This window comes from Vigna umbellata, chromosome 3, assembly GCF_029865625.1.
Source record: "Vigna umbellata cultivar VRB3 chromosome 3, Vumbellata_1.0, whole genome shotgun sequence".
In the NCBI taxonomy this organism is placed as follows: Eukaryota; Viridiplantae; Streptophyta; class Magnoliopsida; order Fabales; family Fabaceae; genus Vigna; species Vigna umbellata.
The window spans coordinates 10,404,113-10,476,201 of NC_142167.1; the positions used below are offsets into that span (position 1 = coordinate 10,404,113).

At 35.7% G+C, this 72,089-nt stretch overlaps 3 protein-coding genes across 6 annotated transcripts; 2 read left to right on the plus strand and 1 right to left on the minus strand.

Moving 5' to 3' along the window:
• The first annotated feature begins 19,448 nt into the window (after positions 1 to 19,448).
• Positions 19,449 to 26,627, plus strand: LOC124832838 (putative choline kinase 2). Its single transcript, XM_047307156.2, has 9 exons — positions 19,449 to 19,683; positions 20,680 to 21,607; positions 21,860 to 21,981; positions 22,156 to 22,351; positions 23,329 to 23,446; positions 23,541 to 23,588; positions 23,886 to 23,986; positions 24,712 to 24,844; positions 26,390 to 26,627. Exons 2-9 carry the CDS (start codon positions 20,759 to 20,761, stop codon positions 26,491 to 26,493), a joined length of 1,671 nt encoding a protein of 556 aa, XP_047163112.1. The 5' UTR covers positions 19,449 to 19,683; positions 20,680 to 20,758; the 3' UTR covers positions 26,494 to 26,627.
• Positions 26,628 to 36,067: 9,440 nt separating this feature from the next.
• Positions 36,068 to 37,204, plus strand: RL1 (RAD-like 1). The gene is made up of 2 exons (XM_047307153.2): positions 36,068 to 36,444; positions 36,957 to 37,204. The coding sequence occupies exons 1-2, from the start codon at positions 36,188 to 36,190 to the stop codon at positions 36,979 to 36,981; spliced, it is 282 nt and encodes a 93-aa protein (XP_047163109.1). The 5' UTR covers positions 36,068 to 36,187; the 3' UTR covers positions 36,982 to 37,204.
• Positions 37,205 to 39,768: 2,564 nt separating this feature from the next.
• LOC124832837 (uncharacterized) lies at positions 39,769 to 43,254 on the minus strand. 4 transcript variants are annotated; one of them, XM_047307155.2, is made up of 3 exons: positions 43,112 to 43,254; positions 40,687 to 40,893; positions 39,769 to 40,606 (listed from the first exon to the last, which is right to left on the minus strand). In XM_047307155.2, the coding sequence occupies exons 2-3, from the start codon at positions 40,873 to 40,875 to the stop codon at positions 40,511 to 40,513; spliced, it is 285 nt and encodes a 94-aa protein (XP_047163111.1). In that variant the 5' UTR covers positions 40,876 to 40,893; positions 43,112 to 43,254; the 3' UTR covers positions 39,769 to 40,510. The 4 variants fall into 4 exon arrangements, with proteins under 4 accessions (XP_047163111.1, XP_047163110.1, XP_087965293.1 ...); XM_047307154.2 differs by having other exon boundaries at positions 43,102 to 43,254; XM_088109167.1 differs by lacking the exon at positions 43,112 to 43,254 and adding an exon at positions 41,398 to 43,030.
• Positions 43,255 to 72,089: the final 28,835 nt, after the last annotated feature.

Below are 72,089 nucleotides of genomic sequence, written 5' to 3' on the forward strand. Positions count from 1 at the left end.
ATCTAAGTTTGGGGTTGGGAGAGAGCATCATTGATGGGGCTGAGTTTTTCAAAGCACTAGAGCAGGATTTCTTTTATCAATCACTTATGTTTGTAGAATAGGGTTTGATGTACTCAATTGGAAATTTTGTCTATTATGATGGTTTGCTATTAACTGTGATTGTATAATAAGTAATTCTGAATGATGCTTATGATTGATTGATGTTGAGATGATGTGCACATTAAAATGCTTATACAGGTGATTCACAAGCTTTGTGAACAAATGCAGGATATCATGATTGTGATTGTGAAATTAAGCAGGATGTGTATGTCAAATGTGAATGAGCTTATATGTGAGATTTTGAGCTCCAGAGTTGTTATTGTTGAATGCTATTACTTTGAAAGCATGAATGGTTTTGCCCAGGTTTTCTATGATTGAATCAATTGCTTGTTTTGCATCATATGATCAAGGCCGTTTGTTGAAAACCTTTTTATTGGCCAAATTCATAAAATTAGCCCACTAAAAGAGAACACTGTGTGTTCTATCCTTTGAACCCTTAGCCTTGAATATACACTGAAAACCCTTAGTTGAAAATCTTTACCTTGAGTTAAGTAGAAGATCTTGTGTGGTATTGTTAAATGTTCAAGTTTGGGGTTGTTGGGAAAACATGGAAAAGGAAAAGCATTGAGCTAAGAGCCAAAAAGGAAGTATAGGCAAAGAAAAAGAAAAGAAAAGAAAAAGAAGTAAAGCTCAATGCAAATGCAAAAGAGAGTTGGGTAAGAATAAGATGATTGTGTTGTTATGATTCTATTAACTCAAGGATTTTGTGATCCAGAAAAACCAATTTTCTTGTTAGCCCAGCCACATTATAAGCCATTGAAAAGTCCTTGTGATAATGCATGCTTGTGAATGTTTTTGATTGTGGTAAAATGAAAGGGAAAGTTAATTCATGTGGCATTGTAATAGTAGAGTGAATGAGTGATTACCTCTTATACACTTGTGTGTGAGTGAAACACTTTACCTAGTGAGGAGATATTCCATTAACACATGAACATCCATGCTTAATTGATTGATCATTCATGAAGAATAGCATTTGTTGGAATTTAAATGACTTTGTGAACACTAAAGCATGTGCACATCTTGATTGAAATATTGGTCATAAGTTTAATTGAAGTTTTTACTTATCTTGAAAGAAGATTTTTTGAATGAGGTGAACTATCATATGAATTGGTTGAAGATGGAGTTACATCTTGTTTGCTTGAGGACAAGCAAAGTTCTAAGTTTGGGGTTGTGATAACAGTTGAAAAACTGTTATTTTCATGCTTAAAATTCATACTAAAAGCAACCTTTACACTTAAAAACTAGCTTGAAATCATGCCTTTTATTGATAGTTTCAGAAATAAGAGAGCTGGACAGGTTTATGCTTGATTTCAGTGTTTTTGTGCAGGTTTTAAGGTGAATTTGGTGAAAGAAGTGAAGAAGGAGAGAGATGAAATCAGAAAAGACAATAAAAAGTGCAAAAGGAGAAGCCGAAGTCACCGCTCAGCGGCAGTTTACCGCTGAGCGGCACTCAGGAGCTTGTGGGAGGTCCGCTGAGGGGCAAAATGGCCGCTAAGGGGAGCAAACAAGTCACGCACTCACCGCTGAGCGGTATTTTACCGCTGAGCGGCACTTTAATGGGCTTGGACTTGACTTTTTGTAATTTACGAATGATATATAAACTTTAGGGTTTCCTAGGGTTAGGCATCTTTGGCTGGAACGAAGCAAACACTCTCTCTTCCACCCCTTTGAAGGAGGATCTTGGATGCTGAGGCTTCCTCTTCTCTTTCTCGGGTTTATTCTTTCATTCTTTCATTGTAATTCATTTAGGTTCACCATGAATATGGTGAACTAAACTCTGTATGTTTGTTGGGGAATCAATGTAATCTTGTGAAACTCTCATATATGGAATCTGTTTTTACATCTTTTAATTAAGACTTATGCTTTCTTTCATCATTAGTTAGGGTTTTTCCTCTTTGCTTAATGCTTGCATTGTTTAACTCATTCGATGCATGATTATTGGTTTTGTCGATACGGGCACGTACGGGGAAGTCTAGATCCGGGGAATTTCTCCCAATATGATATTGGTTGTCGTTAAGCTCATGCACTTATGAACTGATCATTAGGAATGCTAGGAATTGTATGAACTCGTGATTAGGGAGAAGCCTTCTAGAAAGGTACTTTAGAGAGTGGCATTAACAATGATGATTTGAATGTTGAATTCCTAAAATATATGAGAGTGGATAAGATGAAATTGACCCCCAACAACATATTCATATCTATATTTCATTGAAAGTGTTTATCTTTTGCTTTTTGCCATTGATCAAAATTCATGCATACATGTTTATTTTCTGTCTTGCATATTAAACCCCAAATATTTCGTTTGTAAGTCTTAGTTAATCAAGAAACCACATAACTAAACTAGGCCGTGAGTCCTTTGGGAAGAACGATACTTGGTCTTACCAAGTTTATTACTTGAACGATTCGGTCATACTTGCCGATTGAAAACAAGTTTGTGACATCATAATTTGGTGTTCATAAATTTGTCCATCAAGTTTTTGGCGCCGTTGCCGGGGACTCTGGTTTAACTGGTTAATTTGTGTGATTATTGATTATCTTTGACTTTAATTTTGAATTTCTGTTTTATTTTCTGTTTTTATTTTTTTGGTTATTATTTTATTTTATTTTATTTTCTGTTTTTATTTTATTTTCTGTTTTTATTTTATTTTATTTTATTTTATTTTTCTGTTTTTATTTTATTTTATTTTATTTTTCTGTTTTTATTTTTTTCTGTTTTTATTTCCTATCTTCTTATCTTTTCAATTATATATCCTTTGATTTTTTTTTTCTCTATCTTTTTGTGCTAACAATTGTTTTTAGGGTTTTGTGCCTAATGTCTGCAGAATGCAATTTGGTCAAGAATTTAACTATATGGGCACTCAATTCTACCAAAGTAATCTCAACCACTGGTGGGAACATGACTCAAGCATGGATCAAAGCCAATTTTGGCAAGCTGCCGGACAATTTGAGAACCAACCACAACAACAATGGCAGCAACAAAGCTTTAAAATCAACAAAGGGAAGCAAGAGATCTCTTCATTTAGACAAGGCATGGAAGAATCACTGGGGCATGCATGGGACAGGTATAAAAGCCTATTACGAAAGACTCCCAAGCATGGATTTAACGAAGAAGAAGTAGTCCTAATCTTCCTTGGAGGTCTTGGTTCACAAACCAAGATGATGCTTGACGCCTCAGCTGGAGGCAATATCAAATGGAAGACTCCAGAGGAAGCCACAAAAATAATTGAAAACATGACTACTAATAAGTGGAACAGTGAAAGAGGAGCTCCTATTCAATTAAAAGGAGTTCTACAGTTGCAATCCAATGATGCCTTGATAGCTCAGAACAAGTTAATAACTCAACAATTGGAGAATTTCTCAAAGATACTTGAACAATTGCCACAAGAGTTAAAGACTGTTGCACAGGTAGAATCCCAGTTATGCGAATTGTGTGGAGGTGACCATATCAATGGTCAATGTGCCTTTCCAGTTGAAGCCGTAGAGGATGTAAACTACATGACCAATCAGTACCGTCAAGGGAGCTACAATCAAGGGTGGAAACCACACCCAAGTATTGGTCAGGAACAAAGTGGGCAAGCTGGACAAACTGGGCAATTTAACAAGCAACAGCAACAAACCTTTCTATCAGGAAGTTTGGATGACACCCTTCAACAATTTTTGAAAAATTCTGACGCTACTCAGAAAAGCATTGAAGAATCATGTAAAAGGATGGAGATGCAGCTTCATTCCATTAGTCAGAGATTGAATGATGAGGTTAATACTGAAGTTAACCCTAAGGAGGAAGGGCAAGCCATTATCACTGAAAGTGACAAGATTCTTGATGAGAAAAAAATAGGGGGCGATGAGGAAAAGATAGAGAGAAAAGAAAAAGAAGAATTGAGTGAGAGAAATAAAGATGAAGAAAAAGAGAAAGAAGTGGTTGAGAGAGAAGAGAGAAAGAAAATTTGTGTGAAAATAAAGAAGTTGAAAAGAAAAAGAAAAGGGAAGAAAAAAATAAAAGAAAAGAAAAAGAGAAAATTTAGGGAGAGAAAAAGGAAGAAAATAAAGATGAGAGGAAAGAAGAAGAAATCATATGAAAAATCACATCCTTATCTAAAGAAGAATCATAGGAAGGAAAAGAAATTCAATTGCTTTATGGAAATCTTCAAGAAATTGGAGATTAAAGTTCCTATGATTGAGACACTGCAACAGGTTCCTGGTTTGATCAAATTTTTGAAGAAGTTCAGTAGAAAGAAGAAAAAGAAGAAGGAACTTGAGGTTGGGTCAAGCTAATGACGTTAAAAGAGAGCTTGCTGGGAGGCAACCCAGTGATTTAAGAACTTTTGATTTTATTTTGGTTTTGTAATTTTTAATTTGTGGACTTTATTTTTGTAACTATTTTGTTGGAGATAGCATCTACTGAAGGATGCTAGGTGGTTAAGTATCTACTGAAGGATATTATGTTTGTAACACCTACTGATGGGTGTTGGTAAGAAAATTTTGCACCTACTGATGGGTGTTGGTAAGTTTGTTACACCTACTGATGGGTGTTGGTGGATTTTGGGTCAGGCTCGTGACGTTAAACAAGCGCTACCTGGGAGGCAACCCAGTTGATTGATTTTATCTGTATTGTTTGTTTTTATTCTGCTTTAGTTGCATGATAGGGATTGAATGTTTGAGTGATCTGAGAAATTAATTGCAGGGAGCAAGTGAGGGGCATGAGTAGAAGGCAAGTAGGGTAAGCTAGGAAGAAGAAAAGCACAACACGAAAGTGCCGCTGAGCGGAAAATTGCCGCTGAGCGGTGGTATCGTAAAAGGGGCTTAGGTTGCCCCTTAGCAGAACCCGAGCCCATTAGGGTATTTTTATACCCTAAGTCACGCTTTGGCCTCTATTTTTAGATTCTTCTCTGCACACACACTCCTAAACATTTTTCCAAAGCTTCTCTACATTTTTCCTTTCATTCCTCTTTAGAAAATCTCCCTTCCACTCACTGTCTCACTAGTTTTCCATCTAAGTTTGGGGTTGGGAGAGAGCATCATTGATGGGGCTGAGTTTTTCAAAGCACTAGAGCAGGATTTCTTTTATCAATCACTTATGTTTGTAGAATAGGGTTTGATGTACTCAATTGGAAATTTTGTCTATTATGATGGTTTGCTATTAACTGTGATTGTATAATAAGTAATTCTGAATGATGCTTATGATTGATTGATGTTGAGATGATGTGCACATTAAAATGCTTATACAGGTGATTCACAAGCTTTGTGAACAAATGCAGGATATCATGATTGTGATTGTGAAATTAAGCAGGATGTGTATGTCAAATGTGAATGAGCTTATATGTGAGATTTTGAGCTCCAGAGTTGTTATTGTTGAATGCTATTACTTTGAAAGCATGAATGGTTTTGCCCAGGTTTTCTATGATTGAATCAATTGCTTGTTTTGCATCATATGATCAAGGCCGTTTGTTGAAAACCTTTTTATTGGCCAAATTCATAAAATTAGCCCACTAAAAGAGAACACTGTGTGTTCTATCCTTTGAACCCTTAGCCTTGAATATACACTGAAAACCCTTAGTTGAAAATCTTTACCTTGAGTTAAGTAGAAGATCTTGTGTGGTATTGTTAAATGTTCAAGTTTGGGGTTGTTGGGAAAACATGGAAAAGGAAAAGCATTGAGCTAAGAGCCAAAAAGGAAGTATAGGCAAAGAAAAAGAAAAGAAAAGAAAAAGAAGTAAAGCTCAATGCAAATGCAAAAGAGAGTTGGGTAAGAATAAGATGATTGTGTTGTTATGATTCTATTAACTCAAGGATTTTGTGATCCAGAAAAACCAATTTTCTTGTTAGCCCAGCCACATTATAAGCCATTGAAAAGTCCTTGTGATAATGCATGCTTGTGAATGTTTTTGATTGTGGTAAAATGAAAGGGAAAGTTAATTCATGTGGCATTGTAATAGTAGAGTGAATGAGTGATTACCTCTTATACACTTGTGTGTGAGTGAAACACTTTACCTAGTGAGGAGATATTCCATTAACACATGAACATCCATGCTTAATTGATTGATCATTCATGAAGAATAGCATTTGTTGGAATTTAAATGACTTTGTGAACACTAAAGCATGTGCACATCTTGATTGAAATATTGGTCATAAGTTTAATTGAAGTTTTTACTTATCTTGAAAGAAGATTTTTTGAATGAGGTGAACTATCATATGAATTGGTTGAAGATGGAGTTACATCTTGTTTGCTTGAGGACAAGCAAAGTTCTAAGTTTGGGGTTGTGATAACAGTTGAAAAACTGTTATTTTCATGCTTAAAATTCATACTAAAAGCAACCTTTACACTTAAAAACTAGCTTGAAATCATGCCTTTTATTGATAGTTTCAGAAATAAGAGAGCTGGACAGGTTTATGCTTGATTTCAGTGTTTTTGTGCAGGTTTTAAGGTGAATTTGGTGAAAGAAGTGAAGAAGGAGAGAGATGAAATCAGAAAAGACAATAAAAAGTGCAAAAGGAGAAGCCGAAGTCACCGCTCAGCGGCAGTTTACCGCTGAGCGGCACTCAGGAGCTTGTGGGAGGTCCGCTGAGGGGCAAAATGGCCGCTAAGGGGAGCAAACAAGTCACGCACTCACCGCTGAGCGGTATTTTACCGCTGAGCGGCACTTTAATGGGCTTGGACTTGACTTTTTGTAATTTACGAATGATATATAAACTTTAGGGTTTCCTAGGGTTAGGCATCTTTGGCTGGAACGAAGCAAACACTCTCTCTTCCACCCCTTTGAAGGAGGATCTTGGATGCTGAGGCTTCCTCTTCTCTTTCTCGGGTTTATTCTTTCATTCTTTCATTGTAATTCATTTAGGTTCACCATGAATATGGTGAACTAAACTCTGTATGTTTGTTGGGGAATCAATGTAATCTTGTGAAACTCTCATATATGGAATCTGTTTTTACATCTTTTAATTAAGACTTATGCTTTCTTTCATCATTAGTTAGGGTTTTTCCTCTTTGCTTAATGCTTGCATTGTTTAACTCATTCGATGCATGATTATTGGTTTTGTCGATACGGGCACGTACGGGGAAGTCTAGATCCGGGGAATTTCTCCCAATATGATATTGGTTGTCGTTAAGCTCATGCACTTATGAACTGATCATTAGGAATGCTAGGAATTGTATGAACTCGTGATTAGGGAGAAGCCTTCTAGAAAGGTACTTTAGAGAGTGGCATTAACAATGATGATTTGAATGTTGAATTCCTAAAATATATGAGAGTGGATAAGATGAAATTGACCCCCAACAACATATTCATATCTATATTTCATTGAAAGTGTTTATCTTTTGCTTTTTGCCATTGATCAAAATTCATGCATACATGTTTATTTTCTGTCTTGCATATTAAACCCCAAATATTTCGTCTTTTAAGTCTTAACTAATCAGTAACCAACACAACTAAACTAGGCCGTGAGTCCTTTGGGAAGAACGATACTTGGTCTTACCAAGTTTATTACTTGAACGATTCGGTCATACTTGCCGATTGAAAACAAGTTTGTGACATCATAATTTGGTGTTCATAAATTTGTCCATCAAGTTTTTGGCGCCGTTGCCGGGGACTCTGGTTTAACTGGTTAATTTGTGTGATTATTGATTATCTTTGACTTTAATTTTGAATTTCTGTTTTATTTTCTGTTTTTATTTTTTTGGTTATTATTTTATTTTATTTTATTTTCTGTTTTTATTTTATTTTCTGTTTTTATTTTATTTTATTTTATTTTATTTTTCTGTTTTTATTTTATTTTATTTTATTTTTCTGTTTTTATTTTTTTCTGTTTTTATTTCCTATCTTCTTATCTTTTCAATTATATATCCTTTGATTTTTTTTTCTCTATCTTTTTGTGCTAACAATTGTTTTTAGGGTTTTGTGCCTAATGTCTGCAGAATGCAATTTGGTCAAGAATTTAACTATATGGGCACTCAATTCTACCAAAGTAATCTCAACCACTGGTGGGAACATGACTCAAGCATGGATCAAAGCCAATTTTGGCAAGCTGCCGGACAATTTGAGAACCAACCACAACAACAATGGCAGCAACAAAGCTTTAAAATCAACAAAGGGAAGCAAGAGATCTCTTCATTTAGACAAGGCATGGAAGAATCACTGGGGCATGCATGGGACAGGTATAAAAGCCTATTACGAAAGACTCCCAAGCATGGATTTAACGAAGAAGAAGTAGTCCTAATCTTCCTTGGAGGTCTTGGTTCACAAACCAAGATGATGCTTGACGCCTCAGCTGGAGGCAATATCAAATGGAAGACTCCAGAGGAAGCCACAAAAATAATTGAAAACATGACTACTAATAAGTGGAACAGTGAAAGAGGAGCTCCTATTCAATTAAAAGGAGTTCTACAGTTGCAATCCAATGATGCCTTGATAGCTCAGAACAAGTTAATAACTCAACAATTGGAGAATTTCTCAAAGATACTTGAACAATTGCCACAAGAGTTAAAGACTGTTGCACAGGTAGAATCCCAGTTATGCGAATTGTGTGGAGGTGACCATATCAATGGTCAATGTGCCTTTCCAGTTGAAGCCGTAGAGGATGTAAACTACATGACCAATCAGTACCGTCAAGGGAGCTACAATCAAGGGTGGAAACCACACCCAAGTATTGGTCAGGAACAAAGTGGGCAAGCTGGACAAACTGGGCAATTTAACAAGCAACAGCAACAAACCTTTCTATCAGGAAGTTTGGATGACACCCTTCAACAATTTTTGAAAAATTCTGACGCTACTCAGAAAAGCATTGAAGAATCATGTAAAAGGATGGAGATGCAGCTTCATTCCATTAGTCAGAGATTGAATGATGAGGTTAATACTGAAGTTAACCCTAAGGAGGAAGGGCAAGCCATTATCACTGAAAGTGACAAGATTCTTGATGAGAAAAAAATAGGGGGCGATGAGGAAAAGATAGAGAGAAAAGAAAAAGAAGAATTGAGTGAGAGAAATAAAGATGAAGAAAAAGAGAAAGAAGTGGTTGAGAGAGAAGAGAGAAAGAAAATTTGTGTGAAAATAAAGAAGTTGAAAAGAAAAAGAAAAGGGAAGAAAAAAATAAAAGAAAAGAAAAAGAGAAAATTTAGGGAGAGAAAAAGGAAGAAAATAAAGATGAGAGGAAAGAAGAAGAAATCATATGAAAAATCACATCCTTATCTAAAGAAGAATCATAGGAAGGAAAAGAAATTCAATTGCTTTATGGAAATCTTCAAGAAATTGGAGATTAAAGTTCCTATGATTGAGACACTGCAACAGGTTCCTGGTTTGATCAAATTTTTGAAGAAGTTCAGTAGAAAGAAGAAAAAGAAGAAGGAACTTGAGGTTGGGTCAAGCTAATGACGTTAAAAGAGAGCTTGCTGGGAGGCAACCCAGTGATTTAAGAACTTTTGATTTTATTTTGGTTTTGTAATTTTTAATTTGTGGACTTTATTTTTGTAACTATTTTGTTGGAGATAGCATCTACTGAAGGATGCTAGGTGGTTAAGTATCTACTGAAGGATATTATGTTTGTAACACCTACTGATGGGTGTTGGTAAGAAAATTTTGCACCTACTGATGGGTGTTGGTAAGTTTGTTACACCTACTGATGGGTGTTGGTGGATTTTGGGTCAGGCTCGTGACGTTAAACAAGCGCTACCTGGGAGGCAACCCAGTTGATTGATTTTATCTGTATTGTTTGTTTTTATTCTGCTTTAGTTGCATGATAGGGATTGAATGTTTGAGTGATCTGAGAAATTAATTGCAGGGAGCAAGTGAGGGGCATGAGTAGAAGGCAAGTAGGGTAAGCTAGGAAGAAGAAAAGCACAACACGAAAGTGCCGCTGAGCGGAAAATTGCCGCTGAGCGGTGGTATCGTAAAAGGGGCTTAGGTTGCCCCTTAGCAGAACCCGAGCCCATTAGGGTATTTTTATACCCTAAGTCACGCTTTGGCCTCTATTTTTAGATTCTTCTCTGCACACACACTCCTAAACATTTTTCCAAAGCTTCTCTACATTTTTCCTTTCATTCCTCTTTAGAAAATCTCCCTTCCACTCACTGTCTCACTAGTTTTCCATCTAAGTTTGGGGTTGGGAGAGAGCATCATTGATGGGGCTGAGTTTTTCAAAGCACTAGAGCAGGATTTCTTTTATCAATCACTTATGTTTGTAGAATAGGGTTTGATGTACTCAATTGGAAATTTTGTCTATTATGATGGTTTGCTATTAACTGTGATTGTATAATAAGTAATTCTGAATGATGCTTATGATTGATTGATGTTGAGATGATGTGCACATTAAAATGCTTATACAGGTGATTCACAAGCTTTGTGAACAAATGCAGGATATCATGATTGTGATTGTGAAATTAAGCAGGATGTGTATGTCAAATGTGAATGAGCTTATATGTGAGATTTTGAGCTCCAGAGTTGTTATTGTTGAATGCTATTACTTTGAAAGCATGAATGGTTTTGCCCAGGTTTTCTATGATTGAATCAATTGCTTGTTTTGCATCATATGATCAAGGCCGTTTGTTGAAAACCTTTTTATTGGCCAAATTCATAAAATTAGCCCACTAAAAGAGAACACTGTGTGTTCTATCCTTTGAACCCTTAGCCTTGAATATACACTGAAAACCCTTAGTTGAAAATCTTTACCTTGAGTTAAGTAGAAGATCTTGTGTGGTATTGTTAAATGTTCAAGTTTGGGGTTGTTGGGAAAACATGGAAAAGGAAAAGCATTGAGCTAAGAGCCAAAAAGGAAGTATAGGCAAAGAAAAAGAAAAGAAAAGAAAAAGAAGTAAAGCTCAATGCAAATGCAAAAGAGAGTTGGGTAAGAATAAGATGATTGTGTTGTTATGATTCTATTAACTCAAGGATTTTGTGATCCAGAAAAACCAATTTTCTTGTTAGCCCAGCCACATTATAAGCCATTGAAAAGTCCTTGTGATAATGCATGCTTGTGAATGTTTTTGATTGTGGTAAAATGAAAGGGAAAGTTAATTCATGTGGCATTGTAATAGTAGAGTGAATGAGTGATTACCTCTTATACACTTGTGTGTGAGTGAAACACTTTACCTAGTGAGGAGATATTCCATTAACACATGAACATCCATGCTTAATTGATTGATCATTCATGAAGAATAGCATTTGTTGGAATTTAAATGACTTTGTGAACACTAAGGCATGTGCACATCTTGATTGAAATATTGGTCATAAGTTTAATTGAAGTTTTTACTTATCTTGAAAGAAGATTTTTTGAATGAGGTGAACTATCATATGAATTGGTTGAAGATGGAGTTACATCTTGTTTGCTTGAGGACAAGCAAAGTTCTAAGTTTGGGGTTGTGATAACAGTTGAAAAACTGTTATTTTCATGCTTAAAATTCATACTAAAAGCAACCTTTACACTTAAAAACTAGCTTGAAATCATGCCTTTTATTGATAGTTTCAGAAATAAGAGAGCTGGACAGGTTTATGCTTGATTTCAGTGTTTTTGTGCAGGTTTTAAGGTGAATTTGGTGAAAGAAGTGAAGAAGGAGAGAGATGAAATCAGAAAAGACAATAAAAAGTGCAAAAGGAGAAGCCGAAGTCACCGCTCAGCGGCAGTTTACCGCTGAGCGGCACTCAGGAGCTTGCGGGAGGTCCGCTGAGGGGCAAAATGGCCGCTAAGGGGAGCAAACAAGTCACGCACTCACCGCTGAGCGGTATTTTACCGCTGAGCGGCACTTTAATGGGCTTGGACTTGACTTTTTGTAATTTACGAATGATATATAAACTTTAGGGTTTCCTAGGGTTAGGCATCTTTGGCTGGAACGAAGCAAACACTCTCTCTTCCACCCCTTTGAAGGAGGATCTTGGATGCTGAGGCTTCCTCTTCTCTTTCTCGGGTTTATTCTTTCATTCTTTCATTGTAATTCATTTAGGTTCACCATGAATATGGTGAACTAAACTCTGTATGTTTGTTGGGGAATCAATGTAATCTTGTGAAACTCTCATATATGGAATCTGTTTTTACATCTTTTAATTAAGACTTATGCTTTCTTTCATCATTAGTTAGGGTTTTTCCTCTTTGCTTAATGCTTGCATTGTTTAACTCATTCGATGCATGATTATTGGTTTTGTCGATACGGGCACGTACGGGGAAGTCTAGATCCGGGGAATTTCTCCCAATATGATATTGGTTGTCGTTAAGCTCATGCACTTATGAACTGATCATTAGGAATGCTAGGAATTGTATGAACTCGTGATTAGGGAGAAGCCTTCTAGAAAGGTACTTTAGAGAGTGGCATTAACAATGATGATTTGAATGTTGAATTCCTAAAATATATGAGAGTGGATAAGATGAAATTGACCCCCAACAACATATTCATATCTATATTTCATTGAAAGTGTTTATCTTTTGCTTTTTGCCATTGATCAAAATTCATGCATACATGTTTATTTTCTGTCTTGCATATTAAACCCCAAATATTTCGTCTTTTAAGTCTTAACTAATCAGTAACCAACACAACTAAACTAGGCCGTGAGTCCTTTGGGAAGAACGATACTTGGTCTAACCAAGTTTATTACTTGAACGATTCGGTCATACTTGCCGATTGAAAACAAGTTTGTGACATCATAATTTGGTGTTCATAAATTTGTCCATCAGAGGACAGCTCAGATTGATGAGGAGCTAAGATAGCATTTACTGATGAATGCTATCATATGCTTATGCTTTTATTGGTTTAAGTTTTCTAAACTTATTTATTTTTTGTTTTAGATTAGGGTTTGATGTACTCTATTGGAAACCTGGTTTGTTATGATGGTTTGCTATTAACTGTGATTGTGTGATAAGTAATGCTTGATGATGATTAGTGATTGATTGATGTTGAGATAGATGTGCACATTAAAATTCTTATACAGGTGATTCACAAGCTTTGTGAACAAATGCAGGATATTATGATTGTGATTGTGAAATTAAGCAGGATGTGTATGTCAAATGTGAATGAGCTTATATGTGAGGTTTTGAGCTCCAGAGTTTTTATTGATTGAATGCTATTACTTTGGAAACATGAATGATTTTGCCCAGGTTTTCTATGATTGAATCAATTGCTTGTTTTGCATCATGTGATCAAGGCCGTTTGTTGGAACCCTTTTTATTGGCCAAATTCATAAAGTTAGCCCACTAAAAGAGAACACTTTGTGTTCTATCCTTTGAACCCTTAGCCTTGAACATACACTGAAAACCCTTGATTGAAAATCTTTACCTTGAGTTAAGTTGAACATCTTGTGTGGTATTGTTAAATGTTCAAGTTTGGGGTTGTTGGGAAAACATGAAAAAGGAAAAGCATTGAGCTAAGAGCTAAAAAGTAAGAATATGCAAAGAAAAAAAAGAAAAAGAAAAGAAAAGAAAAAGAAGCAAAGCTCAATTCAAATGCAAAGGCAAGTTGGGAAGAATAAGAATAATTGTGTTGTTATGATTCTCTTAACTCAATGATTTTGTGATCCAGAAAAACCAATTTTCTTGTTAGCCAAGCCACATTATAAGCCATTGAAAAGTCCTTGTGATGATGCATGCTTGTGAATGTTTTTGATTGTGGTAAAATGAAAGGCAAAGTTGATTCATGTAACATTGTGATAGTGGAGTGAATGAGTGAAACACTTTACCTCTTATACACTTGTGTGTTAAACACTTTACCTAGTGAGGAAATATTCCATAAGCACATGAACATCCATGCTTAATTGATTGATCATTCATGAAAAATAGCATTTGTTGGAATTTAAATGACTTTGTGAACACTAAAGCATGTGCACATCTTGATTGAACTCTTGGTCATAAGTTTGAGTGAAGTTGTTACTTATCTTGAAAAAAAGGATTTGTGAATGAGTGAACCATCATATGAATTGGTTGAAGATTGAGTTACATTTTGTTTGCTTGAGGACAAGCAAAGTTCTAAGTTTGGGGTTGTGATAACAGTTGAAAAACTGTTATTTTCATGCCTAAAATTGACTCAAAAAGCAACCTTTACACTTAGAAACTAGCTTGAAATCATGTTTTTATCCATATTTTCAGAAATAAGAGAGCTGGACAGGTTTATGCTTGATTTCAGTGTTTTTGTGCAGGTTTTAAGGTGAATTTAGTGAAAGAAGTGAAGAAGGAGAGAGATGGAATCAGAAAAGTCAACCAGAAACCAGAAAAGTCAACCAGTCAACCAGAAAAGTCAACCAGTCAACCAAAAAGTCAACCAGTCAACCAGAATACAAAAAAGTCAATCAGACGAGTTTTGGGCCAGTTTTATGCGATTTTATGATCTGTTTGGGCCTGGACCCGTTTTCTATTATTTTTATGTCCTATTTAAAGACCTAGATGTCTTAGGGTTGGTATCTTTGGCAGAAACAAAGCAAACACTCTCTCTTCCACCCCTTTGAAGGAGGATCTTGGATGCTCAGGCTACCTCTTCACCTTTCTAGGGTTTTATCTTTCATTCTTTCATTATTGTTCATCTAGGTTCACCATGAATATGGTGAACTAAACCTTGTATGTTTGTTGGGGAATCAATGTAATCTTTTGAAGCTCTCATATATGGAATTTGTGCTTGCATCTTAATCTAAGATTTATGCTTTCTTTCATCATTAGTTAGGGTTTTTCCTCTTTGCTCAATGCTTGCTTTGTTTAACTCATTCAATGCATGATTATTGGTTTTGTCGATACGGGAACGTACGGGGAAGTCTAGATCCGGGGAATTTCTCCCAATAGTATATTGGTTGCCTTAAGCTCCTGTGCTAAAAAAACTAATTATTAGGAATGCTAGGAATCGTATGAACTCGTAATTAGGGAGAAGCCTTCTTGAAAGGTAATTTAGAGAGTGGCATTAACAATGATGACTTGAATGTTGAATTCCTAAAATATATGAGAGTGGATAAGATGAAATTGACCCCCAACAACATATTCATCAATATATTTCATTGAAAGTGTCTGTCTTTTGCTTTTGCCATTGATCAAAACTCATGCATACATGTTTATTTTCTGTCTTGCATATTAAACTCCAATTATTTTGTTATTAAGTCTTAGCTAATCAACAAATCACATAACTAAACTAGGCCGTGAGTCCTTTGGGAGAATGATACTTGGTCTTACCGAGTTTATTACTTGAAACGATTCGGTCATACTTGCCGATTGTTCAACAAGTTTGTGACATCATATTTTGGTGATCATAAATTTGTCTATCACTCTCTTAACTCAAGGATTTTGTGATCCGAAAAAACCAATTTTCTTTTTAGCCCAACCACGTTACAAGCCATAGAAAAGCCCTTGTGATGATACTTGCTTGCGAGTGTGTTTGATTGTGGTTAAATAATGAAAGGAAAAGTTGATTCATGTGACATTGTGATAGTAGAGTGAATGAGTCACCTCTTTATACACTTGTGTGTTTGAGAGAAACACTTTTCTTGGTGAGGAATAGTTCCATGTATGCATGATTTCATCTTTGCTTGGTTGATCATTCATGAGCATAGCATCTATTGAATATTTTGTGATTATATGAGCACCACAATGAGCTTAATTGAATCAAGGCATTTATCCATCTTGATTGTTATTCTTTATGATAAACTTATTTGAGCAATTACTTGTTTTGAAAGAAAAGGTTTTGAAATTGTTGAAACCATTGTATGGATTGGTTGAAAGCTAAGTTACATTTTGTTTGCTTGAGGACAAGCAAAGTTCTAAGTTTGGGGTTGTGATAACGGTTGAAATACCATTATTTTTATACTTAATTTTGATATTAAAAACACCCTTTATGATTTAGAAACTAGCTTGAACTCATGTTTTTGCTTTAGTTTTGTGAATAAGACAGTTGAGGTTATACTTGATGATTTTATCACTAAATTCTCTTGATTTTGTAGGCTATTGGAATGATTTGAAAGAAGTTAAAGTACAAAATAGTTGGAATGCAGAAAACTCAACCAGAATGTAGAAAAGTCAACCAGAATGCAGAAAAGTCAACCAGAGTGCAAAATAGTCAACCAGAATGAAAAGTCAACCAGAGTGCAGAAAAGTCAACCAAAGTGTAAAAAAAAGGACGTTGAGCGCTAATTTCTTTTGTCTCACGCCTAAGCGCCACCGTTGAGCGTCAATTTAGTGTCACAGCTACCGCTGAGCACCCTTTTGGGGCGCTGAGCGCCAACGACGTGGGCTTGGACCTGTTTTCTGTTATTTTTATGTTCTATTTAAGGACTTGGACGTTCTAGGGTTCACATCTTTGGACAGAAAGAGGCAAAAATACACTCCTTTCACCCCTTGGAGGCGGATTTTAGATGCGGAAGCTCCGATCTTCAACTTTTAGGGTTTTATCTTTCATTATTTTTATTATTTTCATCTAGTTTCACCATGTCTATGGTGAACTAAACCTCTATTGTTGTTGGGGAAACGATGTAATCCTTTGAAACTCTCATGTATCGAATTGATTCTTATTATAAAATGCTTTACTTCATTAATTGTTAGGGTTTTTCCTCTACACTCTATGCATGCCTTGTTTAACTCATTCAATTGCATGATTATTGATTTTGTCACTATGGACACATATGAGAAAATCTAGAACTGGGGAAATTCTCTCAAAAGTAATATTACCTAGACAGAGGGATAGGAGGGTTGGTTGCCTTTAAGCTTCTGTGCGAATGTAATGCATGATTAATTGTTAGGGATACAAGACATTGTAATTTAGTAATTAGGAGTAGGCTTTCTTCACCGAGACATCGAGTTTAAGGTAATTTAGAAAGTGACATTAACATTAATGAAGAAGATGAATGCATAAATACATGAGAGTGGATAGGATAAATCGAAAACCCCAACAACATAATCATTCCATATTTTATATCAATCACCTTTGCATCTTTCAATCCAATTGATCAAAACTTGCATTCATATTTAATTTCCACAATATAAACACAATGATTTTGTTTACAAGTCCTAATTAATCAAGAAACCATATGAATGTTTAGGCCGTGAGTCTCTAGGGAAACGATACTTGGTCTTACCAATTATTATTACTTGATACGATTCGGTACACTTGTCGAAGTGTTAACAATCTCCTTCTCATAGAAGGTTTACATTCAGATATTGTGTCTCCATTAGTGGTAACTTGATCTCTTGGAAAAGCAATAAACAAAGTGTTGTGGTAAGATCTAATGCAGAAGCATAATACGGAGTTTTGGTTTCAATCACTTGTGAGTTTTTTTTTTTTTTTTGCTTAAGCAATGCTTAGAGAGTTACAATTTGGAGATGTCACTCAAATGACACTTATATGTGACAATTAGGCTACTTTTCATATTAGTTTCAATGTTATCTTTCATGAGAGGATCAAACAAATTGAGATTGACTCTTATTTCATTAGAGAGAAGATTGTATCTGGAGACATCAAGACTGAGTTTATTAATTCAAGTGCTAAAAATTGATTATATTTGTAACAAGTTTGGTACATTTGATTTGTATACACCAACTTGAGAGAGAGTGTTAGATATATTATATTATTAGATATCTTAGATAAATATCTTATCTTTTATCTTTAGTTAATTTGTTATTATTCATTATTTGTATTTTGGACTTAGCTAGTATTTTTTCTATTATAAATACAATACTCTATGTGTATATTTAACACAAGGAAAATTAATCTCATACGTATATAGTTTTCACAATACTGAACGCATATGAATATTGTTTTTCTGTCTTCGCGGGCAACGCTAGGCTCGAGGTCCCTAATGTTGAATGTCGTTATAGGGATTTTGGGAAGTATATATAGCTTTTGTTTCACTACTGTTGAGCGGTGGTGTGTCATTAGGCATTAGAATTCTAGTGGTTAATGGGTATCGGGTGATAATTTGATGAAATATTTACTTTCTAGAAGTAACTTATTATTTATTATATAGTTCCTCTTTTCATATTACAACTTGTAGTGATGATTGTATTGAATTATTTTTGTAAATATAAAATTTTTGTGAACTTGTTTGGTTTGATAATGTGAAGTTTGAGTTCTAGTAGTTATTTTTAAGAGAAAATATTGTTGTTTATTGTGTTGAAGGGGACTTTGGGAGTATGAGTAGAATGAGACTCTACATGACAGATAGTATAATATGAAAAATTATTATACTTAGAGAGCTATTAGACATTGGTATTGAGTAATGAAATATTAATGGAAGACTTTGGTAGCAAGACAAGTGTAAAGTTTTAAGATTCCATTCAATACACTAATATTTTAGAAGGAAAATTTTAGTTTAGATATGTCATCTTCATCGTTAGATTTTTTTTTTACATCAAATATTTATTTGTACAATCTTTATAAAAGATATAATATATTTAAATTGATTTATTTTTATGAAAATTAGCTCATTTTTGCATTTGGTGTGTCTTTTATTTTGTTTTTTTTGTTTTTTTTTAATTATAGTATATTATATATATGGGAGTACAAATAGGATTTAAGGAAAACAATAACACGGAATTGAATAGAAAAAAATGAAGAAATTAATTCAAAAACATTGGATTGTAGTTTTTTTTTTAATTGTGTTAATTCCATAACTTATATTTTGAAATACTTGTGTGTTTGATAATGTTTATATTTTGAAATACTTGTGTATTTGATAGCGTATTTTAAAATATGTTGTGAATACAAAAATATGTATTAAATAAAGAAATAAAGAAAATAATTATTTTTGTAATATTAAAATTTGTATCAAATTTATTTTGTATAATTATATATTCATGAAGATCAAGAATGAATATTTAAAAAATTATAAAAGACTTAATACAATAAATATAAATATTTGTTTAATAAAAAGCTAAAGTATAAATAGAATTTTTATTCTAAAAAATTAATTTTACATCAACTCAATTTTGTTATTAAAAATTGTAATGTGAATCACGTATAATCATTAATCATGCATGACCATATGATAATTAAGTACTATTATATTATGTTTGTTATAGAATTTTTTAGTATTAAAGAAAATATAATTGAAACTTTTAATGATAATTAGATTTCAAGAACCTCCAAGAACTAATACTAATTTTTATTCACTTGCTCTAACTCAAATTGATCAAAGAGTACGATACATTACTTTTTGAATGGTTTAAATTAAGAAAAATGACATTTTAACTATATGAAATTGCCAACAATTTTAATTTTTATTATTTAAAAAATAAAAATATTCTTCACCTAACATGACTAATAGAATAACAGTCCATTTATAACTATTGTTTGGAAGAAGAATTAGAATCCTTTAATTATAGAAATCAGCGATCTAATTTTAACCCTAATAAAAAAATTATCGAAATTGAAATTAATGTGTAGCATGCAGAAGCAGCCTCCACCACCTTTTGTTTCATTGGCGGTGGAAAAGAAATTAGAAACCCTTCACCCTCTCGTATATATATATATACTGAAGCCCATTTCCCTCGAAATTCTTAATCGTTACTCTCTCTTTCTCTCGCTATATTCCGTTCTCTTCATCGAACAACTTCTTCGCCGGCGGCGATATCTCCGGCCGCCGCCTCGTGGTTCTCCTCCAAATATTCCGTTCATTGCTTCTCATTTTTCTTATGCGTTTGTTCGTTCAGGTTCGTGTTTGTCATGATCTTCAATTTTATTTTAATTCTCTCCTTTTATTCAATGTGTCCGGCTCCAATTATCCGTTCAGGTTCGTGTTTTGTGATCTTCATTTCTTTTGATTCGTTCTTTATATTCAATGCCGTGCCTAATTTATTCGTTCAGGTTTGCGTTTTAATGATATTCAATTATTCCAATTGAAATAATCTTCAGTGCTGCGTGTTTGGATAAATTTTCTCTATTTTTGTGGCGTTTGAGATCTGTCTGGTGTTTGCTTTTGATTACCTTTCTATCTTTTCGGATGTGTTTTCACGTTTGCAATCAGTGCGTCGTAAACAGAGAGCCTAGTCTGTGGAATTAGGGGAATGTGAAGTGTTTTGTTTGAATGTGTATTTCTGTGTTTATCGCGTTCTTCGTTGAGATTTCAGAAGGATGATGCAATGCTTGAAACTTTGTTTGAACGCTAAGATATAGGATAGAAATTAATCGACACCCTTCTCGAATATTCGATAGCGTTTTTGTTTACCAGCTTGATGTATGATTTTCTGGAGATTTTTGGTTGTTGAATGTGTGCCTTTTATCTACTCAATTTTCTAATTTAAAATTTTCGAAGTTTTACATTGATTGTTCCCTAATCTTTATTTTTTTATATAAGATTGGCATCATGTCATTGGAGTGGCTATTATACAATTTAGGCCTTTGTTTTATATCTTTGCTAAACGGAAAATAAATGAGATACTGGCTCACTTTTTACCAATTTCAATGCTAAATAAAGATCTTGGGATTAATTTTCTGATTTACATCAGTCTCGGATTATTTCATTATTTTGTTTTGAATGAAACACTTATCTGATTATCTATATATGATTATTTCTCTAGTCCTCCATTTCTTTTTTGTCTTATCTTTATCAAACTATCTATTTCCCTTGGAAGGAACTTGGAAGGAGAGAGAATTTCTTGGATATCATTTTGATGATTTAAACGTTTGTTTTTTCAACTACTTTTCAGGTCTTGAATTCATAAATAAAGGAAACTTAATATTTGAAGTTAGTCTTTGCTGTACTCGAAGTTTTGGAAGCTTTTCACAATGAGTGCAGCTGAAGATCTTGTGAACAAAACAGAAGGTGGTGGAAAAGAAAGCCAGGACAAACACATCACAGGTCCTACAGAAGATCCTGTGAAAAACAATGATGATTCTTCTGTAAATCCTGTAAATCACCAGACAGCAGGTGGTGATGAAAATCTTACAAGCGATCAGTTAAAGGGTCCAGTAAATATTGTGAACTACCAAGCAGGTGGGGCAGAAAGACCTGTAAGTGGCCAAACAGATGTTGAACGAAATCTTACTAGTGAACAAGTGGGTATTGCAGGAAATATGGTAAACAATCTAGCAGGTGTTGCAGAAACTCCCGCAAAGGAACACATTGCAGGTGGTGCAGAAAATTCTGTACACAATGAAGCAGGGGCATCAATAAGTGGTATGGAGGACGAAGCTGGTGGTGTAGAAAGTCCTATAAACAGCATTGTAGTTGCTGCAGAAATTTCTGTAAGCAACCAAGCAAATGCTACAGCAAACATAAAAGAAAATGCAGTTGAAACCCCTGTAGCCTGCAAATCAGATCGCCTTCCGGAAGAAGCACAGGAGATACTGAAATCATTGGCTAGTCACTGGGAGGATGTACTTGATGCAAATGCATTGCAGGTCTTCCCTCTCAAAGGAGCAATGACGAACGAGGTATTTCAGATAAAGTGGCCAACTTCGACAGGAGAAACTTCACGAAAGGTTATTGTTAGAATTTATGGCGAGGGTGTGGACGTGTTCTTTGATAGGAGTCAGGAGATTCAAACATTTGAATTTATGTCAAAGAACGGGCAAGGTCCTCGTCTACTAGGACGGTTTGCAAATGGTCGTGTTGAAGAGTTTATCCACGCACGGGTAATTTGATATATTTTATAATTTAAGTCCTAATAAATGTGCCTAGTAATAAGTTATTATCTGGTCCATGAATGTAAACTGTAGATTGAACGCATTGTGCACAACTTCTCTAAAGTACACCCGCTTTTCATAGTTTATCCTGCTATATAAATGATATGTAAAAGTTAAGCACTGTTCCTTTCTTTTTTAATTGACCTCTGCACGCTAGTTAAGAACTTGACATGCTCATATATTTGAGGGTGAATTTATCAGACATTATCAGCAGCTGATCTACGTGATCCTTCCATTTCTGCTCTTATAGCGGCCAAATTGAAGGATTTTCATGATTTAGATATGCCTGGTGAAAAGGAAGTCCACCTTTGGGATAAATTGCGGTATGTGCTATTTGAACACCTGATCCAGCATCTCCATTGAAAGTGTACATAAAGAAAGTTTATACATGTTGAAAAGGCAATAAGGGACCAGCTCTTTTATAAATTTTATTTAAATAATATTATTTGATACTTCCATATTTTAGTTACTACTTGATGATTTCTCCATTGTTTCAGAAATTGGCTTAGTGAAGCCAAACGTTTATCATCCCCTAAAGAAGTTGAAGCATTTTATTTGGACACAATAGACAAAGAAATCGCCATGTTGGAAAAGGAACTATCAGGCTCACACCAAATGATAGGATTTTGTCACAATGATTTACAATATGGTAACATAATGCTTGATGAAGAGACCAATTCTGTGACCATCATAGTGAGTTTCTCTTTGTGCTAGTTTATGGGGGAAATGCTGTAAATATTTAATGTTTCAAGGGTGCTTCTATGAGGAAATAAGTAGTTCTTCTATCATAATAGAATTTCTGGAAGTTTCAAAATTTTTTTCGTATATGTTCATAAAATCATTTTCTCAGTAGTAGCAATTTTTTGCATCATAAAATGTCTTGTGGACCCAGTTTATTGATATGTACCAAAAGTTATGGATGAATTGTACCTGTCAAAAAGACTAGTTGCACAAGGTTACGGGCAATGGTCCAAAAGATTAAGCATGTTTTATTACTATAAGTCCTGCAACTCCCCGCCAAAAAAGTGTGTTTGGTTCTTGGCTTAAAAAATTATTCCTACGAATGTGAATTCAGAATGTAATATTCCCATATTTGATATTTGTTGTGAGTTTTAAAAAAAAATTATTAGTCTCAATATTTTTCATGTCCAAGAATGTAGTAATACCTTGTTCATTCTTTCCCATAGTAAGGGTTGGCAACTGGGAACTTTATATTCTCTTAGGAAAATGGGGAAGTCATGTTCTAACTCAATTGTAACTTCTGTTTCCACTTTTACTTTTTATATCATCATTATGAATTGTAGAAATATATGTATTTATCCTTGATCAAAAGTGGAAGAAAAGGATCATTATAAGGAATACCGTAATGATGATGGTATTTTATATGTGGGTGCAAAACTTTGGGCGATCGTAGTTATAGCTTGATGAATGTTACTGTTTCTTTATTACTCGTGCTCTCTTTTATATTTCTTTGGAGAAAGGGAATCTATTTAACTGATGTCATGTAGGATATGAGATTGTGAAATCTGAATGATGAAATATATCTTGTACTTTTCCTTTTTTTTGTTTATTTATTTAAATATATAAACTGGTTTATTCTTAGTATTATTTTTAAGGGATCAAGACACCACAGTCAGCAAATACGATTTAACGACACTTTTTTGTAATAGGACTATGAATACGCTAACTATAATCCAGTAGCATTTGATATAGCCAACCACTTCTGTGAGATGGCTGCTAACTATCACACAGAAGAGCCTCATATCCTTGACTACAATAAATATCCAGGTATTGGGCCATCTGGATGTTATTTTACTTGCTTTCATTCATTTGATCTTTTTCTGTGAAAAAATTACTTCTATTTCTATGGTTCTCTTGACAGATTTTGAGGAGCGTAAAAGATTTGTGCTGGCATACTTGAGTGCCTCTGGTAATGAATCACTTCAAATCACTCTATGGTGTTAGAAGATTGTAGCATTGTAGTTCTTTTGTCATTGAAATTGATTGATTTATATTCTACATCAAAACATGAAATGAAAAATTGGTGTTTGCTCTCAGATTGCGGATATTGATGATCTATTTCATGATTGGATTAACCAAGTTGTATCATTCAAATTAAACAAATTGTAGAGATCAATCATAAATATGTCCTTGTATGTGATCACCTGTATAACCATGCATCTCCTTAAGGACTGTAATTATCGTGTCGTGTGGATCTTGAGTGCAGGTCAACAGGGCAGTGACAATGAAGTGGAGCAACTACTTCAAGAAATTGAAAAGTATACACTTGCAAATCATCTATTCTGGGGCGTTTGGGGAATAATCTCGGTATATTCAATTTCTCAGTTTATTTTTGGTTTAAATTATGCTCCTTAGCAGTATCGGATGCGTGTAGCTGAGTCCTTAGAGAGGGAAAAGTTATTCCATAAAACCGTTTCCATAAATGTGCCCTATTTCAATAAATATAAACATTATGGGTGGGCTGCTGAAAAAAGTGGCGGAATTTTTCCGATGTGTAAATTGTTTTTGTTGGTAGTGTTTATCATTATTACAGCTGATGAAACTATTGGCAACTGAATTTGCTACTGATGCGGAATATGTTCCGTCGAAAGTTTTTATGTTAGGTGTCTCTTTTAGATGTGGATTTAAACAAGGCTTTTCATTTTATTTTATTTTTTGGGAAAAAATTAAAATTTGGAGCTCTTAAAATTTAAAATAAACTTTATCTCTGAGTCTATCTGAAATGCATTTTATTTTGTGGCAATCACTCGTGTATATAGAAATGACTAACCCAAAAGATCATAGTGACAAGAAAGAAATATTGCACCGCATAAACGGGCTGCAGTATACTGTGTTTGGGTCTTTATTAACTTCAAAATTCTCCCATCTGAGGTGCACGTATTATGCACTTAGTTGCCACAAGCAAATGTGAATTTCTATACATTTAACTATTACATATCCAATGTATACTAAATATTAGCCACCGAGTAGTAAAGAGGGTGGTGATTTTGTTCTCATTCTTCATTGTCTCATCTTCTGATTAATTTGTTCAGGCACAAGTAAACACAATCGACTTTGACTACAAGGAGTATGCTAAACAGAGATTTCAAGAGTACTGGGCAAGAAAACCTTATCTTTTAATAAACTCCGAATCACCTTCTCCGTATAATGCGCCCGAAGGTACAGGTATTTGATTCGAATTGTTTTATGTTACTGCTTTGGGAATAGAATCAATAGGTTGCTGTATCCTAATGACGGTAGTCAATTTATTTGTGCGATTCGTAAATGTAAACAGGTAACGTTCCAATTATGGTAGTTCTGTTGTTTGATTCTTAAATGTAAGCAAATAACAGTACAGTGATGGTAGTCGATCTTGTTATGTGATTCTTAAATGCAAGTTACTTGGAATGGAAAGTGTTAGCTGATGATGATTAGTATTGTTTTAGCATTACAAGCCATGGAAAATATGAACACAATGTATTAGCAGTAGACTCAAAAATAATTTGGTTACCGTTATCTATTTCTTTTTATGTCTCTATTAGTTATTATTCATAAATGAATTTAGGTAAATAGTTTTATAGATAAGTTTGGGTATGCATGGACGAGTTTCTACTATAGGAGAGAAAAATAGGAAAAGAGTTGAAATTGATTTTTCTAGTACATGATTTTTTTTTAATTTTTTTTTAAATTCGTGTATAAGTCAAAAGCTCGATTTTTTTTTTCTTTCCTATGACAAAGTAAGTGCCAAAACTCGTCCTAATAGATTCTATGCGACTATTAAGAAAAGGAACCAATAGTTGTGATAGGTTTCAAGTTTGTGTTGGAAAAAGACTATATTGATAGTTGATAGCATTTTTCATAGTGCTTGGTATGATTCACAGCAGTATACAATGTAATGCATTTCATATGCGCTGTATTATATATTTCGATTTTGACGGAGGAAGTTGACCAATTTTTATTATGTGTTTGTACTATCATAATTAAGTAATAAGATAAAATAGATTTTGATGTCTTGGAAATTTTCAAAGATTAATTTAGTTCTTTCAAAACAGTTTGTCCATATTGCGTATTCTAATTTTTGTTCTGAAAGGACTCTAGAGATTGGTTAAACAGTGAAATAAAGTTATTTATATACTTTTTGAAAAAACATATAATGATTAAATTAGACAAGAAAAATAATCTATTACTTTCTCAAGACGAAAATGTACTTTGTTATGTAACTTGTCTAATTTTACTATTTCTCATCCAAGAGCATTAAATAAATTTTTGTATCAGTGATGCTTTATTTAATTTTGTTTCAGTAATGTATTACTCTCTTACAAGACCATTAGTTATTTGAGTATGTATATTGATTTATAATTTATTTTTTGTTTGTTCTTGACGTTGTGTTTTAGTGTGTGTGTGTGTGTGTATATATATATATATATATATATATATATATATATATATTTTAATTTTCCTTATAAAATCAATTTTGAATTAGTCTATATTCAAAATATTTTAGAATAAAAGCAAAGGATCAACATAACATAGGGGTTAGAATGAAAAGCTTGATTGGTTAAGACAAAAACAAATTAAAAATGCAAAAAACATTTTACGAAAATTATGTGAGTAAAAGTTTTAGGAGTAAAAATAAATAATGAGCATTTTAAGGATTAAAAATGTTTTGTGTTATTTTTAAGCGAGGTTTATTATTTTTTTGTAATGATTGATTGGTAAATAATGTGGCAGGAGAACTAGCATCAGCAGCTCCCAGCCACAAATCAAGGAACTCTGGTATCTTCAGGAAGATGAAGAGAGTTTTGGGTCTGGGTTTGTTCAGGTCCAAGAGCTAGAACATAATTTTTCCACTTTCTCTTTCATTCAATATTTCCATTACACATAAATTATTACATTTCCATATTATATTTCATTCATTCCATATTATATTTCCACTTGTAAGTATTTATTAAATAAAAATTTAGTTTAAATGCAATAAATTAATAACTTTTATTTACTTATATCGAATTTAAGTTACTTGATCACAGTATAGTTTTAGATCTTTATAATTTACTTTTATTTATTTAGTTTCATTACATTATTAATGAAGACATTATTGCTAAGAGGAGAGCAGGGAAAGCTTTTCTTGCTAATCAGGTGCGAATCCCGGGATTAAATTTCTGTATCCGGAATTGAATATATAATTGATAGGTCAAAATATATTTAATAAATTATGAATACCGACCAAGTTGAAAATTAAAGTTAACTATTATCGTTTTATGCCAACCAGTGCATTTTTAGATCATTACTATGTTACTCATCACATGTCTTTATCTCACATACTCTTTTGCTCTTTTATTTGTGATCTTCCTATTCATCTCTGTCATTCCTTTTTATAGTACAAAATTGTTGTTAACTACTAATCTATATTTGACGGCTAACATAAATGAAGTCTTATGATGTTGCAAAATGTTACCCTTTTTTTCTTTTTTTCTCTTCTAATATTCATCTTTTTGCATTAAACCTCTTATTTCCATTGTATCTTAATTTTGTCTCTTCTAATATATTTATCTTTTGCTTTCATTTCTTTATTTTACATTTTTACAAAAGTTTAATAGATATTTGACAATCAATAATATAATAAATTTAACAAATAATAGATTTTAGATGACTCTCGTATTATATATCTAGTAAATATATTCCAATACTTTTAAAAATAATAAATACATAGGAAAAACTACACAAATGTAATCACCATTTGAAAACTTCTTCTGTTTGCAACATTAGATCGCATTTTACTTTGTTTGAATATGGTGAGAAAAAATATTGATGATTTTATAAGTTTGAATCTTAAAAGAAATATGCATACTAATTTGAATTGAACAATTTCATTAAAAATAATTTTATAAGTTTAGGAAACCTTAGTTCACTTTTGATAAAATTAAAATTTTTAATTGAAATGACATGTATTGAACTCTGAAGAGTAAAAGGTTTTCTTAAAAATAGAATAAAAGTTTAACTAATTTAATTGGGTCTTGAAATATTATCAAAATTTACTATTTTAGACATTCATTCGTATGCATGTAACAATAAATGTTTGCTTATATTTTGAATATTACATTATTTATCTGAATAAAATACTGCAATGAATTATCAATTTGTTCATACCAGTAAGAAATCTTATAAAAGTAATCTATTTTATAAAAGTTTTCAATCCATGACGAATCATAAAATTATTAGCGTGAGTATCCATTTGATTTGCCCCATATATACAAAACCCATCAAATAAATTATTTTAGTTATTATAGAAAACAATAAATATGGTTACATTACGATAAAAAAAAGATTATGAGAATTTAAAATTAATAGTCACATATTATATATATAATGTAATCATTAGATTTTCGAATGAGAGAGACACGGAGAAAAATCAAGAATTTTTACTATTTCTTATATTCATGAACTCAATTCAATTTAGGGATATTTTTTATTCATAGTTTTGTTCATAAGAAGAGTTTTATAAAACTCTTTGGACTTTCAAATTTGGAATACCTTACTTTCACATAATTATAAGAGTTAAAAAGCAATCAATATTTTACGATCAAGTATATAGTACTTTTATTCTTATATATTATATTAACAATCGAAAAATAGTTCAAAGAAAAATCCTATTTGACAATCTATGAATTTCACTGGATCCAAAAATAATATATTGGAAGAATCATTTGAGTCTTCTAACACAATAGTTAGATTGTTCCGTTTGTGTATCTTTCAAAAGGAAAAAAGATTTTTGAGAGTTATTTCCTAAATCAGAAGAGACTACTCAAGTTTTCTCAATAACTAAAAACTAAAAAGTATATAATGCTCGAATTTAACTTTTGTAGTTAACATATTTAAAATATTTTTAATTCAATTTCTATATGTTTATTTGGATGATTAAGTAAAATATATATATATATATATATATATATATATATATATATATATATATATATATATATATATATATATATATATATATGTGTGTGTGTGTGTGAGATTCATCAATTTTACTAGTTGATAATTTTTTGTAGTTTTATGTTATTTAACTGAATTTATAAGTTCAAATAGGCTTTGTATTTATTTATATTAATTTAATTCACAAATTCGTCTTCAAAATAATGCTATATTTTGGTATGATTTTTTTATGTTGTGATATTGAATATGAATATAAAGGTTTGATAATGAGTGACATAATAAGTTTAATATATTCTACTAACATTAGTGCATGGAAGGATTTTGACAGTTATTTTTTATATTGTATTTCGGTTTTTGAACTAAAGCCGCGAGGTAAAAAAGTGAATCTTTTGGCTTCAGTTTTATAAACTTTGTTGTTAGGATTTCTTTTTGAAAGACAACAAAGCCTATTTAACTATATACTTCAATTTTGGAAAATAAACAAGCCTACTGTGGTATTTAAAAGAAAATATTTTTATGTGGTAACTTTCGCTCTATACTAGACAACTTCAAAAAATTAAACCAAAATTTAATACCACTAGATGAACCAGAAACAAACAACATAGGTAAAAATTGAGAACCAGTACAATTTTTTTTATTCAGTAACTTTCACACTATATTAAGCAACCTGAAAAATTCAACCAAAATTAATATTGTCATATAAACCATAAACAAACAACATAGGTAAAAATTGAGAACTAATACTGAAACGTAGATTTTAATGCAATTTATGATACATATACAAAAAAAAATTCAAAAATATAATCATATCATTTTTAGGGTTTTATGCGAACCTGAAAACATAATCTTGAACAAGAACTGAGTTCAACAATAATGGTTCCATTCACTATGGAAAAAGACCCAAACATGAGAGCTCTTTAAATGGTGAACCCATAAGAACAAACAAATAAAAACAATAAACATAAACATCAAGCATCAAATATTTATTTAAATATGATGATGAGAACCTATGAAGAAACTTACGAATGAAAAAAAAAACAAACAAGAGAGAGAAACCAAGAAAAACAACAAGAAAAAAAGTACAAAGAGAAATCGAGAAAAAAAAAACAAATTTAAAAATATATAATAACAAGAGGATTATACTTCTATCATTTTAACATATCCTTACATAATTTATTTAACCACTCTTTTGAGCTTATTAAAACTTATACAACTCATGTGTTCTCTAAGTGTTATGCAAATATCTTGTAATTATAAAAATAATTTACAAATTTTATATTAAAAATTTCATATTAATTAAAGATCGTGTCAATTTAAAATATATATATATATATATATATATATATATATATATATAAATACTATTTTACAATTCAGTTTTATGAAATTAAATTAAAATTAAAAATATATTCTTTAATAATTTTCGAAAACTTTATAACGAAGTTGAAGCCATTAGAACCAGGAATTTTAATATTTATTAATAAAACAATATCTTCCCTACTTATGGTAGGAAAAACTAAGTTGTCTAGCCTTTCCCTTTTATATTATTCTTTTATATTTTATGCCTTTCCCTTTTTTATGCTTTTGCGGCCATTTTAGGACCACGGTAGATGCTACCTACACTTTTTTTTTTCTTTATAAATTTATAATTATCATTTATTCAGCTTAATACCGATATAATAACTTTTTTTAAACTATTAGCCAACAAGAAAACGACAAAAAAAGTTGTAGTTGTCATGTTTCATGCATTATTCCTGACTATTACATTTATGGGAATCTACTAGTTGACATAAGGTCCGATATTAACACTACGTACATAGAATAATCTTTGGAACATATAGCTTTTAGATTACATATACATATAATCAACAAAACATGTCATATTTCATTGCATCTAATCGTAAAACCATTTTTCTAACAAGTTGGTTTATAGTTCGGTTTCTTGTGCAGGATTTCGAGTTCAAATTTTCTAGATTTGAATAAAATAACGTAATTAACGTTTCTATCAGAAGGGGTGCATGGTTGGAAAAGTATAGAAGAAGAAAAAAAAGTCTTCTCTTTTGAACTAAGATATTTCTTGATATTGAGTTTTGATTGTTATGTTGAAGTAGTCAAATTAAATTAACAACAACTTTAATAATTTTGTTAATTAAATTTCAACTTTTGAGTAAATGTGTGAACTTTTAATTAAGTTTTTAATCAATTTTTATGAACTATAGAATATTTAATAAATTTACAACAAATTGGGTTAATGGTGTTTATTTATTTTGTTAACTAAGTAACATGACTGTTAATATAATTGTTATATTATAATGTCAGCTTATTAATTTATCATATTATTTTATAATTTTATAATTTTATATAATGAAAACGAAAAATATAAATTTATTAAGTATTCAATAAAACATAAAAATTTAATTGAAAGTTTTTAAATTTATGAGACTTAAGTTCTTTTTTTCCCTTTGTTAAAAACGATTTTTAATTTCATTTTATTATTTTGAATATTTTTGTTGTTTTTCTTAAAGGAATGAATTTTACTAAGTAACATAAACATAACGAAATTAAGAAAGAATCAAAGTAGTAAGTCTTGGAAGTGTCAACTAAAAATAAAATCAATTTAGAGTATATAAGTGTTGTATAAAAGTTGACATAATCACGCCTGAGACGTGTAGATTCACTGTTGTAAAACGTTCCAAAACCTAACTTTTGCAATATTACAACAATAAGTGGATATAAATTTCACCTTGTAAACCGATTTTGTGAAACTAAATTAGGTTTAAAATCCACTTCATGTATCAAAATTAACAAATTTGGAAAAAATCTTTTTGTAGGTGAGAATAATTATCCGTAAAAGCTATCGAATTAAACTCAGTATCCATAACAAAGCACTTCAAGTTGGAATAAGAAAGGATATTTCATTATGTAAATGTTGATGAGCTAAACTATCTGATAAAGAAGAGCAATGAAGAAAAGTTTATGAATCAAAGTTCTCAATTGGTAAGAAAGGACCACTGTGAAAAGAATCTTGCACATAAACATTGTACTATGAGATATACCGAAGGAGAAATAAAGATTGCAGTGTAGATTTTGGTGATGATGAGGCACATCATCCACCATCTATTATTCATCACAAAGATTCCTTGAATCCAGAATAATCTTCAGCCAATGATCACTGCTATCCCCATTACCCTTCATTCTGTGGCCAAGATCCACTGATCATGACTGATGCAACATTCAACACACTCTACACACATTATCTGCATTCACTTTCCAACTTCCATGCTGCATTCTTCAACACTTCCTCCTGTCTTCCATTATAATTCAACAACAACATTTTTGGTGCCTAAGTCTCTGTTCTCTTGACACAAACAACTTCCTTCTGCCTCTACTGTTAGAGGAGTTTTTCGACTTATTGGAAGGAGATTTACCAAAGAAATTCAACGTCAACGACACTTGATTCCAACTGCACAAGAAATTAACATTATTTATATCCAAAACCTTAAGATAATAGTTTAATGAATTTTCAACTTTATATATGTTAGAAATCCAATTATATGTCCAAGTTTCACATTAAATAGAAATGAAAAAGTAAAATACTACATAAAAGTAAAACACTCATTAATCTCCTCTGTTGTTGTTCATTTTTTCATTTTTACACAATTTTTTCATTTTTACGGATTTGGACTAAGACTTGAATTCTCAATAGAGATATTTCTAATATGTTTTTTTTCAATTTTTATATGCATTCCACCAATATGACCAATATTTCTATAAGTGTATTTGGAATGGGGGTTTTCATAAACTAAAATTGTAATATATTTGAGTAAATTATATGAAAGAGTTTCTATAAACTGTTTTCTTTTCTTCTATTTTGAAAGAGGTTTATCCAAGTACACTTGTGATACTAAGGAACTTGAATTTTATAATACATATCTATTTGATCCTTTTCAAATTCTCTGCTGGAATTTGTTTTCTATCTCTCTACAAAATATACTGATTGCTTTTGATTTTGATATTTTAAAATATATTATAAATAATTATAATATATCAACATTAGTGTATTTTTAGTTTTAAGAAGTGCACAATAAAAAAAATTCAATAGAAAATCTGGACTATATAAAAACCATGATGAACCCTTTGAGGGTGAATTTTAAAGCTTGAGATCAAATTCTTTTATTATATATGGTGAGTTTTCAAGATGATGATTTTTGAAGAGCTTTGAAGATGACGATTTTATTTACAGATATTTTTCCTTCCCTTTGAAGTATTTATGGAAAAGGCTATGAATTGTACCATGGGGCAGAAAAGTTGTGGTTGAAGTTACATGGACTTATTATTTCGAATGAGTAATACTACAGAGTGGTGTAAGAAGTGTCTTATTTCTTTGAACTATAGTGCTTAGATTCAAACATGCATTATTGGGTCTCGAAATATCACAAGTGATTTCTACCATATAGAGTTTCTACACTTAAACAATGAGACTGATTCAACATGCCACCAACTTCAATGTTTGGAGTACTATCACAACTAAGTACTCATTATTAAAAATGGAAAATTTTAACTCTCACTACCAAATTAACTTTTACATTAAAGGAATAACATTTAGTACTCGGGAATTCCAAAATATCTTCAAGCATTGCTTTGGACTGGTTTAGAAGAATATACTATACTGAAGCCTACTTGCTAGATATTACAAAAACAATAGTTCCATAAGGGGTGGTGCCAATCTAAATCTGAAACAAGTTGCTACCATCACTACACCGACACAGAAATATGCTGTGCTATGCTTTAGCTCTATTCAAAAAATGGATTCAGATATTTAGCCATTCCCTAACAAAATAACTACATTTTTATTGGTATTTGTAGAATAATCATCGACTCTAATACCACTAATAGATATTTACAGAAAGACATAACACTAACGAATTAGATCTGAGCTCAATACAAAAAAGAAATTTAACTTTATCTTCAACCCAAAACCTTAAGAGAATAAGTTTATAGGTCTTTTTTCTTATATGTTGTTGAACTTTCTCGTTTCTATTCAATAATAATGCGAGACTTAAAATCACACTTGCAATCCCAACACATTTATATTTGGTAAATACAAGAAATTAAGACCATAAGAAACATGTTCATACTAGCAGCTCTGCCCCATTGTATGAATGACACACAATAGATAATGATCATAAACGTTTCATGTTCTAAGATCATAGTTTAGATTTTTGGTTAGTATAAGGTACTGGACAACCAGATCAATAACCAAGCTTTCAAGATGTTTTTAACAAAGGATCTTTCCATATACAAGGACCTGAAATTGAATTTCTGGTCACAACTTTAAAGACAATGCTATCAAATTTTGGTTTAGATACATTAAAAGCAAAAATATTTTTTGTACATGACAGCATCAGTAGTTGAACTGTCAAAAATGAAAATTGAAAGCGTGAAATTGAAGATCAGAAATATATTGTTGCTGAGATGAAGTAAAAGTAATTTGCCATAAGGCTATTTGTAAGAACTAGCAAAATCTAGTTTGTAACTCTAAAAATAAACAAAAACAGCAATCAAATTGAAGCATTAAATGCTTGAGATTTGCTTGAAACTTAACTAAGATATGAAAAATCATGCAAGATGAGAAAAACACCATATTCTGCTCTCTGCATCTCTAATGCCAAGATTTAAAGTCTCTCATTTGGTTCTTTTCTCTGACTCACTAACACCCAGAAGAATGGTCATTTGTAATAACAAAGTGGTCCAAAAGACCTGAAAAAGTTTAATGCCTCCTGTATCACAGTATGCCAATAAATAAGCCTTTTGAAGAACAAAAGCTATGGCCTAATCATTCATTACTGCTTTTGGAAAAAAGAGTGAGTGAAAGTCTCTTTCACTTGCTCATGAACAGACATATATGACTAAAATTTTACTTTAATTGTTAGGGAATTTGTCGAGCTATCTTGGATCAACCCCAACCCACGTGTTTACTTTTTTGCCAAAAGCTCAAACTCTTGATTGTAGTTATTTGGTCTATTCTCTTAAACTAATCAGGACACAGAATAATTAATAATTGCTTCCCCTATGAAACTGTTTTTTTTTTCTTTTTTTCATTAAAACAACCTCAGTTTAGGTTAATACAAGTCTTTTAGCACTATGAATTATTTAATCTCTTTCCCATGTCATGATGTTAAGGATACACACAAAGGATACTACAGTGCTAAAAACATAATCTAAATTGATATTCCAATGTGTTTCCCACACTGATAATGGCTACTCTTCAAGGTTATGCCTCTCAGAAACTGATAGGACATATTGCTTAAGCTAAACAGAAACTAATGTTGTTACTGTTACTGATGGATGAAAGGACACATTGGCCTCAGTATACAAGACACTCCCGGTCCCTCTAACTAACAATCATCAAACACAAAAACAAAACAAATTTACCTTTGTTGTCAGTTAAAATCAACTCATGCATTCATTTTTACAGAACTGTTTTCATCTGTCAGTTTGAAAAGTTGAAATGTATGAGTTAATTTTGACCTATAGAAGAAGTTGGATTCACTTTATCTGCTAAATGTTTTCTTTAGCAAGTGTTTGTGAAAAGGGTTATCCAAAAGAACTTGATCTGAAACCTAGTAGTAAGGGGGGCTCCACGGCAGAAAAAAGTGTAGTAGGGAATCTATATAACCTATCCTTCTGATTTAGAACAAACAGTAATCATTGTACGGTTGAAACTGGCCAGCTAGTGTGTTGGAATGTTGTTAAGGACAAATTACATTCACAATTAAGATCACCTGAGGTGATGGAAAACCAAAGGGGGGGATTTTTCTTTGCAATTGTACTATTCTGAACAAGATATTGTGGTGTGTGATGCATTGGTGAAAGCTCTGATACTTGCTGAAGATTGGACCCACTTAAGACCATGCAAGAAAGAGAATAAAATAAAGCTAGCCATTAGCTGACCCAGTTGAGGGGTCTCTCACATACGTTTTTAGTATCAGAACCACAACTGAAAATTCACTGTTTCATACTAAGAAGTTAGTTGGTCGTGTCCATTTGCTCAACCACGTGATATCTCTAAGGTGCTAAACACATTCAGATCATCAACTTGAGGATGTGTCTCAACTCAACTCAACTGTTTCTGCTATCAAGGTGTGGACTTTCACCACCTTGAGACAGAATAACAAAGTACAATTGTAACTTGATGTGATTTGCGTGTTTGTGTGAAGAAAAAAGCAGCCAAAGAGAGATTAGAACAAGTAATTTTGTTAACCTCTATGAATTCACTCACTCATTTTTACTGTTTGAAGATACTGATTCTCCCATGATGCTGCTCAACTTCTTGGTCCTGCTCTATTCTGTGGTTCCTGAGGAGACAAATCATTCAAATTCTACTTCATTTTGGCAAGATTTGCATTCCAACTGGCTCTACCCCACTTTAAACTCTCCACCTCGGGTTATAAAAGGAGCACACATTGTTTCCTCTCTTCAGTATCAGTTCATCTTCCAATTCCTTGGTGTCTTGTTCTGTTGACTCAATCTTTTCTACTTTTTCTTAACACCCTCATACCTAAACTCTTTGCTAATCACTGCCTTCTGCAAATGGCATCAAGCTCAATGTCTTCCACTGGCTCATGGAGTGCCAAGGACAACAAAGCCTTTGAAAGGGCTCTAGCAGTTTATGACAAGGACACTCCTGACCGTTGGTACAATGTTGCTAAGGCTGTTGGTGGAGGGAAGACCCCAGAGGAAGTCAAGAGGCACTATGAACTCCTCCTCAGGGATGTTAGGCACATTGAATCAGGACAAGTGCCCTTCCCAAATTACAAGCAAAGTGGAGGGTCTCAAGAGGAGAAAAGGTAGTGCTGCATTCTATGTCTTCTATCAGTTTATGATCACTAACTTTTACAATACTTCTTTTTTCAGTTTATGTTGCAATGCTTTTGAGTAAACACCTTAATCATAAACACATCCACTAAGTCTGAAGTAAATTTCTCTTAAACTGAACTTTAAAACTAATTCAACTTACAGAACTGGTTGCACCATGTAAATTTATCGTATTTCTATATATGGAATCTTCAACAAACTTATTCACATGTTTGACCCCTAAGCATACTGATATAATCATTGAAAGGTGATAATTCATGAGCTACTTTCACAAAACTCTGCATGAGTTTTTCTAAATGAACGCCAATGTTCATGTACTATGCAAAACATCCATAAAATTCTAGGAAGAATGATTTTTTCATCACAGAGCACAAGTTGGTATAGCAGTGGTTAATCATAAGCACAGATTTATCAAGTTACAACAGTGAAAGTACCTTTTTATTTGATTATGATGAACTTGGTTTCTTCATGTCTTAACTTGCAGGCTCAGAAACTTGAAACTTCAGTGAGATGGTGGCACCGAGAACAAAGAATATTCTGATTTTCAGTTTGTAGCAAAATTTCTAGAATCATAGTTTTACATAATAAGTAATGCTAGTGACGTAGTAGAATTGGACTTTTACTCATAATTAAGGATCGTGTCGTGTCCCATGATTCCATGTTGTGTTGTCGTTGAAGAATCAATGACTCTGTTTTACTTTCCATCACTAATAAAACTTCATTTTCATCAAATTATTTATCATTTACTTAAGTGTGTTACACATGAATTCATGGACAAAACTTGGATAAAATAGCATTTTCATAAATTTCTGAGTTTTCTTATCATATTTATCTCTTATTATTGATGTGAAACTTTGAGTGTGATAGAAAACTATAATATTAACCATTAATCTATTTCTTTTTAATTCATGTAATGTATGTATATCCATGTTCTTTTCATTAGAAAAAAAAAAAAGATTATCCCAACAAACTTACCTATTTAATGTTGTGGATAAACAATAAGGGATCTGTTAATTTTCAAAATTTGATGATTGCTTTAATTAATATTTAATGAATTGATGTTATTTTAAAAAAATTAAAAAATGTTTTTCAAAAATTGTATATTAACTTTTGATGATAATAAAAATATAATGAAAAATATATATTATGAAACGATTAAAATAAAATATTACTATTAGAAAAAGGATAATAACGAAGATCAATATTTTTTTTTATAAATTTTTATAATATTATAAATACAGAACACATAATGATAATTATTATTTATTGTAGATAGTTTTCTTAAATAATAAAATAAGTTATACTAATGAGGATAACAAAATATATACTATAAGAATAGTTGTACAAGAAAATCTTCTTTCTTAATAGTTGTAATAAAGATAATTTTGAACAATAATATAGTAGCAAATTCATTATTTAAACTAATTTAACACATATATATCAATTATATCAAAGAATATTATAAATAAAGATTGACAGTAATTTTATAATAAAAAATTATAATAAATACGTTGTTGAATTAGGAATCTTATAATAAATGATAAAAAAATTTCTAAAATGATATTACAAACAGAGAAGTGTGTGTGTGTTTTTTTCTTAAAATAATTAATTGTGTTTTCAAAAATTGATGCAACAAATATTTATTGATTTTTGTTTGTTTTAAAAAAGCTTTATCAGTCTCCACTCTATCTTCTTTTTGTCTCTTGTGGCGGCTATGCGACATCTGTCCGTACCATTTATTATCATTGCCTACAAAATTTTATGCTTTTAAGGTAATTACTTTTTCTTTTCTCCACAGATTAATCTTTAGCCACAAGTAGATACAACAAATGCCTACAAAATGTTATCATACTTTCTATAACATTATTTAAATAAATTTTCTTTTATTATTATAATATTTTAATTTAATTTCAACATTTTATGTTATTAATTTTTTTATTTTTTATTAGTATTGAAAATGATACATGATATAAATCATAAATAATGCTTAAGGATTTAACGAGTAAAAAAATAATGAAACTGAAAATCTATCGTAATTGAAAATAAAATCTTTTAAATTTTGGTAATAATCTGCATTTTCTTAGGGATCTCATTTCAATATTGAAAAATCTCATAAATAAAAATTCATAATTTCTATAATAATAAAATATTAAAATAAAAGTGTTACTAACACAATTAGCTACAGAACAAAATAAGTAGGACAGAATGAATGGACCATGACAAACACACCAGAAGGGATTTTTTTTCTTCTTCGTATTCCCTTAAAAATTTATTATTCTGCACCCATTTAAAAAATAAATAGGTATTGATATTTCAGAATATCTATTGTATAATTAAAATACTAATAATATATAAAACAATTACAAAAATGGTAAGAAATAGTGAAAAATATTTTGAAAATTAGAAATAAATTTGAAGAGAGTTATGAATGAAAGGAATAAAATGGTCAAATCCATTTAAATTCCAGAAGGTGAGTTTCATGAACAAACCATGTTTCAGACACGTGGCCTGTTGGTGTTCTTGATGAAATCGTAGTGAACCTTTAATGGCGAGTGGTCATCAGTTTCAAAAAAAGGAAATTCAATTGGGTAAAAGAAATAATTGTTGTCTAAACTGTTATATTTTAGTCAGTGAAATTGCAACTACAAAAACATTAGATAATTCTAAGTGAAGTAAGAAGCTACATTAGTTAAGTTAAGAGAATCAAAATGTAATTTACCCACAAATAATATGTTCTCTCTTGAGCCCAGGCTTATTGGGATTTTTTTATAACTCATAATTTTGTTCTACAGCTCATAAATACGAAAAATTTTATTTTGTTCTTAAAATGTTTTTTTGAATTGTGTGATTTAAATAATTTTTTTTACTTTTAGATTGTGTATTTTGATTTTTTTTTTTAATTTTACGTTCTATAAGTCATTTTTTATATAGCTTAGAATATGTAATTTGAAAACATGAAAAATAAATTCCAAATTACATAATTTAAAATATTTTTTTAAGAAAAACTTTCAACTTGTGTAATTTGAAATTATCCAAGTCACCTTTTGATTTTGGAATTGTAAACAGAGTAGTTTATTTCATATTAGACAATCAAAAGTTTATTTTTAACTGATTTTCGATTTATACAATTCAAAATATTTTATTTTTTAAATTTTTGAAAAATTCAGAAGGAAAAATAAAAATGATCGTGGATTTACTACTCCACGAAAATATTAAAAAAATAATATCACAAAACTATTTTTTTAAATTCATTCATAATACAACACATTGACAATGATATCGACCAGACAAGGAGCAGTGATGGGAAAGGGTGACGGCCCCAGGAGGCAGTATGGTATTTTAATCACCTGATAGGGGTGCAGAAAACAATGGTCAGGCTTATTCCACATAATTTTGGTCCATGAAGCCCAATGCAATTACAATACCATAAGGGCCTCAACTTCAATCACTTCATGATTATTTTTTGTCACTTCGCATTCATTTTAGAAAGTAAAATACCAATCCAAACTAATACATGGCTGATGATAACTCAGGAAATTAATAAGGTGGCAAAAGAAACACCCTGCCATAAGCATTGGGGTTTCAGACACCACACATTGTTTGATTCATTTCTTTCTTTCTATTCATTCTTGAAATCAAGGTTTCAAGTGAACAAATATGCTCCATGTGTGTTCCTCAGTGCATCGTCATCTGCTTACAGAAACATTGTTTTCAAGATTTGGTGCAGTGGCAAACAAGACAGTTACGTTGACTTCAAAACAAATGTCTGCAAGTTTTGGTGCAAAATATTCCAAGTCAGCTACAAGTTATTAGAAATCCCAACTTTTTCGTTGGTTCACTTTTTATTTAACAAACGTCTTTCCTAATTTCATAATTATGAATTACATTTTCCAAGTAGTCAATAATAGGATGTGTTAGAAAAAATGTACTGTGAATACTCCTTTGGTTAAACAGTGCTCACAAAAACAACCCATGAATGGAGTATTCACAAACAACTATTTATACGAGAGTATTATAACAACACGCTTCAGGTAAAATCTAGTCCTGTACAGTTGTCCTAAGAGGTAGAGAACTTTCTACTTCTTTGGAGGTATTGGAGTGCCCTTCTGTAACAGCCTTTGACAAACCAAACATCTGAAATTGATCAAAAACCACTCTTTATCAGCAAATGAGAAAGGTTGGAAAGATTTTTATCAATAAATTCAGGTACCAACCTTTTGAATTGTTTTCTTAAAGCAACTTTTGTGTTCATCCACAGAAGCACTTAAAAACTCGTCAATATGTTCCTTCAAATCTTCCAAGAAAGCAGCTTCTTCATTCTTCTTCTTTCGACATGAAGTTACAACCGGAGGAGATGTTGCGGAAGAGGAGTGGTTTTCTGGTTGGCTTTTCTGAGTGTCCATGCTCTCCAAGCCTTGTAGCTGAAACAATTTACACACCAACAAAATCATCATCAGGAAATTTAGGAAATCATTATTATCCCACACATACGCTGCGCTATCATCATCAAGCAAAATATTAAAATGCAATAACAAATTCGATTTAATTCATTCTAGTGAGGAACCTTAAATTTATGGAGAACTAAAAGGCAATGGTACACCATTTGAAATTCTATGAATAATACTCTAGAAAACATAATAGAGAATGTTATCACTAAGTCATTTAGAATGACTGCTAGTCATTCCCTGCAGAAAGATAACCAGATAAAACCAAACACATAAACTCATACGAACAATGGCTTTTTACAACGATTTATTGAAATTTGAATCAAACACTGACTAATAGTTGTTGATTCTTGACATGTATCAAAGTCTCTACAACCAAGTGGCCAAAAGTTTAATCCTTGCTACCACCCCTACCCCAGTTTACAGCGAAAGGAAAATAACTAAATGCAAAACCACCAAACTCACGTACACAATCCTTACCTCCCTATAGCGAGTCTTACACACAGATCCCTTTCCCACCCTAGCTAACCAACTGTGACTGTTTTCCCTCGTCTGTAGCTTTTTTTAGCTTCCTACCCTTTCTAATTTATGCTTCAAACCTTTGGTCCATCATTGCTTTGTACCACGTCACATGTCCTCGTGATTTTGGTTGGCCATTTAAATTCTTTGGTCCTATTGGCATATTAGGTACAAATCATTCATGCACTTCACCTAAAATTTTAATCTTTAAGAGGAAGCAGTTATTGAAAGGAACAAGTTTGGCTTGCTAAAAGCAATGAACAATGTAAAAAATAAAGCAAGAAACAAAGAACATCATCACAATTTTCAAACAGCCTCTTGCAGAAAACACCAAATCTACACAATAAAAGAGAAATACATGAAAAACTTTCTTACCAAGACAGATCACAACATCCAAAGAAGAAATAATAAAGAAATCTAAGCTATCAGTTAAATTACCCAAAAACAAGTAATAACATTATGTAATGTTACAAACAGATCAAATACAAAACCAGACCAAGATTTCCGAATAAAACTGACACCAAGATTTCCATGCTTAAAATCCTTATGTTAGCCTTCTGAAGAAATAAACAGTACATGTTAGCACATCAACTGATGGTAGCAACTAAAATTTTATTGCTGGCAGAAGAATAACCCCGTGCCAATAATGCAGAACAGGTCTGAGAATAACCCATTGGAGTAAGGCATGCACTAAGTAAAAAATTAAAAATGAAAAGCCCTGTGTATTGTTAGTTTGATTTCCAGAGAAAAACTCAATAAGAGTCCAAATTCACTGAAATAATGAAGACATCGAAGTTGATCCTGAGACTCAAACCACAAACTTAGATGGCGAGAAAGGGGTCGAAATTGAAAAGACAAAAAACAAAATCTTTATGTATTGATTATTTTAAGGCTTGAATAACTTTTTGGTCCTCATAAATTTGCAAATTTTGCACATAGCCCTCGATAAAAAAAATTCGAGTTTTGGTTCTGGATAAAAAAATATATTTCTGGTTCGGTCTTTTACCCGTTTGCGGACATTCGTAAAGCGATGACATGTCGCCACGATATTTGGCTACTGCAAGAGTGAGCAACCAAGGTCTGGTTCTTAGACCACCATGAAATCAGATCCAGGCCAAGGTAAAATATGCAATTTACTTGAGAAAAGCTCTTGTTACTCTTGCAATTTGCTTTAATAATCAGAACTAACTAGAAAAACATGGCCCTAATTGATTTGACAACTGAGCAGAACATTTGGAACATGACCAACGGAAGAGGAACAAAGTGATAATAGAAGGGTCGGTGTTCGATTCTTCAAATGTCACAGACTGACATTTAAGGAATATGACAAAGAAACTTATACAGTTACTCCTCCAATTCACATTCAAGTTTTTTTTTCTTTTGCATTTGTATATTGGCGATAAACCAACAATGAAAAAGCTACTAATACAGAGTTTATATTTAGTTAAAATTGGGACAATTCAAAAGTATCTTCAAGTAATAATTTTCATTTGTTCATCCAAATTCATAATTATATAATTATATATTAAAATTCATAATCATACTTTTCAGTTTTTCATCCAAAGGCAGTCTTAGCATTATTCTGTGATGCAAATTAGTAGTGATTTCCAAAGTGCAATATATTTCTGTTATGGGAGTTGAGCGAAACGGAAAAATAATACATACCAAACCAAACCTGCGGTGGAGTCGACGGAGGTCCGGCGAAAAGGAAGATCGCGATGGAGTCGACGGCGGTCCGACGAGAAACGGGAATCCGATGAGATTCAGCACTTAGGATTTGGGGAAGGGTTCGAAGAAAGAGGCAAGCGTTTTCTAATGCAAAATATATTTTCTTATTATAAAACTTTATTTTATATATAATTATTAATCTATTATTCTATAACGCTAATAAGAAATTTTCTTTTTATAACTATTTTTTATATACAATTTTTATTACTGGTTTCACCTATCTTATTTTTAGTAATTTAATTCTTTCTGTTCTAATAAAAAAAACGTGGGTTTAAACCTGTTTTTAATCTCTAAAATAAAATTATAATTTTTGTTTGTCTTTCAAATTTTACTTAACATCAAATTTCAATATTTTTACTTATTATTTTATCTTAATCTTTGTAAATATTTTCTTCGATCCTTGTAAATAATTTATGTTTAACTTCAATAGCAAGCATTTCAATAAGAAAATTTTAAAATAAATAATACATTTTATACAAAAAGAAGTATTAAAAATTCCACTTAGCAACCAAAATCAGTTTTAGAATTACAATTTTCTTCATATATTAAAATTTAAAGAATTTAGTGTTAGAATACTAAGACATTTTTATTCATATGTGAAAGAGAATGGTTAACAAGGTTAAGGTATTATATATATATATATATATATATATATATATATATATATATATAATATCATGACAGAATACAATGACACAATATAACCCACTTCTTAAGTTGGGTACACACTCACAAAACAACAACATAAACTTAATACATTTCAACACTCCCCCTCAAGCTGGAGTATATAAATCATATGCACCAAGTTTGGAACATATAAACTGAATCCTAGGCCCTCTTAAAGACTTAGTAAAAATATCTGCAAATTGTTCATTAGAATTGACAAATTCTGTAATGAGATCCTTGGACAACAACTTCTCTCTGATGAAATGACAATCAATTTCTATATGTTTTGTTCTCTCATGGAACACTGGATTGGAGGCAATGTGAAGAGCTGCTTGGTTATCACAATACAACTTCATAGGCGTATTTTCACAGAATTTTAATTCTTGAAGGAGTTGTTTGATCCATATAAGTTCACATGTAGCTATGGCCATAGATCGGTATTCGGCTTTTGCACTAGATCGAGCAACAACACTTTGTTTCTTGCTTTTCCATGATACAAGGTTCCCTCCAAGGAGTACACAATATCATGTGGTAGATCTTCGATCATTCGGACAACCAGCCCAATTTGCATCACAATATCCTTCTAACTCAGTACATCCCTTGTTCTCATACAACAGTCCATGACTTGGATTCCCTTTTACATATCTAAGAGTGTGTACCACGACATTCCAATGATCAATATGAGGATTTTGCATAAATTGGCTCACAACTCCCACTGGATAAGAAAGATCAGGTCTTGTTATGGTGAGATAGATTAGTTTTCCAACCAACCTTCTGTATCTTTCTGGATCTGAGAAAGGTTCACCATGGTCTCTTATTAACTTTTTATTTGAGTCCATAGGACTATCAATGAGCTTGCAATCTGTCAGACCTGTTTCCTCCAAAATATCCAGGGCATATTTTCTTTGTGAAATGATGACTCCTTCTTTTGATTATGCCACTTCAATACCAAGGAAGTATTTCAAATGACCTAAGTCTTTGGTTTGAAAGTGGTTGAACAAATGATCCTTTAATTAAGCAATTCTCGCAACATCATTTCCTGTAATCACAATATCATCAACATAAACCATAAGATAAACACATTTATCAGGAGTAGAATGCCCATAAAACACTGAATGATCTGCTTCACATTGTTTTAATCCGAATTGTTTCACAACATGGCTAAATTTACCAAACCAAGCTCGAGGTGATTGTTTCAAGTCGTAGAGTGAACGACGTAATTTACAAACTAACTTAGACTCCCCTGAGCAACACAACTAAATCCAAGAGGTTGCTCCATGTATATCTCCTCTTTCAGATCACCATGAAGAAAGGCATTTTTAATATCCAATTGGTGAAGTGGCCACTGTCTAATGGCAGCCATGGCAAGAAATAGACGAACACTACTGATTTTGGCCACAGGAGAAAAAGTATCACAATAGTCTAGACCATAAACCTGAGTATATCCCTTTGCGACTAGACGAGCTTTAAGATGATCAATGGCACCAGTAGGACCAACTTTAATAGCATATACCCATCTACATCCCACGGGTTTCTTATCAGAAGGAAGAGGTACAAGTTCCCAAGTGCCACTCTTGTCAAGTGCCTGCATTTCATCAATCATGGCTTGTCGTCATCCAGGGTGATCAAGTGCCTCACGAACATTATTAGGAACTTTGATGTTAGAAAGGGAGGAAACAAAGGAGAAATATGTAGGAGACAGACGATGGTAACTTAAAAAATTATAAACAGGATAAGGATTTTGAGTAGATCGAATACCTTTTCGAAGAGCAATAGGCCAAGCCTGATTTGAGTCAAGAGAGGACGAGGAGGGTGAAGGATCCATGGTCTGGGAATCTGATGGAGAAGGAGTTGAGTCTTGAGGATCTTCAGGCAAGGAGGAAGGTGGTTCAACAATATCTTGTGCATTCTGAGTTTGAGCTGAAGATGGAGAAGCGGGAATGACCAAGGGATCACATGATGGTATAGGAAGCATCTCTTCAATAGATGAAGGATCCTCCTTCGAAGGTGTCGCAACCGGAATCACGACGGGACGACGATCCAAAAAAGAAACGGGTTTTGAAAAGAGATTTGGAGTCGCCACCATAGTTTATTATGGAAAACTACGGAAAAACCATAAAATGATAAGACACGGTCTGCGAAAACCAGATTCTGGGTTCGGGAGTCGGTTACGCGTAGGGAAGGTGTTAGCACCCTACAACGCCTGCCCTAAGGCAGTACCCTTAACTAAATGCGCGAATATGATGTGGTTTTCAAAATGTTTAACTATCCCTAAAATAAAATTCTAAATAAACAAAATATATTTTTTAGTTTTTTGGGCCCGACAAGGATTGACCTTGCTCCTACGTATTCTCATTCAAAATGAGAAATCAGGGTTACGTAGTTCTTTTGGAAACTATGTTGAAAATTTTGATTAAGAAATTGTTTGAGAATTTGGTTTGGAAATGATTTTGTATTTTTGGGAAATGAACCTGACAAGGACTGGCCTTGCTCCTACGTATCTCCATTTTTGATGAAGAATCAAGGATCACGTAGTTATAGGTAGGAAGATTGTTTGTTGTTTAAAATTGTTGATGTTTTTGGGTTTTGAAGATTTTATACCTTTTTGGTATTTTGTTTAAGAAAGAGAAAAGGTTGTTAGCACAAGGACGATGCGTGTGATCACACATGTGCATAAACCTCTAAAACATATTTTTTGTTAATTTTACTTAAGGAAAAGAAAAGGTTTTTAGCACAAGGACGATGCTTGCGATCACACATGTGCCTAAACCTTTAAAACATATTTTTGTAATTTTAATTAAGAAAGAGAAAAAGGTTTTCAGCACAAGTACGATGCGGGCGATCACACATGTGCCTAAACCTTTAAAACATATTTTTGTAATTTTAATTAAGAAAGGGAAAAGGTTTTTAGCACAAGGACGATGCGTGCGATCACACATGTGCCTAAACCTTTAAAACATATTTTTTGTAATTTTGTATATTTAACAAAGAGAAAAGGTTTTTAGCACAAGGACGATGCATGCGATCACACATGTGCCTAAACCTTTAAAACATATTATTTGTTAATTTTTTACTTAAGGAAAAGAAAAGGTTTTTAGCACAAGGACGATGCGTGCGATTACACATGTGCCTAACCTTTAAAACGTATTTTCATAAATTCCTTTATTTAAATTGTAAATATTGCATTATTAAATACATATTTTAGGATAAGTAAATATCTAGAATAAGTAGATTGAACAAAATAAAATAAAATAAGACAATAAAACTAAATAAAATAAAATAAATAAAATAGGATAAACAAAATAAAAAAGAGAAAACAAATAAGTAAATAAAAACAAAGCAATGAGGGGTCCGAGAAAAGGGGTGCCGAACGTTCCGTCGCAGGCGACCGTGCAGTCCGTGGTAGAGGCCGAACGTACGTTGGGAAAGGATTCAGAATCACGAGCGCTCATTGGGGAGAGTTGACGAACGTACGTTGAGAAAAGGAGGGTGGATGAAGAGCGTTCGTTGGTGGAGATGTCGAACGGACGCTAGGAAAGGAGGCTTAATGACGAGCGTTCGTTGGGGACGAGCGTTCATTGGGCGATGACGAACGGGTGCTGGGAAAGGGGCTGAATGACGAGCGCTCGTTGGGGACGAGCGTTCGTTGGGGACGAGCGTTCGTTGGGAAAGGGTTGAATGACGAGCGGATGCTGGGAAAGGGGCTGAATGACGAGCACTCGTTGGGGACGAGCGTTCGTTGTTGACGAGCGTTCGTGGGGGAGTTGACGAACGGACGCTGGGAAAGGGGCTGAATGACGAGCGCTCGTTGGGGACGAGCGTTCGTTGGGGACGAGTGTTCGTTGTTTACGAGCGTTCGGTTGTTGATGAGCGTTCGGTTGGGAGTTGAAGACGGACGCTTGGAAAGGGGCTGAATGACGAGTGCTCGTTGGGGACGAGCGCTCGTTGTGGAGATGGTCACCAAACGGTCCGTCCAAGAAGTGGCCGGACGGACGTTCGGAGAGGAGGTAGATGACGAACGTTCGGAAAAGGCTTAACGTGCATTTATTTATGGGCTTGGCCCACCCGGGTGGTTTCTAACCTAGAATCCCCTAGGGGTTCGGCATCTTCCCTTCTATTCCTCACCCATTCAGACCCAGCACTCTCAAGCTCACTCCCTCAGCTCACACTCTCTCCAGAGACCCAAGGTCTCTTACTCTCTCCGCAGGCCCACCGCCGCCTATGCCAGCGCCGGCCACCGCTTGTGATGCCGGAGCCCTCGTCAGCCCAAGCCGAGTCCGCAAGCTCTTTCTCTTCTCGCATGGCTCGAAGACGGGTTTCTGCTTCCTCTCCCTTTCTTCTTCACGCAAGACCCAGACTCACCGCCAAAACACGCGGTTGCCGGGGAGCTCCAGATTCGGCGCCAGTGATAACGGCGACAGCCTTGCTGGGTGCTTGGATTAATTATTTTTCATGTAGGAAAATGGCATTGGTATGGGGTTGTGTATGAAGGATATCAGTTTACAGGTTTGGATTCTGCAAAGAGAGCATTGGTCTCTTGTTGAAGGTCGTGAGGCGTGTTTGGGTTGTTGGGAATGGATGAAGGAGATATCTGCAGAGTGAAATGGAGGCCTCAATGGTGTTTTTGTGCGATGATAGGTGTAGTGGATGATGGGTTATGTTCTTTGATGGAGGTGTTCACGGGTGCGGGAGATGATGGAGAGGAGTGGAGAATCAAAGGGGTTGATGGAAGCTTGCGAGGGAGGGAGAGAAAGGTTGGAGTAGGGAAATGGATGAAGATGGTTAAGGGTAGGATGAGGCTGGGGTGGTGAATCTGTTTTGGTGTTCTCTGTTCGTGACCTTGGGTGCCTCGGGGGCTGAAATATGATAATGACGATGGTGGTTGTTTACTAGCTATGCAGATGCGAAATGGGAGCCGGAGCAAGAGCCCTACGTGAATGACCGCCTATTCGGTCTAGCAACCGAAGGAAGACAGTATAACGGGGATCACAACTCGCATTAAGGTGATGCGAGCATGAATCTTGGATGTAAATGAATGGAATAGGGGATGAAACAGCAGGGTAATCGAAGATTCATACCAGTATGACTATGAACGAATGCGGATAACATAAATTAGGGATACTTACCTTCAATGAAACAATTAGGCCCCTCCTTCCTCTATTGTGGACTTGTTTTCGCTTTTCCTCTGCTCTTCCCACCACTTGCACACTCCTCTCTTTTCTGTCCGATCTCCAGCAATGGATTTCTCTCCTTAGATGAAGGCCCCTGTAGCTCCCTCCAAAATCCCACTTTCTCTATGCTTTTCTCTGCTTTCTGTGCCACTCTGCCATTCCGTATACCAAATCGTGTATGTGCCATGTAGGCTCCAAAACGTCTCTGCCACACCCGCACACTCTGCAGAAACGGTTTCCTGTCCCCCTTCCCGCACACACACTGTTTCCTTTTTTTTTTCATACGCTTTTCACTAAAGACAAAAACGCCCCCTTTTCCTAATTCCTTTCTTTTTTTTTAGCATTATTAATTAAAATAAGTAAAGGTAAAACTAAAAAAACAAAAACTAAAGACATAAACTAAAAATATTCATTCATAAAAGAAAGATAGAATAAAATAAAATAATAATAATAAAAAATAAAAAAAACGAAAATAAATATAAAAAAAGTTAAATAATAAAACATACGAGAACAGTCTACGGTAAAGCCAAAAAAAACCCATCCGGACGAAATTCGGTATTGACAGCTGCCCCTCTTTACTTAGATTTTACTAGATAATATGACAAGGTGATGTTTTCATATTATATTGTAAAAGATAAGTAAAGATAGAAATACTAATTTCGTCTGGATTTCTAAGGAGGCGAAAGGAAGGAAAGTGAATACGAGACCTAAGATTAGCCAAATTCATGAAAAATGTGAGATTGTAATGAAAGCAAATTGACCATTGCGTAGCAGAGGGCCGAAACATAGCAGGACAACAAATTGGAATCGACCATTGCCTAGCAGGGGATCAATATCGTAGAAGAAAACTTAAATTCGACCATTGCCAAGCAGAGGGCCGTTAGAAAAACCAAAATCTGGACTTGACCATTGTCTTGCAGAGGGCCAATATCGTAGAAGAAAACTTAAATTCGACCATTGGCAAGCAGAGGGCTGTTAGGAAAACTAAAATCTGGACTTGACCATTGCCTTGCAGAGGGCCAATATCGCAGAAAGAAACTTAAATTTGACCATTGCCAAGCAGAGGGCCGATGGAAAACTAAAATCTGGACTTGACCATTGCCTTGCAGAGGGCCAATATCGCAGAAAAAACTTAAATTCGACCATTGCCAAGCAGAGGGCCGAAACATAGAAAAAAAACTAGGTTTGACCATTGCCTAGCAGAGGGTTCAAACATAGAAGAAAACTCATATTTGAAACTTTCTGAAATGTTGGTAAACGCTGAGCAAAACATTGAATAGACTTGAAAGAAATGTCGTATTATCCTTTTTACAACTTCTCTTGTGCCTTAAGGATTTTGAACAAAATACCTTGCTTATCATGAAATGTATGATGTAATGTCATGAGGGTGCATGAATGCATAAACACATGAAACCCTTGCTTTTTTTTTTTTAACATCCCTCTCGTAATTAGACTGCCCATGTTTGGAACTCGTTGTCAACATCGTCATCAAACTTGATGTACGTTCAAAACGTAATCATAAAAAAAATTTCAGGAGACAGTGAACCCTCTAATGAGAAAGAGAAGGGTGTAACCATGAGTTCAAATTCTCTTTATTGCTTCCTGCAATCCAATTTGGCTTGAACCCGAGAAGGTGAGGAAAAAACAGGGACGAGAAGTAGATAGCTGAATGATTGTATGTGGAGCTAACATTTGTGTTCTCCTCTGGGGAGGTATGGTTAACATAGAAACATGTAGAGCCCACAAGACTGCCCCAATTTTGCTGTGCATAGTAAGTATGATTTGGGGAGGTGAAAAGGTTTGGGTAGGAAGGATTGCCCCAGTTGGTTTGATGTTGTTGGCTGGTTGGCAAAGGGATCCCTTTTTCCTGAGCCACTACTTTTTCATTTTCAATTTTTTTTTTGACAAATTGCAAGTCATCTCATATTATCGCAAAATTAAGCTTTATGAAAATTTGAGCAAACATTATTCAATCTGTGTGGACTTTATTAGGCTTGTAATATGGCTAGGGCTAGAAGGTATCGAAAGAAAGGGATAAAGGCTCAAATGAATGCTTGTCGGTTATTTTTTGAAACAAGGGTTATCATCTAGGGATCGCATCAACTATTTGACTTTTTGAGCACTTTGCTTCTTTTTTTTTCGAACTTCGTTTTTTCATTCTTTTCATTTATCGCCACTTTGTTTTGTTTTGTTTTTTTTTTTTGAAGGATTCTCCTGTTTGATCACTGAGTGCTCTTCATCTGCTTCTTGGGTTGACTCATACGGATGATAACCCTTGCTTGGGAATAATTTTGATAAAGGATTTATCTTTGGCTCAAAACAGGGTAACAATGGATATATTTTTGTGTTTTTTTTTTGGATAAAGAAAGGAGGCCACACATCATTTCGAACTCTAATTGCTTTATTTTCAAAAGATTAACTCTACGATTGGATGACCTCAACATGAGTCATTTTTTTTTTTAAAGTTCCCTTGTCTGTCTCAAGGGATTTGGGGATCACCCTACTAGCGCAAGTGAGGGAAATTTTGGCCAGGCCAACCTGCCCCAGTGTTATATCCACGACAATCCTTTGTTTCGAAGGGAAATGAAAAAAGGTTATGGGTTCACGCGATATAAAGGCAGATGCTTTAACGAGAAATGAATACAAGTTACCCCCGAAACCCTGAATCAGGAGAAGACTCCACATCTTTGCCATTTCAAGTTATTATTTTTTTTTTCAAAACCTCATTTATTTACTTCTTTTTTTTATTTTTTATTTTTTTTTTGAACGTACTATGCCCTAGACAACTTAATTGACAATGAATTCAACATGTGCATTTTTATTCTCTCCTTTTTTAGTCTTTCACGACATCCCTCAAGAACGAGCTTGTGCCAACCGAATATACCCGCGATGCTTTTACTCATGTGTGCTTAATTATCATTGCCTTATTTTCCCTTATTTACCTAAAAGCTCAGCGCGACATGCAATATTTCAAGACGCGTGCGAACAAAAAAATATGAATGAAACCGTGCTGTATTTATTGAATGAAATAACACAGAGTACAACAAACTGTAAAGATCATGTCAATATCCCTTAACAGCATTCCCCCATCACGGAATCATCATGCGTAAAACTTTTTGACCGCATCCGAATTAACCGGTAATGGTAACTCCTCTCCATCCATCCTTGTGAGAATTAGTGCCCCACCAGAGAATGCTTTCTTCACTACGAATGGCCCTTCATAATTCGGGGTCCACTTGCCTCTATGATCCTTTTGTACAGGCAAGATCTTCTTCAACACCAGCTCGTCTTCGTGGAATTCTCTTGGATGCACCCTTTTGTCAAATGCATTTTTCATTCTTCTTTGGTACAATTGCCCATGACACACTACTGTTAACCTTTTTTCTTCAATGAAATTGAGCTGATCAAATCGAGCTTGAACCCACTCAGCTTCCTCTAGTTGGGTTTCCATTAACACCCGTAAGGACGGAATTTCCACCTCAAATGGAAGTACTGCTTCCATCCCATACACAAGCGAGAAAGGTGTTGCCCCGGTTGATGTTCGTACCGATGTGCGATATCCATGTAGAGCAAAAGGAAGCATTTCGTGCCAATCTTTATAGGTGACCACCATCTTTTGCACAATTTTCTTGATATTCTTATTAGCAGCCTCTACCGCCCCATTCATCTTTGGACGGTAAGGAGAAGAATTGTGATGATGAATCTTGAATTCCTCACATAACTCTGCCATCATCTGGTTGTTCAGGTTAGTGGCATTATCAGTGATAATTCTGTTAGGGAGACCGTATCTACAGATCAACTCCCTTTTTATGAATCTGGTCACCACCTTTCTAGTCACGTTGGTGTAAGAAGCAGCCTCCACCCATTTGGTGAAGTAATCGATTGCGACAAGTATGAAACGATGTCCATTTGACGCCTTCGGCTCTATAGCTCCAATGACATCTATCCCCCACATCGAAAATGGCCACGGTGCAGACAACACGCTTAGAGTCGTAGGTGGCATATTGATATTATCCGCATACTTCTGACATTTCTCACACTTTCTCACATGTGTGCAACAATCACTTTCCATGGTCAGCCAAAAATAACCAGCTCTCAATATCTTCCTGGCCATCGAGTGCCCGTTCATGTGCGTGCCAAAGGTACCCTCGTGCACTTCTTTCAATATCAGCTCAGCCTCCTTTGCATCCACACATCTGAGGAGGACCATGTCGTGATTTCTCTTGTATAAAATATCCCCACTCAAGATAAAATTGCCCGCCAATCTCCTTAGCGACCTTTTATCGTTTTCAGATGCTTTCTCAGGGTATTCTCGGGTCTTAAGATAATGCTTGATATCAAAATACCAAGGTTTACCGTCTAATTCCTCCTCGATGAAATGACAATATGCTGGCTCTGCATGGCTCTTCATTTTAATCATTGGTAATTCTGCATCTTGGTCAATTTCGAACATTGATGACAAGGTAGCCAACGCGTCTGCCAATTGATTATCTTATCGCGGTATGTGGTTAAATGTGATGGAGTCGAAATACTCTATCAATCCCTTGATGTAAGCCTGGTAGGGAATTAATTTTGTATCCCTAGTCTCCCATTCTCCCTTCAACTGGTGGATGACCAGAGCTGAATCTCCGTATACATCTAGAACTCTTGCCTTAGATTCGATTGCCGCCCGAATACCCATAGCACAAGCCTCATATGCTGCGATGTTATTCGTACAATTAAAACACAACCTTGCTGTCATTGGTATGTACTGCTTCCCTGGAGAAACAAGCACTGCCCCTATTCCATGTCCCATCACATTCGAGGCTCCGTCGAATAATACCGTCCATGTTTTTTCGTCTCGGTCTTCTCCGTTCTCTTCTAGTAGAGCAATGATGTCTTCATCGGGAAATTCAGGTTGCATTGGTTGATAATCGCTAATGGGTTGATGAGCCAGATATTCTGCTAGAGCACTACCCTTGACGGATTTCTGAGTAACATATACGATGTCATACTCTGACAATAGCATCTGCCAGCGAGCTATCCTTCCAGTGAGAGCAGGCTTTTCAAAAATAAACTTGATAGGATCCATCTTGGATATCAACCAGGTAGAGTGACTCAACATGTATTGCCTTAGGCGATGAGCAGCCCATGCCAATGCACAACAAGTTCGCTCTAACGATGAATATCGTTGTTCGCAGTCTGTGAATTTCTTGCTTAAGTAATATATTGCATGCTCCCTTTTTCCAGCTTCATCATGTTGACCCAATACACAACCCATTGACCTTTCCAATACAGTTAAATACAAAATGAGTGGTCTTCCTGGCTCGGGCGGACGCAATACCGGTGGGTCTCGCAGGTATTGTTTGATTTTCTCAAAAGCGGCTTGACAATCCTCGTTCCAAACCATAACCTGATTCTTTCGTAGCAACTTGAACATTGGTTCACAGGTAGCAGTTAATTGAGAGATGAATCTAGCAATGTAGTTCAATCTACCCAGAAAACCGCGAACCTCCTTCTCCGTGCTAGGCGTAGGCATTTCTGATATCGCTCGCACTTTGTCAGGATCCACTTCTATCCCCTTTTGGCTAACCACAAAACCCAACAACTTCCCGGATTTCACTCCAAATGTGCATTTGGCGGGGTTTAACCTGAGTTTATACTTTCTCAATCTCTCAAATAATTTCTTCAAGTTGAGGATGTGTTCTTCTTCTGATTCAGACTTTGCAATCATGTCATTGATGGACAAATTTATGATCACCAAAATATGATGTCACAAACTTGTTTCACAATCGGCAAGTATGACCGAATCGTTCAAGTAATAAACTTGGTAAGACCAAGTATCGTTCTTCCCAAAGGACTCACGGCCTAGTTTAGTTATGTGATTTGTTGATTAGCTAGGACTTACAAACGAAATATTTGGATTTTAATATGCAAGACAGAAAATAAACATGTATGCATGAAGTTTGATCAATGGCAAAGACAAAAGATAAACACTTTCAATGAAATATATGAATGAATATGTTGTTGGGGGTCAATTTAATCTCATCCACTCTCATACATTTTAGGAATTCAACATTCAAACCATCATTGTTAATGCCACTCTCTAAAGTACCATTCTAGATGGCTTCTCCCTAATCACGAGTTCATACAATTCCTAGCATTCCTAATGATTAGTTCATAAGTGCAGGAGCTTAACGACAACCAATATAATATTGGGAGAAATTCCCCGGATCTAGACTTCCCCGTACGTGCCCGTATCGACAAAACCAATAATCATGCATTGAATGAGTTAAACTATGCAAGCATTAAGCAAAGAGGAAAAACCCTAACTAATGATGAAAGAAAGCATAAATCTTAGATTAAGATGCAAGCATAAATTCCATATATGAGAGCTTCAAGAGATTACATTGATTCCCCAACAAACATACAAGGTTTAGTTCACCATATTCATGGTGAACCTAGATGAACAATGAAAGAATGAAAGAATAAACCCAATAAAGGTGAAGAGGTAGCCTAAGCATCCAAGATCCTCCTTCAAAGGGGTGAAAGAGAGAGTGTTTGCCTCGTTTCTGCCAAAGATACTAACCCCTAGGACGTGCAAGTCCTTATATACTAGTCTAGAGCTACAAAAGATTACAAAAGCCCAAGCCCAAAAAGTGCCGCTCAGCGGTATTTACCGCTCAGCGGTGAGTGCGCGTCTCTTTTCTTCCCCTCAGCGGCCATTTTGCCCCTCAGCGGTTCCAACGTGACCTCTTAAGTGCCGCTCAGCGGTAAAATGCCGCTGAGCGGTGCCTTCGACTTCTCTTTTTGCACTCTTTGCTTCCTTTTATGATTCCATCTCTCTCCTTCTTCACTTCTTTCACTAAATTCACCTTAAAACCTGCACAAAAACACTTAAATCAAGCATAAACCTGTCCAGCTCTCTTATTTATGAAAATATAGATAAAAGCATGATTTCAAGCTAGTTTTTAAGTCTAAAGGTTGCTTTTAATATCAATTTTAAGCATAAAAATAACAGTTTTTCAACTGTTATCAGTCATCCACATAAACTTCGATCTCCTTGTGCATCATATCATGAAAAAGTGTCACCATCGCCCTCTGATATGTTGCCCCAGCATTCTTGAGCCCAAAGGACATCACCTTATAACAAAAAGTCCCCCACAACGTGACGAAGGTTGTCTTTTCCATGTCCTCAGGCGCCATCTTAATCTGATTATACCCTGAGAAACCATCCATGAACGAAAATAGCGAGTACTTGGCTGTATTATCAACCAAAGTGTCGATGTGTGGTAACGGGAAGTTATCCTTCGGACTTGCACGGTTCAAATCACGATAGTCAACGCACATTCGAACTTTCACATCTTTCTTAGGCACTGGTACAATATTTGCTACCCATTGTGGGTATTTCGCCACAGCCAGAAATCCTGCGTCGAATTGCTTCTGTACCTCTTCCTTAATTTTCAATGACATTTCTGGTTTCATTCTTCTTAGTCTTTGCTTGACTGGAAGGCATTCCGGTTTAAGTGGGAGCTTGTGTTGCACGATATCGGTATCCAACCCTGGCATGTCATTGTAAGACCAAGCAAACACATCCTTAAACTCCTTCAATAGGGCTCGCAACCCTTCCCTCACTTCCTTTTTCATGCCAGTACCGATTTTTACTTCCTTTATCTCTCCTTCCTCTCCCAAGTTGAGTACTTCAACATCCTCCTGATGGGGTTTTATCTCTTTAGACTCTTGTTCCACTAATCTCAAGAGCTCTGGAGAGGGTTCCAGATCATCTTCATAATCATCTTCCGTATTATCGACAGGGTGCTCAAAATTAGGAATATCGACATTGTTATTTTCAAAACTTTCATTGTCATATCTGAATTATTTAAATTTATAAAAAAAAGAATAAATAAAAAGGAAAAACCGATGACGAATGCAAAATGATGATAAAACACAAACAAACACGATTTGATTATCACGCTGAGCACAAAACTAAACATCAACCCGTAAGTCATGAATCCTAAAGCCCCGGGTGAAGCTATAGGATTAATTAAAACTATTACATTTTATTCAAATTAAGCATCACGGGTAAACTCAGAATTTCCCAATTGTTGAGTGGTGCAGCTGGGGAGCAGGCCCGCACGAAACTTGAGCATTCAGGGCTATCTTCATCCTCCATGGCGGCTATATGGCCCGCGTTGATCCATCCAGCACTACGAAAGCTCTCCTTGATGTCACGAATACCAATCTTTTCCACCCTGGGTTCACGCCTTTCTACACGAGCCAGACCGCGCTCTCTCCTTTCTTCCATCAGCCTTCTCTTGTCCTCTCTGGTGGGCCTGTACCCTAGGCCATATCGGTTTCTATTCTCAACGACCTGTAGGGGGAAAGTTCGCCCCTGCCCATGCTTGCCTAAACCTCTACCAGGTACATACCCCTCTTTCAGCAAGACCTTGGCCATCATGATAGAAGCACGTGATAAATGCGGGTTTATTGGGAATGACTCCACATAGGCATTTCCCACAATCTCCAATGACTGGAAGGCTGTTTCAAGAGCTTCCTCAGCCACCTCAATATATCGCGTGGACGATGGTCCGCTCACAAGGAGGTCCTCCTCTCCTGATATTATCACCAGCCTATCTCCCATAACATATTTCAGTTTTTGGTGTAGTGTGGAAGGCACAACTCCTGCAGAATGGATCCACGGGCGACCCAACAAACAGCTATAAGCCGGGAGGATATCCATAACTTGAAAGGTCACTTGAAAGACACAAGGACCGACTTGAACGGGCAATTCAATTTCTCCCATCACTACCCTTTTACTGCCATCAAATGCCCTCACAATCATAGAGCTCGGCATCATATGCATTCCCTCACAGGGTAGCTTTTCCAATGTCGATTTTGGCATGACGTTGAGAGAGGAGCCATTGTCCACCAAGACACGCGCTATAACGTGATCTAAACATTTCACAGAGACATGAAGAGCCTTGTTATGCCCTCTCCCCTCAGTGGGTATCTCCTCATCAGTAAAGGTGAGGTAATTATTAGCGATGATGTTGCCAACAATGCCCTCAAACTTGTTCAACGAAATACCTTGCTCAACATGAGCCTCACTGAGTACCTTCATCAACAACTTTCTGTGAGAGGTAGAATGCATAAGCAATTCTAACAAGGAAATCCGAGCAGGCATGCGGTTCAACTGCTCCACCACCTTATACTTACTCTGTTGAATGAATTTTAAAAATTCGCAGGCCTCTTCTTCGGATATTTCTTTCTTTTCCTCCTCGTTAGGGGTCTCCTCTACCTGCGCGCCCTTTCCTTTTAAAACCTCCCTGGCCTTTACGGCCATTGTTGTTTCATTATTATTGGTCCCCTCTTTTGTCGCCATTGGTGACGCGAAGATTCGACCACTTCTCGTCATCCCACCTATGCCTGTTATGTTCTCAACGACCGAATCTGCTCATTTTCCCTCATCTAACACATGTGCTCCATACCTCCAAGGGACAGCCTTCTCGCTTTTGTAAGGAAAGGGAGACGGCGCCCGAATGACGACAGACGGCTTTTCTTCAGCCACTGGCACAGGGGTGGTTCTAGTGAAATGGATCACCAACGGCTCAGGCAGAGTTACGTCGGATTCCCCGCCAATTTGTGTGAACACTTCCCCCTCCTTATCCTTGTAGCATACTTGCATTAAACTTCTATCCAGCAAGTCTTGTAGAATATCTTCAAATTCACCACATTCCTCAATAGAGTGCCCATCATCCGGATGAAGTGCACATGTTACGTCCTCGTCATAATCGTCTTTTAAAAGGCCCACTTTTATCAGCACCTTAAAGATAACTTTTCTAGAACTTCGGATTTCACCCACGTTTCTTACCAACTCATGTTTTTCGTCCTCGACAGCATTCGTCGAGGCACTCCCATGCCCAGAAAGCGGATTAGTCTCGATGCTAGGTTTATCTTCTTGAAACTTTAACCACCCCGAGTCAATTAGAGCCTGTACTTTGTGTTTAAAAGCTAGACACCTCTCAGTTGAGTGACCAGCACCTCCCCCATGGTAACTACATTTGGCCTCTGCATCATAACCCCTGGGGTACGGAGGTTGCATGGGCTTCATCGGACAAATAGCAATCAAACCCCTTTTGACAAGATGGGGTAACAATTCTGTGTAAGTTGTAGGGATAGGGGTGAAATTAACAAATTGGTTCCTTCTTGGGTAAGTATTTTGGCCCGCATTCTGATTTGGACCGGCAATTGCCCCAGCCCTCCAAGTATCAGTTGAGGGCAATGGCGGTTGATAATACCCTTGTTGTTGTTGAGGCCTGGCTTGATGAGCAAACGCCGCATTAGCTGCAAGAAGGGTTTGCCCCAAGTATGGTCGGAAGCTATGAGTGGGAGCTTGACCTCTCCACACAGGCATTGCTGATGCTGCGTGCACATCCCCTTCCTTCTTCTTTCCCGCATTGAAATTGGGTTTTTTGTAATTTGCAGTTGCGGGCAAACTGTATGCAATTTTCCCACTTTTAACCCCAATTTCTATCCTTTCGCCTATTATAATGATATCAGCGAAATTGGCAGACACGTTCCCGACCATGTGCTCGTAAAATGGCGGCTGGAGAGTGTTCACAAACATTGCCACCACCTCCCTGTCATACAAAGGTGGTTCGACTTGTGCAGCTAACTCCCTCCACCGTTGGGCATATTCCTTGAAAGTTTCATTGTCCTTCTTTGACATATTTTGCAGCTGCAGTCGATTCGGTGCGATGTGCGTGTTGTATATATACTGCTTTACAAAGGCGTCTGCCAGGTCTGCCTAGCAACGGATTCGAGACGGCTCAAGATGGGTGTACCAGTTCAACGCTACCCCAGCCAAACTTTCTTGGAAAATGTGGATGAGTAGCTGCTCATCATGAGCATACGCCGCCATCTTTCTGCAGTACATGGTCACATGGCTTTTAGGGCAAGTGTTACCCCTATATTTTTCAAACTCCGGCGCCTTGAACTTAGGTGGGATTTTCAAGCCCGGAACCAAACTCAATTTGGCCACATCTCCAAACCCTTAGCTCTCAACTCCCTCAACAGCTCTCAACCTCACCTCTAAACTTTCCAACCTACCCGTAGCTCCAACGAGGCCACCGAATCCCCCAACCACCGTGGCGTGCGGTGCAGCTTCGGCTGAAGAATCCTCCCTAGCAACCACATGCGGTACTGGGGTCACCCGAATTCCATCAGTTGTGTGGGTCTCATTCATTCTCGTGCCCCCCATGGGAGCCGACACTAAGACAGGTCCCTGAGTGCCGATCGGTGGTATATTGACAGTCACGGGAAACGAGAATGAAGCGTGCTCAGCTTCTGAGTACTCTCCTACAGGAGGAGCGTAACCCGGAGGTAAACCATACAGTGAAAAGGAACTGATTGGCTCGCGGCGTTGAACATTGGGGGATAAGGGTGAGCATTCCCCTCAACATGCGCAGATGAAGACTCTCCAGTAGTCTTCATGGATTCAAGCGCCGCAAAGATCTGGCCGATCTGGTCCTTCAACTGGCCAACATCCGCTTTGAGAGACTCTTGTGACTCCTCCCAGCTTGCCATGGCTTTTGAATTCGCCCGGGTCCGGTAGGGATGTCGTGGAAATCTGGTCGTCGTTTTTCTCACGCGTACTGTTTTATTATTTTAATTAATTAGATGGAAATGAAACATGCTGAACAAAAGAAAAGATGATGCATGCTAGTAATGGGGGGAAATCACAAGATTGTAATGACATCACTGATGGAAATTAACACAAGCAGATGCTAAACAACATCCCACACCTTTCATTTAAAAGGAAACAAGTTCATTACATTTCTTAAAGGAACAAATCATAAAGATCTCTACATACATCAATTCCTAGCCCAAGAAATGAGGGATTTCATCTCGTCTATCAACCGTTTACAGTGATTAATAAAAAGCTCTATTTCTATTGGTGGGCTATAAAAGTGGGTACTCGCTTCAGCTTCCGACACCATTCTGGAGATGTCTTCAATTGCCCCATTTGCCAAAGCAGCCAGCTGAGAGAAGCTTTCTTTCCAATGCTTTACGGTCGTTTCTTGCTCTACGATGTGCTCTTTCATTCGCTTTATCAAGGCCTGATGCCTTTCTTCAAATTCCATCGACCTCCATCGCTCCTCCTGCTCCTCGATGTAATCCTCCATCTGCTTTAACATGGCTCGATACTCCCCTTCAGCCTCTGCCAGCTTCCAGCGCTCCTGATTCAACTCCGCTTCAAATGATGTAGCCATTTCCTTCATTTGATGCCCCAATTCTTGTACTTGGACTTGCGCTTCCCTTAGTCTTTTTAGGGCTTCCCTTTTATCCCTCTTGGCTTCTTCATAGAGTTGTTTCCACTGTCTGCCCTCTTCTAAAGCTACATTCTTCTCATTCACCCTCATGGATAACTCCTTACTTGCGGCCGCGAGATCCTGTTTTACTCGGAATGTATAATCTCTCTCGGCCTTCTGGCTTTTGACGATGTTTTCATAAGCCCGTGACTTTTCTTCATTATCATTCCTCATATCCACAAAATCATTGCGAGCCTTCTGTAATTCATTTTCCAACCTAGCATTCCTCACCCTCAATTTCTCCACCTCAGCCTTCAGCTGTTTCACCTCTTCACTTTCTAGGGCTTGGGATGTTCCTTCACTCGCCGATTGATCGTTGATGGGCTTGAAAGGCAACTTGACTTCTCTTACCCTCTCCAGAATCCAGGTATGATAACTAACCCTGCTATCCATCACTCCACTCCTCAGGTCCTTCTCTGCTCGCACCACACTTTCCCAGGCACTTCTGACTCTCCTCAACATTTCAGTACAATGTCCGTCCTCATAGTAGATGAAGAAGGCTGTGAGATAATCTGGTGAAGGCGCTCCCTTCATAGGATATCCGAACTGTCTTTGGACCAAAACAGGGTTGTAGTTAATACAATACCTAGCGCCTATGAGAGGTATGTTAGGGAAGTTGCCACAATGTTGGATAGATGGTTTAGTCTCAAGCCAAGGAAGGCGCCATTTTACGTTTCCTTCCCTCAAACCGGCAAAGAAAAGAGCCCACCCATTACCTCCTTGATGCGACAGATTCTCGGGTGAACTCCTAATATCGATTACCCCCTTAAATACTCGTGCCGTCATCCACGCATATAGCGCCGGCAAACAACAAAGAATCCTCTTCCCTTTTCTCTCATGGCAAAAACTCATAGTCCCATACACATCTGCGAGGACTGCTGTTACGGGGTTTTCTGATCTCGTCTTTTTTGCCACGAAGACATCAATAGCAGTGTAATCTACAAAGTCTTCCAGCTTGGGAAACAGGACAATGCCAAACACAGTGAGGGCTAGTACATCCATGAAGGTCTCCCATTCTTTCCTATCGCCCAGGTCATGCAAATATTGTTCAAGGTATCCTTGTGTCAGCCCCCGCATTTGATGTCTCGTTATTAACCGATTCTCCAATTCATTGGGCTGTAATTTCATTATAGCAGCAAGGGTAGAAACAGAGGCATGATGCTCCAAGTGCTGATATGGCTTGGTACCCTCTAATGGCAAACCCAGAATATGCTCAAATTCTTCTACGGTTGGCGCTAGCTGGAAGTCCTGGAAGGTGAAACATCTCAGTGGAGGATCATAATACTGAGCTAGAGCTGTAATAGCGGGCAACTGTACTTTCACCTCCATTAAACTCAACAAATTCCCATATTTCCTCCCGAAGGCTTCTCTCTGTATGGTCTTGAGTCTTCGGCCTAAATTTATCAACCCGATCAAATTTCCAACATGTGTCCTTAGGCTAGACTTCTTTCTTAAAATGGCGGAGTTGGTATGCAGTGTAGCATCAGATCTAGTGCCAGCATCCATCTCGTGTGAAGTCAAGAGTATACCTGTGATTTCCCCTAAAACCAACATGTTACTAAATGATGCATGAATATGATGCATGATAATAAAACAACACGATGAATCAAATGCATGCAGGGCATGAAAATGCAATAACATAATTTTCGAAAGAGAACGAACAGCGTGAGGATTACAAGAATACACGCTTCTCCCTTTGTGCCCTAATAAAGGTTCAATGGCTTGGATCCAAGGTCAAGTATATGCAATTTCACAAGGATGGTCTCCTGAACGTAGAGGTCAATGGTCACTAGAGCTATGGCCCCCTTCATAGCATCCCCACAACAGTCGAGTAATCAACTAGATGAGGAGACACAAGTGAAGAGAACAGACTCTAGCTGGAGTTCTCACGATAGCCAGACAGGAAGTACATCCCAGAGTGACATCGCTACACAACTCCTCTAATTCTAAGTTACGCTCAGACCCGGGTATAGGGCCCCACTCCTGATATGCACAAAGTGTGTGTGTGAAGGGAGAATGCAATGCATACCCAAAACCCTCACCTGCAAAACAACCAGAAAATTTCCCAGGCAGATATAAACATGTTTTCTACCCTAGGTTTCAATATAGGACAATCCAAGCAACTCATGCAATTATTCAAAATATCAAACATAGATAAAGAAAATGGGAAGGAAAACATAAAGCAAAACCACATCATAATCGAGCATCTAATTAAATGGCTTGACTCTCTAAGGTCCCCAACAGAGTCGCCATCTGTCGCAACCGGAATCGCGACGGTACGACGATCCAAAAGAAACGGGTTTTGAAAAGAGATTTGGAGTCGCCACCATAGTTTATTATGGAAAACTACGGAAAAACCATAAAATGATAAGACACGGTCTGCGAAAACCAGATTCTGGGTTCGGGAGTCGGTTACGCGTAGGGAAGGTGTTAGCACCCTACAACGCCTGCCCTAAGGCAGTACCCTTAACTAAATGCGCGAATATGATGTGGTTTTCAAAATGTTTAACTATCCCTAAAATAAAATTCTAAATAAACAAAATATATTTTTTAATTTTTTGGGCCCGACAAGGATTGACCTTGCTCCTACGTATTCTCATTCAAAATGAGAAATCAGGGTTACGTAGTTCTTTTGGAAACTATGTTGAAAATTTTGATTAAGAAATTGTTTGAGAATTTGGTTTGGAAATGATTTTGTATTTTTGGGAAATGAACCTGACAAGGACTGGCCTTGCTCCTACGTATCTCCATTTTTGATGAAGAATCAAGGATCACGTAGTTCTAGGTAGGAAGATTGTTTGTTGTTTAAAATTGTTGATGTTTTTGGGTTTTGAAGATTTTATACCTTTTTGGTATTTTGTTTAAGAAAGAGAAAAGGTTGTTAGCACAAGGACGATGCGTGCGATCACACATGTGCATAAACCTTTAAAACATATTTTTTGTTAATTTTACTTAAGGAAAAGAAAAGGTTTTTAGCACAAGGACGATGCGTGCGATCACACATGTGCCTAAACCTTTAAAACATATTTTTGTAATTTTAATTAAGAAAGAGAAAAAGGTTTTCAGCACAAGTACGATGCGGGCGATCACACATGTGCCTAAACCTTTAAAACATATTTTTGTAATTTTAATTAAGAAAGGGAAAAGGTTTTTAGCACAAGGACGATGCGTGCGATCACACATGTGCCTAAACCTTTAAAACATATTTTTTGTAATTTTGTATATTTAACAAAGAGAAAAGGTTTTTAGCACAAGGACGATGCGTGCGATCACACATGTGCCTAAACCTTTAAAACATATTTTTTGTTAATTTTTTACTTAAGGAAAAGAAAAGATTTTTAGCACAAGGACGATGCGTGCGATCACACATGTGTCTAACCTTTAAAACGTATTTTCATAAATTCCTTTATTTAAATTGTAAATATTGCATTATTAAATACATATTTTAGGATAAGTAAATATCTAGAATAAGTAGATTGAACAAAATAAAATAAAATAAGACAATAAAACTAAATAAAATAAAATAAATAAAATAGGATAAACAAAATAAAAAAGAGAAAACAAATAAGTAAATAAAAACAAAGCAATGAGGGGTCCGAGAAAAGGGGTGCCGAACGTTCCGTCGCAGGCGACCGTGCAGTCCGTGGTAGAGGCCGAACGTACGTTGGGAAAGGATTCAGAATCACGAGCGCTCGTTGGGGAGAGTTGACGAACGTACGTTGAGAAAAGGAGGGTGGATGAAGAGCGTTCGTTGGTGGAGATGTCGAACGGACGCTGGGAAAGGAGGCTTAATGACGAGCGTTCGTTGGGGACGAGCGTTCATTGGGCGATGACGAACGGGTGCTGGGAAAGGGGCTGAATGACGAGCGCTCGTTGGGGACGAGCGTTCGTTGGGAAAGGGCTGAATGACGAGCGGATGCTGGGAAAGGGGTTGAATGACGAGCGCTCGTTGGGGACGAGCGTTCGTTGTTGACGAGCGTTCGTGGGGGAGTTGACGAACGGACGCTGGGAAAGGGGCTGAATGACGAGCGTTCGTTGGGGACGAGCGTTCGTTGGGGACGAGTGTTCGTTGTTTACGAGCGTTCGGTTGTTGATGAGCGTTCGGTTGGGAGTTGAAGACGGACGCTTGGAAAGGGGCTGAATGACGAGTGCTCGTTGGGGACGAGCGCTCGTTGTGGAGATGGTCACCAAACGGTCCGTCCAAGAAGTGGCCGGACGGACGTTCGGAGAGGAGGTAGATGACGAACGTTCGAAAAAGGCTTAACGTGCGTTTATTTATGGGCTTGGCCCACCCGGGTGGTTTCTAACCTAGAATCCCCTAGGGGTTCGGCATCTTCCCTTCCATTCCTCACCCATTCAGACCCAGCACTCTCAAGCTCACTCCCTCAGCTCACACTCTCTCCAGAGACCCAAGGTCTCTTACTCTCTCCGCAGGCCCACCGCCGCCTATGCCAGCGCCGGCCACCGCTTGTGATGTCGGAGCCCTCGTCAGCCCAAGCCGAGTCCGCAAGCCCTTTCTCTTCTCGCGTGGCTCGAAGACGGGTTTCTGCTTCCTCTCCCTTTCTTCTTCACGCAAGACCTAGACTCACCGCCAACACACGCGGTTGCCGGGGAGCTCCAGATTCGGCGCCAGTGATAACGGCGACAGCCTTGGTGGGTGCTTGGATTAATTATTTTTCATGCAGGAAAATGGCATTGGTATAGGGTTGTGTATGAAGGATATCAGTTTACAGGTTTGGATTCTGCAAAGAGAGCATTGGTCTCTTGTTGAAGGTCGTGAGGCGTGTTTGGGTTGTTGGGAATGGATGAAGGAGATATCTGCAGAGTGAAATGGAGGCCTCAATGGTGTTTTTGTGCGATGATAGGTGTAGTGGATGATGGGTTATGTTCTTTGATGGAGGTGTTCACGGGTGCGGGAGATGATGGAGAGGAGTGGAGAATCAAAGGGGTTGATGGAAGCTTGCGAGGGAGGGAGACAAAGGTTGGAGTAGGGAAATGGATGAAGATGGTTAAGGGTAGAATGAGGCTGGGGTGGTGAATCTGTTTTGGTGTTCTCTGTTCGTGACCTTGGGTGCCTCGGGGGCTGAAATATGATAATGACGATGGTGGTTGTTTACTAGCTATGCAGATGCGAAATGGGAGCCGGAGCAAGAGCCCTACGTGAATGACCGCCTATTCGGTCTAGCAACCGAAGGAAGACAGTATAACGGGGATCACAACTCGCATTAAGGTGATGCGAGCATGAATCTTGGATGTAAATGAATGGAATAGGGGATGAAACAGCAGGGTAATCGAAGATTCATACCAGTATGACTATGAACGAATGCGGATAACATAAATTAGGGATACTTACCTTCAATGAAACAATTAGGCTCCTCCTTCCTCTATTGTGGACTTGTTTTCGCTTTTCCTCTGCTCTTCCCACCACTTGTACACTCCTCTCTTTTCTGTCCGATCTCCAGCAATGGATTTCTCTCCTTAGATGAAGGCCCCTGTAGCTCCCTCCAAAATCCCACTTTCTCTATGCTTTTCTCTGCTTTCTGTGCCACTCTGCCATTCCGTATACCAAATCGTGTATGTGCCATGTAGGCTCCAAAACGTCTCTGCCACACCCGCACACTCTGCAGAAACGGTTTCCTGTCCCCCTTCCCGCACACACACTGTTTCCTTTTTTTTTCATACGCTTTTCACTAAAGACAAAAACGCCCCCTTTTCCTAATTCCTTTCTTTTTTTTTAGCATTATTAATTAAAATAAGTAAAGGTAAAACTAAAAAACAAAAACTAAAGACATAAACTAAAAATATTCATTCATAAAAGAAAGATAGAATAAAATAAAATAATAATAATAAAAAATAAAAAATAATAATAAAAATAATAAAAAATAAAAAAAAACGAAAATAAATATAAAAAAAGTTAAATAATAAAACATACGAGAACAGTCTACGGTAAAGCCAAAAAAAACCCATCCGGACGAAATTCGGTATTGACAGCTGCCCCTCTTTACTTAGATTTTACTAGATAATATGACAAAGTGATGTTTTCATATTATATTGTAAAAGATAAGTAAAGATAGAAATACTAATTTCGTCTGGATTTCTAAGGAGGCGAAAGGAAGGAAAGTGAATACGAGACCTAAGATTAGCCAAATTCATGAAAAATGTGAGATTGTAATGAAAGCAAATCGACCATTGCGTAGCAGAGGGCCGAAACATAGCAGGACAACAAATTGGAATCGACCATTGCCTAGCAGGGGGTCAATATCGTAGAAGAAAACTTAAATTCGACCATTGCCAAGCAGAGGGCCGTTAGAAAAACCAAAATCTGGACTTGACCATTGTCTTGCAGAGGGCCAATATCGCAGAAGAAAACTTAAATTCGACCATTGCCAAGCAGAGGGCCGTTAGGAAAACTAAAATCTGGACTTTACCATTGCCTTGCAGAGGGCCAATCTCGCAGAAAGAAACTTAAATTTGACCATTGCCAAGCAGAGGGCCGATGGAAAACTAAAATCTGGACTTGACCATTGCCTTGCAGAGGGCCAATATCGCAGAAAAAACTTAAATTCGACCATTGCCAAGCAGAGGGCCGAAACATAGAAAAAAAAACTAGGTTTGACCATTGCCTAGCAGAGGGTTCAAACATAGAAGAAAACTCATATTTGAAACTTTCTGAAATGTTGGTAAACGCTGAGCAAAACATTGAATAGACTTGAAAGAAATGTCGTATTATCCTTTTCACAACTTCTCTTGTGCCTTAAGGATTTTGAACAAAATACCTTGCTTATCATGAAATGTATGATGTAATGTCATGAGGGTGCATGAATGCATAAACACATGAAACCCTTGCTTTTTTTTTTTTAACATCCCTCTCGTAATTAGACTGCCCATGTTTGGAACTCGTTGTCAACATCGTCATCAAACTTGATGTACGTTCAAAACGTAATCATAAAAAAAATTTCAGGAGACAGTGAACCCTCTAATGAGAAAGAGAAGGGTGTAACCATGAGTTTAAATTCTCTTTATTGCTTCCTGCAATCCAATTTGGCTTGAACCCGAGAAGGTGAGGAAAAAACAGGGACGAGAAGTAGATAGCTGAATGATTGTATGTGGAGCTAACATTTGTGTTCTCCTCTGGGGAGGTATGGTTAACATAGAAACATGTAGGGCCCACAAGACTGCCCCAATTTTGCTGTGCATAGTAAGTATGATTTGGGGAGGTGAAAAGGTTTGGGTAGGAAGGATTGCCACAGTTGGTTTGATGTTGTTGGCTGGTTGGCAAAGGGATCTCTTTTTCCTGAGCCACTACTTTTTCATTTTCAATTTTTTTTTTGACAAATTGCAAGTCATCTCATATTATCGCAAAATTAAGCTTTCTGAAAATTTGAGCAAACATTATTCAATCTGTGTGGACTTTATTAGGCTTGTAATGTGGCTAGGGCTAGAAGGTATTGAAAGAAAGGGATAAAGGCTCAAATGAATGCTTGTCGGTTATTTTTTGAAACAAGGGTTATCATCTAGGGATCGCATCAACTATTTGACTTTTTGAGCACTTTGCTTCTTTTTTTTTCGAACTTCGTTTTTTCATTCTTTTCATTTATCGCCACTTTGTTTTGTTTTGTTTTTTTTTTTTTTGAAGGATTCTCCTGTTTGATCACTGAGTTTCATCTGCTTCTTGGGTTGACTCATACGGATGATAACCCTTGCTTGGGAATAATTTTGAAAAAGGATTTATTTTTGGCTCAAAACAGGGTAACAATGGATATATTTTTGTGTTTTTTTTTTTTGGATAAAGAAAGGAGGCCACACATCATTTCGAACTCTGATTGCTTTATTTTCAAAAGATTAACTCTACGATTGGATGACCTCAACATGAGTCATTTTTTTTTCTAAAGTTCCCTTGTCTGTCTCAAGGGATTTGGGGATCACCCTACTAGCGCAAGTGAGGGAAATTTTGGCCAGGCCAACCTGCCCCAGTGTTATATCCACGACAATCCTTTGTTTCGAAGGGAAATGAAAAAAGGTTATGGGTTCACGCGATATGAAGGCAGATGCTTTAACGAGAAATGAATACAAGTTACCCCCGAAACCCTGAATCAGGAGAAGACTCCACATCTTTGCCATTTCAAGTTATTATTTTTTTTTTCAAAACCTCATTTATTATTTACTTCTTTTTTTTATTTTTTATTTTTTTTTGAACGTACTATGCCCTAGACAACTTAATTGACAATGAATTCAACATGTGCATTTTTATTCTCTCCTTTTTTAGTCTTTCACGACATCCCTCAAGAACGAGCTTGTGCCAACCGAATATACCCGCGATGCTTTTACTCATGTGTGCTTAATTATCATTGCCTTTATTTTCCCTTATTTACCTAAAAGCTCAGCGCGACATTGATGGACAAATTTATGATCACCAAAATATGATGTCACAAACTTGTTTCACAATCGGCAAGTATGACCGAATCGTTCAAGTAATAAACTTGGTAAGACCAAGTATCTTTCTCCCAAAGGACTCACGGCCTAGTTTAGTTGTGTGGTTTGTTGATTAGCTAAGACTTAAGAACAAAATATTTGAAGTTTAATATGCAAAACAGAAAATAAACATGTATGCATGAAGTTTTGATCAATGGCAAAAGCAAAAGATAAACACTTTCAATGAAATATATGAATGAATATGTTGTTGGGGGTCAATTTCATCTTATCCACTCTCATATATTTTAGGAATTCAACATTCAAATCATCATTGTTAATGCCACTCTCTAAAGTACCTTTCTAGAAGGCTTCTCCCTAATCACGAGTTCATACAATTCCTAGCATTCCTAATGATCAGTTCATAAGTGCAGGAGCTTAACGACAACCAATATACTATTGGGAGAAATTCCCCGGATCTAGACTTCCCCGTACGCGCCCGTATCGACAAAACCAATAATCATGCATCGAATGAGTTAAACAATGCAAGCATTAAGCAAAGAGGAAAAACCCTAACTAATGATGAAAGAAAGCATAAATCTTAGATTAAGATGCAAGCATAAATTCCATATATGAGAGCTTCAAGAGATTACATTGATTCCCCAACAAACATACAAGGTTTAGTTCACCATATTCATGGTGAACCTAGATGAACAATGAAAGAATGAAAGAATAAACCCTAAAAAGGTGAAGAGGTAGCCTGAGCATCCAAGATCCTCCTTCAAAGGGGTGGAAGAGAGAGTGTTTGCCTCGTTTCTGCCAAAGATACAAACCCTAGGACGTCCTAAAGCTTATATACTATTCTAAAATTACAAAAAATCTAGGCCCAAGCCCATAAGTGTGCCGCTCAGCGGTAAAGTACCGCTCAGCGGTAAAGTACCGCTCAACGGTGAGTGTGCGTCTCGTTTCTTCCCCTCAGCGGCCATTTTGCCCCTCAGCGGACCTCCCGTGAACTCCTGAGTGCCGCTCAGCGGTAAAATGCCGCTGAGCGGTGACTTCGGCTTCTCCTTTTGCAGTCTTTGATTTCTTTTCTGATTCCATCTCTCTCCTTCTTCACTTCTTTCACTAAATTCACCTTAAAACCTGCACAAAAACACTGAAATCAAGCATAAACCTGTCCAGCTCTCTTATTTCAGAAAATATGGATAAAAGCATGATTTCAAGCTAGTTTCTAAGTACAAAGGTTGCTTTTAGTATCAATTTTAAGCATGAAAATAACAGTTTTTCAACTGTTATCACAACCCAAAACTTAGAACTTTGCTTGTCCTCAAGCAAACAAAATGTAACTCAATCTCCAACCAATTCATATGATGGTTCACTCATTCAAAAATCCTCCTTTTCAAGATAAGTATCAACTTCACTCAAACTTATGACCCAGAGTTCATTCAAGATGTGCACATGCTTTAGTGTTCACAAAGTCATTTAAATTCCAACAAATGCTATTTTTCATGAATGATCAATCAATTAAGCGTGGATGTTTATGTGCTTATGGAATATTTCCTCACTAGATAAAGTGTTTCACTCAACACACAAGTGTATAAGAGGTAAAGTGTTTCACTCATTCACTCCACTATCACAATGTCACATGAATCAACTTTGCCTTTCATTTTACCACAATCAAAAACATTCACAAGCATGCATCATCACAAGGACTTTTCAATGGCTTATAATGTGGCTGGGTTAACAAGAAAATTGGTTTTTCTGGATCACAAAATCCTTGAGTTAATAGAATCATAACAACACAATTATTCTTATTCATTCCCAACTTTCTTTTGCATTTGCATTTGCATTGAGCTTTACTTCTTTTTCTTTTCTTTTCTTTTTCTTTGCATACTCTTACTTTTTAGCTCTTAGCTCAATGCTTTTCCTTTTTCATGTTTTCCCAACAACCCCAAACTTGAACATTTAACAATACCACACAAGATCTTCTACTTAACTCAAGGTAAAGATTTTTAATCAAGGGTTTCAGTGTATGTTCAAGGCTAAGGGTTCAAAGGATAGAACACAAAGTGTTCTCTTTTAGTGGGCTAACTTTATGAAATTGGCCAATAAAAAGGGTTCCAACAAACGGCCTTGATCATATGATGCAAAACAAGCAATTGATTCAATCATAGAAAACCTGGGCAAAATCATTCATGCTTTCAAAGTAATAGCATTCAACAATAACAACTCTGGAGCTTAAAACCTCACATATAAGCTCATTCACATTTGACATACACATCCTGCTTAATTTCACAATCACAATCATGATATCATGCATTTGTTCACA

Bases quoted from the DNA above. Each gene is read 5' to 3' on its own strand.
- LOC124832837 (XM_088109166.1), bottom strand. From the start codon at position 40,926: ATGATGATTTTGTTGGTGTGTAAATTGTTTCAGCTACAAGGCTTGGAG. The intron at 40,607-40,686 runs GTTGGTACCTGA...GATCAATTTCAG, and splicing joins TTAAGAAAACAATTCAAAAG to ATGTTTGGTTTGTCAAAGGC.
- LOC124832838 (XM_047307156.2), top strand. From the start codon at position 20,759: ATGAGTGCAGCTGAAGATCTTGTGAACAAAACAGAAGGTGGTGGAAAA. The intron at 23,447-23,540 runs GTATTGGGCCAT...TTCTCTTGACAG, and splicing joins TGACTACAATAAATATCCAG to ATTTTGAGGAGCGTAAAAGA. The intron at 23,987-24,711 runs GTATATTCAATT...TAATTTGTTCAG, and splicing joins GCGTTTGGGGAATAATCTCG to GCACAAGTAAACACAATCGA.
- RL1 (XM_047307153.2), top strand. From the start codon at position 36,188: ATGGCATCAAGCTCAATGTCTTCCACTGGCTCATGGAGTGCCAAGGAC. The intron at 36,445-36,956 runs GTAGTGCTGCAT...CTTAACTTGCAG, and splicing joins GGGTCTCAAGAGGAGAAAAG to GCTCAGAAACTTGAAACTTC.